Source organism: Hippoglossus hippoglossus, chromosome 5 (assembly GCF_009819705.1).
Source record: "Hippoglossus hippoglossus isolate fHipHip1 chromosome 5, fHipHip1.pri, whole genome shotgun sequence".
In the NCBI taxonomy this organism is placed as follows: Eukaryota; Metazoa; Chordata; class Actinopteri; order Pleuronectiformes; family Pleuronectidae; genus Hippoglossus; species Hippoglossus hippoglossus.
In genome coordinates, this window is record NC_047155.1 from 23,473,680 (window position 1) to 23,524,655 (window position 50,976).

General features: G+C 40.9%; 5 protein-coding genes across 11 annotated transcripts; 4 read left to right on the forward strand and 1 right to left on the reverse strand.

Annotated features, from left to right (window-relative positions):
- Positions 1–650: 650 nt before the first annotated feature.
- On the forward strand, positions 651–6,556 carry gnl3l (guanine nucleotide binding protein-like 3 (nucleolar)-like). Its single transcript, XM_034585981.1, has 15 exons — positions 651–764; positions 858–895; positions 2,263–2,373; positions 2,473–2,589; positions 2,693–2,776; positions 2,878–3,013; positions 3,567–3,670; positions 3,798–3,942; positions 4,038–4,125; positions 4,214–4,391; positions 4,481–4,623; positions 4,715–4,851; positions 5,338–5,504; positions 5,613–5,787; positions 6,463–6,556. Exons 1-15 carry the CDS (start codon positions 752–754, stop codon positions 6,522–6,524), a joined length of 1,698 nt encoding a protein of 565 aa, XP_034441872.1. The 5' UTR covers positions 651–751; the 3' UTR covers positions 6,525–6,556.
- Positions 6,557–7,091: 535 nt separating this feature from the next.
- tfe3b (transcription factor binding to IGHM enhancer 3b) lies at positions 7,092–15,334 on the forward strand. Of its 2 annotated transcripts, none has more exons than XM_034585639.1 (9): positions 7,092–7,347; positions 9,376–9,601; positions 9,697–9,921; positions 10,425–10,520; positions 11,278–11,389; positions 11,487–11,543; positions 11,836–11,911; positions 12,055–12,220; positions 13,098–15,334. In XM_034585639.1, the coding sequence occupies exons 2-9, from the start codon at positions 9,410–9,412 to the stop codon at positions 13,548–13,550; spliced, it is 1,377 nt and encodes a 458-aa protein (XP_034441530.1). In that variant the 5' UTR covers positions 7,092–7,347; positions 9,376–9,409; the 3' UTR covers positions 13,551–15,334. The 2 variants fall into 2 exon arrangements, with proteins under 2 accessions (XP_034441530.1, XP_034441531.1); XM_034585640.1 differs by having other exon boundaries at positions 12,073–12,220.
- si:dkey-245f22.3 (uncharacterized protein LOC492819 homolog) lies at positions 15,330–16,477 on the reverse strand. The gene is made up of 3 exons (XM_034585641.1): positions 16,447–16,477; positions 15,750–15,980; positions 15,330–15,656 (listed from the first exon to the last, which is right to left on the reverse strand). The coding sequence occupies exons 2-3, from the start codon at positions 15,850–15,852 to the stop codon at positions 15,370–15,372; spliced, it is 390 nt and encodes a 129-aa protein (XP_034441532.1). The 5' UTR covers positions 15,853–15,980; positions 16,447–16,477; the 3' UTR covers positions 15,330–15,369.
- A 1,368-nt stretch (positions 16,478–17,845) lies between these two features.
- On the forward strand, positions 17,846–25,457 carry cxxc1b (CXXC finger protein 1b). Its single transcript, XM_034586236.1, has 14 exons — positions 17,846–17,996; positions 18,757–18,872; positions 18,980–19,080; positions 19,179–19,315; positions 19,693–19,848; positions 21,287–21,433; positions 21,523–21,630; positions 21,733–21,911; positions 22,601–22,808; positions 23,589–23,699; positions 23,808–23,857; positions 23,937–24,033; positions 24,183–24,335; positions 25,061–25,457. Exons 1-14 carry the CDS (start codon positions 17,994–17,996, stop codon positions 25,205–25,207), a joined length of 1,713 nt encoding a protein of 570 aa, XP_034442127.1. The 5' UTR covers positions 17,846–17,993; the 3' UTR covers positions 25,208–25,457.
- A 1,958-nt stretch (positions 25,458–27,415) lies between these two features.
- mbd1b (methyl-CpG binding domain protein 1b) lies at positions 27,416–47,576 on the forward strand. Of its 6 annotated transcripts, none has more exons than XM_034585647.1 (17): positions 27,417–27,697; positions 28,125–28,639; positions 29,340–29,480; positions 30,937–31,078; positions 31,522–31,805; positions 31,927–32,009; positions 32,131–32,174; positions 33,038–33,178; positions 33,275–33,358; positions 33,774–33,794; positions 33,899–33,991; positions 35,134–35,295; positions 39,028–39,201; positions 39,303–39,353; positions 39,452–39,533; positions 46,540–46,625; positions 46,707–47,576. In XM_034585647.1, the coding sequence occupies exons 2-17, from the start codon at positions 28,242–28,244 to the stop codon at positions 47,178–47,180; spliced, it is 2,460 nt and encodes an 819-aa protein (XP_034441538.1). In that variant the 5' UTR covers positions 27,417–27,697; positions 28,125–28,241; the 3' UTR covers positions 47,181–47,576. The 6 variants fall into 6 exon arrangements, with proteins under 6 accessions (XP_034441541.1, XP_034441538.1, XP_034441537.1 ...); XM_034585646.1 differs by having other exon boundaries at positions 39,452–39,532; positions 46,506–46,625; XM_034585648.1 differs by lacking the exon at positions 33,038–33,178 and having other exon boundaries at positions 39,452–39,532; positions 46,506–46,625.
- The last annotated feature ends 3,400 nt before the right edge of the window (positions 47,577–50,976 follow it).

Consider the following 50,976-nt stretch of genomic DNA (forward strand, 5'->3'; position numbering starts at 1 on the left):
CTGGTCAAGTTCCACTACTGGGGCTTAAAATGAATTAGTCTGAATGTGAATGTTACTGATAAATGATGATGAAAGATATGTGTCTACCAGGCTTTGTGTTTTGTTACCTCCCCATGTTGTCACTTTCTTTATCTGTCAGTTAGCAGTAATACACAAAAAATACCAAAAAGATTATCATGAAACTTGGTGGAAAGATGCAATACGGTTTAAGAAAGAACATATACATTTTGGTTTGGATCCAGATCATGGGGCAGATCCAGGATTCTCTTTAAATTTCTTTAAAAAAAATGCCTTATTTTAAATTATGTTTTTTGAATTTCTAACCTGAAGGGTGTTGTTTCCTGGGGTTTGGTTTGGTCGGAGGAGCTTCCTCCAGAGAGGCCTTCAGCAACAGGTTACGCTGTTCTGACTAAAGCCATCTCCTCAGCCGCTGTTAGTGGTTGTGGTAGACCTCCACAGTTTTTTTTGCGCCTATTTGCTGTAAACTCATTTGCAGTTTGCCTGGCTGGGCCTTCAGCTTCCTTTCCCACAGTTTGTATTGATCAGAGAAGCCTTGCTTGTCCTTGTTAAATGAATTAGGTCCTGCAGATGTTGGTGTCTCCCTGTTCTTCATCCTCATCTTTGCTTCTGGAGACTAGCACTTTTATTTTGACATTCAGCCGGATGTTATGGCTGAAGTCGTTGCGCACGCACGTCCACGCTCTGCTGTGGCCACACACGTGAAGTTGGAGAAGAAGAAGCTGGTGGCGTCATGTCCAAAACGAGTATGTGTTGATTAAGTTGTGACTAAACGTGTCCGCTCTGTAATGAACTGTGTGTGAGTGTAAACTCACTTTGTCGTTTGTCGTGTTTCACAGAACAGAAACGAGCCAAACGTCTCGGCCTCCTGGGGAAGGTGAGCTGTGTGCTAATGTGCTAATGTGTCTGATGCTAACTGGGCTGCAGCTACCAGGCTACTTCTCGGTGTCAGGACAACACAAACACAAACCCCTGAGCTCCATGTTACTGAACACACACACACACACACACACACACACACACACACACACACACGCACACGCACACACACTCGCACACTGTCTATGTCATGACTCTTAAAGTATATCCGTGTGTCGTGGCCCTGAAGTGCGCATCACAACGACAAAAACACACAACAGCACACTTCAAATCAAATATTTTTTGGGAAGATGTAGCCTTGTGTTTTGCTGTTGTGTTTCTGTTTTGTTGTTGTGTGTCATGATTTGTTATGGGTTTGTGTTGTTGTTGTTGTGTGTCATGACTTGTTGTTATGTGTCATGATTTGTTATGGGTTTGTGTTGTTTGTCATGATTTGTTATGGGCTTGTGTTGTTGTTGTGTGTCATAATTTGTTGTTGTGGTTTTGTTTTGTCATTGTGTTTCTTGAGTTGCTGTTGTGTGTTTTGTTGCTAGTGTTGTGGGGTTGATTTCCCATTTGTTACGATTTGCCCTTCAAGGCCAGATTATCTGTGGCACTGATACAGGTACATCTCTCTGACAGTTCAGTACCTACACGGTAGTCACCATAATCTCCTTATACATTTGACTTTCAGTGACTATCAGTGCGTGGCACTAGAAAACTTAAAACAACTGCACAGTATCTCATGTAAAGAAGTTACAGCCTGCATCATTGGGACAGATGCCAATACTGATTTTTGGGCCTAACAAGATTCCAATATTCATACATAATGGCCGATATTATATATATTCAGTTGTCTGTGAGTGTGTTGGGTATATTGAAATGGGAAAAGCACAGGATTACTTGCCAGCAATGTATTTCACTACCAGAACGTGAAGTCACCTCCTGGCTCCACACCACTGTCTGCTGTAAGGTGCTGTAAACATCGTGTTGTACCCAGTGCAGTCAAGAGCTCACTCTGCTGGACAAGCTATGTGATGGCACCACCTCTAACCCAGAATGGCATTCAGTAGATTCAAGATTCAATACTTTGTCATTTGCACAACAACTACATTCAGCAGTCGCCGGCAATAAAATGCTTGGGTTCACAGGCTCCCTTCTAGCCATGCTCAAAGTATTACACAAGCAAAAAATAAATAATAGTATATATACTCAAACTAAACCAAACTAAAATCAGTTCTGAAGAGGTGGGTTTTGAGCAATTTTTTGTATTGTCAGTTAATCAGCTTCCCAACTTGCAACTTGCTCTGTGATGATTTTTTTTAATCAACAAAAATATAATGGATTATTTACAGTATACTGTATCTGGGCTCTTTTTGTATACAGGCCAATGATGGACAAAAGGGTGTAGCTCCAGATAAGACCAAGGCTAAAGAGCAGTCGTCTTCGCAGCGCGTCACCAACCACAGAAAACCAGAAGAAATCCGAAAGCAACGGGTAAAATCTTCAAGCGTCATGTGTGTACTTATATTTGAGGTGACATTGTTGGTGTTTTCTTGAAGTAAACCAATCTTTGAATCGATCCTCCCTAATTAGCTCCAAGAACTCCAAGAAAAGCAGAAAGTCTCCAGAGAACGAGAGCTGATGAAGAGGAGGAATTTGCAAAGCTTTCAGAATGACATCCTACTGCGACAGAGAGATTTTGAGCAGAGGGTTAGTGTCAGCCTGTTTGGTGCAAATGGACACCAATGAAAATCGCTGCATATAATGCAATTTGCTGCTGGAGTGATTTGTGTTTTCTATTTTGTGTTCACAGGAGACGGAGATGCAGAGTTTGGAGAAGCATGTTAATTTTGAGAATGAGAATTCAAGAAAGGCATATTACAGAGAATTTAAAAAGGTATGCAGCTATTCAATGCATGATGCCACTGGTCCATATCTGATGAATAATATTGTGGTTTTACAAACGTATACATGGAATTGTGTGTTTTCTTTTGTAAGGTTGTCGAGGCTGCAGATGTGATTTTGGAGGTTTTGGATGCACGTGACCCTCTTGGCTGCAGGTGTCCTCAGGTGGAACAGGCGGTCATTCAAAGTGGAACAAACAAGAAAATTGTTTTAGTCCTTAATAAAATTGGTAAGTTACAGAGTTCATCATCTAAATTTCTATACAATTAATTCGACAACATGCTAGCAGTGTTTCCCATTAATTATCTACACTGTTGCGGCCTGCCATATGGTAATTTGTTGTAACAGTTTCGTAATTAATAAAAAAAGAATGTTTTACACTTAGTAACATCTTAAAATCAGAGGTTGCTAACTTGGTCAGGCAGCGCTATTTGCAGCGCCATTAGCCGCATGCTCGCTTGCGCTGTCACACAACTGAAAGCTACTGTGCTCGCACTGGGGTCTATGATTTTACCGTCCACGCAGACAATCAGACCAGATACATTCAGCTGCAGTTGTGGCATACAATGCAGCTCTTTCTCACATATGTTTCACTCTTTAGTTTGTGTACCTGTCACTCTGAATGTGTTGTGCAAGTGTATTGTGACCTTTGTGCGTGTGCATATGCACCCCCATTACTGCCATAGATCAAATTAATTCTTTGGAAAACGCTCATCCTAGTCGTCATATTTATTTTGTCAATTATTTGATGCTTGACTTCAAAGTATTTTCTGTAACTGCAGATCTGGTGTCAAAGGAAATAGTGGAGAAGTGGATAAAGTACCTTCGCAACGAGTTTCCAACTGTGGCTTTCAAAGCATCTACTCAGCAACAAAACAAGAACTTGGTATGGAATACAATTTTTATGTTTGGACAGGCCAAAAATACTCAACCTCATCCCAAATTCTTAAAGTAATGGAATAAGATGATTTCACACACAGACTAAACAATTATTTTCCTCCTGACATGGACAGAAACGCAGTAATATTTCAGTGACACAAGCCACAACAGAGCTCCTCAGTACCAGTGCTTGTATTGGTGCAGACAGCTTAATGAAGCTACTGGGAAACTACTGCCGCAACCTGGACATAAAGACAGCCATCACTGTAGGAGTTGTTGGTAAGCAACACATCCAGCAATACACTTGCTTTTTTCTTGTTAAAGACGTAAAGGGCTCCAATGTGAAATCATTATCTGTTTAATCTTTTTTGTAGGTTTTCCTAATGTGGGAAAGAGTAGTTTGATCAACAGTCTGAAACGGTCACGAGCTTGTAGTGTCGGGGCCACTCCAGGTGTCACCAAGTAAGTCAACAACAAGATGTCCATCCTGCTCCCCTGCAAAACCCAGCAGGCCTCCTCCCTGTTTTACTGATGGTTCTGATGATTTTAGGTGCCTTCAGGAGGTTCATCTGGACAAACACATAAAGCTTCTGGATTGCCCTGGCATCGTCATGGCAATTTCAACGACTGATGCAGCAATGATTCTTCGTAACTGTGTGAAAATCGAACAGCTCGTGGATCCCCTTCCACCTGTTGAAGCCATCCTGCGACGCTGCAACAAAGCACAGGTGTGTCATTTAGTTACAACCATTATGAACGTTGCTTGACTGTGTGATTTTCACGCTGCAGTGTTACGGTATTTCTGTTGGATGCACAGATCATAGAGCACTACCGAGTTCCAGACTTTCACACAGCCCTGGAGTTCTTGGCATTGCTTGCCCGACGACAAGGCAAACTAAGGAAGGGAGGACTGCCCGATACTGATAAAGCAGCAAAGAGTGTTTTAATGGACTGGACAGGGTGGGTTCAAAATCAGGATTGTGCAAGCTTTCAGAAGACTTGATACATTTTTCATATCAAATTGCAAATGTCCACCTGTTGTGTTATCTAGGGGAAGGATCAGCTACTTCACACATCCTCCAGAGACGCACACCCTCCCCACACACGTCAGCGCTGAGATTGTTACGGAGATGGGTAAAGCTTTTGACTTGGATGAGCTGGAAAAAGGAAATCAGGAGGTTATTGCTGGTAAGAGAAAGTGTCTGTTTGATCAAGTCACCAGAAAAGCCCAAAATAAAATTCTTTATTATCCATAGTGGTGTACAAGTATCCTGCTTATTCTGGATAATCTGCAGACATCACCATTCTATTTTGATTGGAATTGATTTCTTTGTTAGAAAGTAGTTTTAGGAAAAACTGTTCAGAATCTTAGTTTGTTATCTCAAGCTCACAGAACATTAAGATGAAATAATATTCATGCTTGGATATAAGAACATTTTTGTGAACTGACCATTAAACATAGTTTTTCATTGTTAATTTCGAGATTGTTAAAGAATTGTTAGAATCTTTTTAGTTTAACACACAAATCTGTCACTAGTGTTTTGAACTTGAAATGAGAAGATAGGAAGTTGGGAGGGTTCCTGATATCACCTCAATCAGTCCAGACTATATGGTTTGTATTTTTAAAGAAGCAGCAGTGGCTCAAAAGTTGGATTTTATTTTGTTGTGTTTCAGAGTCCTCTTGTCCTGACATTCAGATGGGATTCTGCATGGAAACCACTGGGATGACACAGGGTGGCCAGGGGGAACCTCCTTCTGATCTGGAAATGGAAAGAGTTTCCATAGAGGAGCCAGAATTTAAGGAGGAAGCAGAAACTATGGAGGATGACCAGGACCCAGAGGTGAGAAATAAAGCTGCCTTGACATCTTCAGTGTTTACTGAATGTGCGTAATGTAATTTAATCTATGTTATGCCCTTAACTCTTGTTAATCTTGTTGTTCAAAAAAAGTTTGGACCTATGACGGTGGAGATAAAATCTCAGAAGTTGAGGACTGACGCATCTGCAAATGAGGCTGTAGCCAGAGCTCCGAACCTGAAGGACATCTTGTTTGTAGATCCTCTTCATCAGGGCCAGGCTCTCCTGGCTGCCGGCAAGAAGAGGAAAAAGCAGCAGAAAAGAGCTGGTTTGTACAAATATCAGAGTCAGTCACATTCTTTTATTATTGACTACGTTTACATAGACACAAATATTGAGTGTTCTGACCTTAGTGTCATATATTCGTCTTAATGGCATTATAAGGTCCCATTGGCGTTTTCGCGGCCTTTTGCAGCATCAATAAACAGCAGTTACCAACTACTTGATGACACAGGCTCTGGGTGTAAACAAGACGAAATATGAATTAATAAAAAGGAGGTAAAGCATTTGCAAATGGTCTATGTTAGCATTGTGAATCAAACTTTTTCAGGTGAGTGTTTTAAAACAGGCAGAATAACATTCGGCGTAACGGCCTGAGTCGTAATCAAACTATGCTCTGTAGCATGTAATCAGGAAAATTAATGGGATATTTTATTTGTTATTCTTGTAAATACCATAATTGAAATATGTCTTCTGAATAAGGTTATAGTTGGACTATTACTGTCCATGTAAACGTAGTCACGTGTGATTTATTTTCAGTCAGTTTATTATCATATTGTGTCATTTAGTTCACTCAGTTCTAATGCAAGTTTAAAAATACCTAAAAGATCTTTCAAGACTTGGTACACACACACACACACACACTGGCAGCTTCTGTTAGCTGTGATGCAGTTTTTTCTATGCAAATAATACTGATCCGTTTTTCTTTTCCTCTCCTTTATAGACAAAATTGCTACAAAACTCTCAGACACCTTGACATCTGCAATGGACTTCTCATTTGATTAAAACATTGATTGAAATAAAAGGTTAAAAGAGTGTACATTGTGTTTTGTCTTTATTTTCATTTCAAATCATATTCATATTCAGCCACTGGTCCTGAAAGTGCCAGTGTGTATGATTTAGGTGAAAGGGATCTATTGGCAGACATTTAATATAAAATAATCCTAGTGATGTTTCATCTAAATTGAACAAATTGTTTTCTTTACCGTAGAATGGGCCCTTTTATATTTAAATACTTTATATATTTACATCGGGACTGGGTCCTCTCTACAGAGGCCGCCATGTTTTTTACAGTAGCCAAGACTGGATAAACTAAACCTTTTGAGTTTTTATGACAACCGAAGGCTGCCACAGGTTCTGTTTCATGTGTGGAAGGGGTATTCAGCTGCAACATGCAACTTCACCACTAGATGTCACTGAATTCTACACACTGAACCTTTAAAGTAATCCTGAAAGTTTTGATTGGTTTAGCTTTTGTACATAATCTGCACCTTCACTGCCCAGGATCCATCTCCACATGTATGTACCTCTTTTAAAACCTCTTTTACATGGGATCCGATCTGGTGTATTATTGTCACCGTTATTATGAAGTCTCAGTGCTGGTGCAGCAATGATGGAGGCCGCTGTGAAAGTGAAGTGAAGTCACAGCTGTCAGGTTCCGGGTAACGTGGATGACCTCAGCCCGTCGGCCCGAGGTAAACAAGGCTGGAGGAGCTGCGGCTAGCGACTGTTCAAGAGCCCGTATTCACCGACTGACAGACATGGAAAAGAGAGCGAAGGACTTCGGGGTTTCGTGGCTGTGATCACGTTAAACAAGTCTACCATCACAGTACGTGTGTTTGTCTTCATTCTCGAGTTACCTCGCTCGGTAGCATTAGCTTCAGGGGAGAACTAACGGCTGCTAGCCAGTTAGCTAAACTGCAACTTCCTATTTCGACTTCGCTGTGTCTGTGTCGTGAGGAGCTGTGGTTACTCCTCACGACACCAGTGTTCGACCTCCCTGTTGGAAGGTGACCGTGAAGCCACTGAAGAGCGTCTCTCGTGTCAACGGCAGCTTTAGTAGTGTTGTGTGCGCCATTAGCAGCACGGAGCTGTCAAGTGAACTGCGCTAACTCATGGCGCTAGATTAGAGCTAGCCAAAAATAGAGATTACGAAAACCGCTAAACGCTGAGCGCTGCCTATACGTGTTTTAAATGGCTCCCAATCCCATTAAAACGGTAAAATGACTAAGACGTGTGCGGGTCTGATGGCAGCGTGTTTGTCAGAAGAGACGAGGACCACTTTTAACACAACAGATCCACGGGAAGAAGCCATACTGAGAAAGACGCGCCATGTAAACACACACATGCACGACTTGTAACGACAGGAATCCATGTACATTTGTAATGAAAAGTCCCAGTGTACAGACTCTGGAATCTGTGTCCATGCAGCCACTACCGGACTGTGTCAAAAGCACTCTGTTATCCATGTGGTCAGATGGAGTGATATGGGTCTTTGCTGATAAACAGGGCCACTAAACGCAGACAATATGGATGCTGATGTGAGGTGTGTGTGGTAAGAGCTCGTGGTTAATATCCAGCCGATCTGTCAGAGGAAGAGATTTGGAACTGAAATTGGTAAAACTATATCAGGTCTCACATTAGATGAGAGGTTGTACAAAGTCATTGATTTAAAAATAATTAAAAAGATCAAGGCCTGAAGAAGATATACAGTTATGTTACTGTATGGGATTTAGTTTTGTCAATATGTTGTCTAGTGACATTATGTAGTGTCACTGCTGTCTATGTAAAAGAATTCCACCAACTTGGCTGTGAGGTCAGTCATTATTCTACCCTAAGATAGAAATTGAAACCAGAAAAAGAAAGTCTGGAATTCCCCACAGCAGTTTTACACAAGTCGTCTTACACAGAGCCAAGACAAATTATTCATAATAGAAAGCCATTGCCCCCCATTACCAGTTTTACCAGTTTACCAGGATAATGTCAAGGAGGGTGGATGACCTCATGTGCAGCTCAGTAACCATACCATCAAGCAGGAAGGCAGATCAGCTAATGAATACCAGGAAGAAGGGAGGGGCTGCTGGGATCAGATTTAATAAAGTAAAACTACAAACGGTGAAGTTCACTGGATGTCCACCTGTGTTCAGTTATGCTGCTCACCACTAATCCATCTGCATACTTCTGACAGTGAACTACAGTTGAGGTTTGAAGGGGACGGTCTTGACCCTGACATACAAGACGAATCTTGACCATTTTGATTGCCAGCCTATCGGAGTTTCCCCACAGGAGATGGTGTGGAAAACCATTTTAAAATGCAGGATGTTGAGACCGTCATGCTTTCAAATGCCTCGAATTCAGATAACAGCTGTAAGAAAGAAGCATTTGAGACAGTAATTCTGGAAGTGAGAACTTCCCCATAGCATCCCAGTTTCTACAGAAAATAATACAATGTATTTAACTGAAGCCTGATTCATATGTGATTGTGTAATATAAACGACACATAACTGTGAATTCAGGAACTGTATGAGTGTAATGTGAGATTTCTCAAATTATTCTGCAAGTAAATTGTCTCTGTCTTTTTCACTAAATATCAGATTTGTAATCACAGTTGTATGAGATGTTTAAAAATGTTTCGCTATAGAAGTTTATTTGTTATATTCTAAAACAAATGCAGTTGTTGAAACCAATGGTGGAAGGGACCTCTCTATAGGTCCCAATAACCTCAGCACTAGAATACTACAGTTGATTACTTTAATGATAGAGTACTGTAAAAATCTAAGTACATAACATGCTGTGAATTAGTTGTATTATAAACTGTATCTACAATTATTCTTTGTTCTGTTTTTTTTATCTCCAGCTCCATCCTTAGATCTGGATCTGTCTCCTCAGCCATGTCGTCACGTGTGTTGCTGCGGCAGCAGCTGATGCGAGAACAAGCCCAGGAGCAGGAGAGACGCGAGGCCCAGCACCAGGCCTCTGCCTCTCAGCTCCGGGCCTCCGACTCCACTCCAGCCATCTCTGTCACACTTCCCCCAAATGCTGCCCGTCCCCCTCCGGCCCAGGTGCCAGTGGAGGTGCTAAAGGTACGCATGTTTGTATGTTCATCACTTGTGTTCTTTATTTTGTAAAGTCTGATTATATCAGAACATCTGTCCCTGACAACTGTTCAAATGATCAGGTGCAGACCCATTTGGAGAACCCCACCAAGTACCACATCCAGCAGGCACAGAGGCAGCAGGTGAAGCAGTACCTCTCCACCACCCTGGGCAACAATGCAGTTACTCAGACCCTGGGGTTGTCCCCTGTGCCGCAGTCCAGCTCTGCTCCTGAAGTTGCCGCCACTGTGAGCAGTGTCCCCAACAGTCCCATGGCTCTGCTCAACATCGGATCCAACAAGGAGGAAGTAAGGAAAAATTCCTGTTAACAGTGATTTTAGTTCTTGTGTGTGGCTTTGACTTTCTGCCACGACAGATTACACAACCTTGTCAAAAGTTGCGTTTCTGCAAAATGACTGGGGTTTTTTTTTGTCTGCTGCTCACTTCTTGCTTAATTACTTTTCGTTTGTTTTGCAGTGATATGCCCAAAGGTCCCACTGTAATGATGCATGCCTTCTTTCATCATACCCTTGTTGACCTGTTGTCACAATAAGATGTTAAATACTGCACCCACTGTTTAACCATGCAGGTCCTCCTCCTGCACGCTTTCCTGCTTTTGAAATCAGGCCCCCTCAGAGCTGTTACATTGGTTTAAATGTGAAGTGTTGGTATTCAAGCTTCAATTAAGACTGTTTAAGGTTACAAAGTTCACTATACACATACATGCAATGTTGATTACTTTTACACATTTAACGCTGAGGGCTTTACTTCCTTTTGACAATCTGTATTTTCTCTCCACTGCTTTATCTAGATTGACGATGTGATCGACGACATCATTAGTCTTGAATCCAGTTTTAATGACGACATCATTACGTTGATTGACTCGGGTCTTCAGTTACCTAGCACGGTAAGCAGAACAATGTATTTGCTGAATACTTCCTCTTTTAAGTTCCCTTCTTCTGTAACTCTGCAATGACAGAATAGCACTGTGGATTTCACTGTGGATTTCAGGCGGCTCTGTCGCATTAACCTTTTAGAGCCAGAGTGTTTTTCTTCTGTGTGGAATTCTGAAGTCGTGGGAGCAAATATACACTTTTGGCACTCAGATACTATTCGTCACAGAAGTGCTGCCTGGGCGGGGTGAAGCCAGAGAACTCAAGAGGGGAGAACCAAGACTGTGAAGAAAGTGGATTGTGCTCATAAAAAAAGTGCATGGTATAGCTGCCAGGTTAACAGCAGATTTTTCTGATAAGAAAGGGCTTGCCAATTTTTTTTTGCTGTGAAACATAAAATGAGGATTATGGTGATGCTGTTGGAGGAAAAGAAAAAGAAGCAAATTGAGGTAAAAAGGTTACGTGACTTTTGACATAGCACCGGCTGTGGTTTTTTGGCTGTAATATGTAGGAATTTATTGTATTTTTTTAAGTTATCATTTTTAGTTTTAAATTGTAAATGTCTTTTCTTTATGCCTCGGTTGTACTTGTAATCACATAGTAGCATTTGTTTGACGCCACAAAAATCAGTTTTGATTCTGTATTGAGGAACTGGCAGCTGTGAACGATTAAACAGAAATAGGGAAGACATCCTTTTTTAACATATGTTTCTAGCTTTATGACAATAAGTGACCATTTAGAGCACATGTTTAAACGTGTATTTTCTTGAAGCTCCCAGGAAATCTTTTGGATGTGTACCATAGCCCTGGAATGGCAGCAACCACTCTTACAGTCAGCAACTCCTGCCCTGCTGATCTTCCAAAAATTAAAAGGGAAATAACAGGTTCGGTAGCTTACTTTCACAATCATACGTCTGTATTTTTTTGTGTGAACCGTTTGATTACATTTCATGGTGTGAAACACTGAATTTTGTCTTTTAGATGTAGATTCCAAAGCAATAATGAAAGAAAGGCAGAAGAAAGACAACCATAACCTCAGTAAGTCAAGCTTTACTCAACACAGTTCAGATCACTTGCTGTATCTATGCAACAACAGCCGGAAGTAATACAGTTAGATCAGGTGTGACATGTACTGCTGGAAAGTTAAAAACATTCTGATTATCTTTATGCTTTTTAGTTAAACTCCAGGATTATTCATCTCATCTCTTTCTTCGCTCATGTCCATGTTTTACCAAATATCAAAGTCTTGCTTGGTAACAACTGATTGTCTGAGGTAAAATTGTGTGTCATTGCTTTTTCTCTCTGTCGGCTCATTCTCGCTTATCTACAGTTGAGCGGAGGCGCAGATTCAACATCAACGACCGTATAAAGGAGCTGGGGCAGTTAATACCCAAGTCATCTGACCCGTAAGTTGTATTTGGTTTTTCAGGACACCTGTTTTCTTGATTTAAAATAGATGAAGTTGTAGTGTTTGAATTTCAGTTTTGATTCTCTACAACTGTTGTGTATTTATAAAAAGTAATCAAGTTTTATGTCCTGGTCTTTACTGATATGGCAATGACGACAGAGAGATGCGTTGGAATAAAGGCACCATTCTGAAAGCCTCTGTAGACTACATCAGGAAGTTGCAGAAGGAGCAGCAGAGAGCCAAGGACACTGAGATGCGACAGAAAAAGCTGGAGCAAGCAAACCACACTCTGATGTTACGCATCCAGGTCAGTATTTATTGGTCAGCTGTGTTGGTGTGTCGCATGTCCAAGAAATACAAAAGCTATGAATTTGCTTGACTAGGTTTGATAGATAATTTGGCTGGATTCCTTAAAGTTTTGATGTGTGGGCTTTTGAACTGAGATGCAAGGATGCACATGCACCCCACAAGCACAGCTGAAACACATTTTTGCATATTCCAGAGATGATATAGCAACTGTGTGGCGGGAAACTGCACTCCGTTGCAAAGACATGTTCTACCGAGTCATTATAGCTACAGTTAGCCTGCTTCTAAACCTGCCTCAGTGCAGACTTCATGTGCTGTGATCCTAAAATATCTTATCCGTTCATGATTTTAGGACATTTTTAATTAAATCTCATCTGTTTGTAGCTTTACCTGCAGGTCTAATGGTGTCAGATGATAATTAGAAGGTAAACACGGCGAGCACATTCTTCTGCCAAGGCTAACGCCCTATCTCGGCATGTTAGAGGGAGTGAAAAAAAAAGTCCTACATTCAACAGACAACCAAACGATCGCCAATGAAAACATAATGAAAGGGGCTGTATGAGAGTCATGTCTTGGCACATATGGACAGTTGCTGTGCCACTAAAGGAGGCATTAAAGAAAAGATGGTAGATGATTGAAACTATTTGTTCATTCATTAAAATGTTAAATTAAAAGTGAAGTACATTTCTATGTTTTAGTGGTAGGGCCTGAATAAGGTAAAGATTCAACTCTCATTGCTTTGTGCAGCTTTAATCAATCTTATTTGCAAACAAAGCTAAAATGTATATTTTTAATATAATGCATTTTGTCAGAAAAATTACTTTTAACATGCAAAAGGAAATTGCGTCTGAATTTATATGTGCTGCTGTTCCTTTCAGGAACTGGAAATGCAGGCAAGGCTCCACGGCCTCTCCAATTCCACCAGCATCTCCTCTGGTCTGGGCTCCGACCCCTCCCTGCTCCAGCAGCAGTCGATCCTACAGAGTGGCCAGTGTCTGCCTCCCAGTGCAGGAGGAGTGTCCTCTCAGAACCTCCTCAGTCTGGGGGCCATTGGACAGCCTCTGCCTGCCTCCTTCCTGTCCCCGCCCTCCTCGGACTCTCCTGCAGGAGTCACCTTGAACAGCCCCTTGGACATTGGCAGCCTAAGCTTCGCCGAGCTGGACGATCACTCGGCCTCAGCGCTCTACCCTGACGTGAGCTTGGGAGACATTCTTATGGACGACGGCTGCACCCTGTCTCCAGATAGGTTAGGGGACCCACTCTTCTCCCCTTTGTCACCAGGTGCCTCTAGATCCAGCAGGAGCAGCCTTGAAATGGACGAGGACTTGTGATGAGCCCTGTGTGGTGGTCAGAGACTTAGGGACAAGAATGTCAGGAAGTGCAGTCTATCGTTAAATAAACATGAGTCGGTTTATAGTACTATAGAATTGAATTTAGAAAATCCAGACTAGCTAACATACAGATCAAAAGTAACATCAACTTTGCAGCAGGAGAAAGTAACTTCTTGTTGAATTTTTTTCTTTACTATACAGACCGAATTCTTCTTCTTCGTGTTTGGAGCAGGTCAGATAATTGTTTCTAGATTTGTAAATGCAATCTTATGAAAACTGAATATTGTATATATAATAAGGCATGGATTTAGCATTAAGAAAGGATAGATTATTTTTTAAGATTTTCCTCTGAGATTGAACAGGGATTTAAAGTTTGTTTGAATTTATTACAGCACGTGCTCATTTATAGGGAAAAAAGCTGTGAGGTTTCTTTTTCATGACAATAATGGCATAACAAACTTATTATTAAGAGATGCCGACACACAATATATGTTTTTATTTTTGGTTTTTAACTGACTGGAATCAGGGTTTGTTAATAGCAGTCGCACACTCATCTATGTTGGGTTGTTTCACCAGCAGCTTCAGAAGGGATCTTTGTAAAATGGATTGGCACATGTGAAATATTTACGGCATATTGTATATAAGAATATTTTATTTTGAGCAATTTTATTGCACCTTATTGTATGGCAGTCTATGCATTTTATGAGAGCTTTTTGTCTGTTTGTATTCCTTTTACATACAGTGGACAACTGATGCCCAGGTCGCATGTATCTGTACTAAACCTTAAGAGCAGTGGAGAATCACTTGCTGCTGCAGCTAGTTAGCCAAAGCAGGACTTCTTCCAGAGTAGCTACGGATTACATTTCAGCGTTTTATTTTTTACATATATCCACTCAGTCAGTGGAAATGCAAGACAGTGCAGAACAATTGTATCTTTTACAATAGTACTGTAGTTCATTACATGTTTTTTGGATACCTGAATAATAGTTTGATGAGTAGTTTCTCCTGACTAATATCTGTGTTGTCAGTAATAGTTTGTCTCACTAAACCTCGATGATCACCGAATGATTTTAACTTGTTCGCATGTTCAACCAAGATTGTGGCTTTTTTTTTTTTAAAGATCAAAATTGATATATCTGTTATTTGATCACTGTAGTATGAATTCAGAGGCCGTTAACCTTTTAAACCAACCACTAGTCTCAGTGATGTAACAATAAGGTATAACTGTGTGTTGTGTCAAAACCTACAATGCAATTATTATTCTATAAAATTGCCACAAACTTAAGAAAGGCATTTATTTTGTCAGATGCTTTAAGAAAACTTTATGTTCAGTTATTCAACGTGTTTGAGAAAGTACCTGCATATATGTAGTTGTTGGTTTTGTTTTTTAACACTGATGTACTGTATTTTATTTCCAGCACAACCTCCAAGTTAATGACACAGTAAAATTTGTATGTATTCTTTGAGCTGTGGTAAAAAACCAGATCACATTAGGAATCATAATACTTTAGATCGTGGTACTGAGTGACATCGATTGGCGTTTAGAGGGGTTTTAAGGAATTGCTCTGTTACGCTAATTATGTCGTTCCCAGTCCCATAAAGTCAAGTATCTATTGTCAGCTATTTCAACTCATACTTAATCACTCTCCACAATATTAACCTGTCTTACCCTGACGTATGTTTGAGTGCTAACACGGACTGTTAACCATAAACGTAACATTTGTGTCTTGTCCCTACATGTTGGCTTTCAGATGATTTTAACAAATAAATGATTCCCATTGGTCCACGTCTGGATGTGGTCATTTCTTCTCGGACGTTGTCAGTGGTAGAGCATTTGAGAGATTTCCATCGCGAGGTCCAGGCACTCAGTTGCCTGAAGGCAGATGTCAGAGATTGGGCAGTCGCAGAGGAAACAGCGAACCCCCAGGCAGCTGCAGAGGTTGCAGTGGTGGGTGATGTCCAGGAGAGGCTGCAGGGTGGTGGGCCCGCAGCCACACAGATATGAGCACAGCGACCAGACACACTCGCTGCACCCTCTCACGGTGGCCAACAGACAGTCCAGTGGGTGGCAGAAGAGACACGCCAGGAGGATTGCAGCACAGAGGTCTCACATAGGACAGAGAGTGAGAAAGAAAAGAAAAGTTAGAGGAAGAAAAATCGTTCAAGAAGTGGCGAGATGCAACAGTTCACGGTCCTTACCCTCTTCGTCTGGCTCCGTGTGGACACTTGCGGTCTTCCGACTTTCTTGACTCCTCATCGATGTGAACGCCTGCTGCACCTCATATACAGAGCAGGCCTCCATGGAGGGTGGCAGCAGGGCACATAGAGGCTTTGGCTGCTCCTTCTCTACTAAGCTGGGGCTACAGATGGACACCGCCCTGGACAGTCCACCTTTTGGGTTATCATGCAAGTTTGATTCAACAGGGTTTTCTGAAGCAGAGACATAAACAAAATCCATGAATCATTAGAACATTTGCTTTGTTATAACCATGTGGTGGAAATAAATTATCCTAAGTATGAGTTCAGTTCAAAAGAAGCAAAAGCTCAATTTCCCTTTGTCACAACCAGATACCTGGGAGTGACCATAGGGAGTCATAGATCAATCTGCCTTAATATGTAGTTACAGTGGCTATTGTTAATACTCCATTTACAGCAGCACAAAGTGTCACTCTGTGAAGCTCATACCTCCACCAAAGGTTTCCTTATAAAACTACATTTACCTCTCTCTCTCTCTCGATATATATCTATCTATGGACATATCGGATTATGTACTTGTTGTTTTATTTGTATTGAAATCTGCTCTGAAAAACCAGTGACTTCAGGCAAAGCTTCTGTACAATAAGAACAAGGTAGATCAACAGTGTAACTGCCGTCCATCACTCACAGTATCTCTCACCTGCAGAGACGCTGTCAGCTTTAATGTGTGCCTGTAAATCTCTGGGTTTGGACTCGTGGAGCTGTAGCTTGTCAACACTCCCATCATCCACTTTTTCATTTACATCTGCACAATTCAGTTTGTCATCCATCATGGCATCATCTACTTCAGGACAACAGGAAGCACAATCACTCATATGACATGAATCGTTGATTCTTATGTTTTGAAGTTACTTTCAAACAGAAATAATTCTCTCATTAGTATTGTGATGTAAAAGTGAAATAACTTCATTATGCTGTGTACCACAGACCCAGAGTCAGATTTATAGCGGAGGTTTTGTTGCTGTTTGTGATGAGTGGACATTTTAGAAATTGCAAGGAAGTTAATCTATTATTGATCTCCATTTTGGAAACATTAACAATGATGAAACTTGGCACACAGTTATCCTGACAGTTATATGAGAATGTGAGATTGCTCTCATTAATTATTCATGTCTTGAAGCAATACTTACCTTACAGTGACAGATTTTTTTATGAGCACATAAAAGAGGGGGAACACAGGTAGTTCATCTATCGGAATTATTTAATTATATTTTAGTATTTAGTATTTGTCATTGATTAACATGATTATATACTATGATTAGTATATGTCATAAAGGAATGTAATGAAAGTGAAATTAGTTAAACCAGATGTATTTACATTTAATAAACGTTGATTCAGTTAATCTGATTGATGTAATTAATGACTACCACCACTCAATCTTGAACACTGTGTTTCCAAAGACATATAAGTTACATTTTGTGTGACTCATCCCTGTAAACTACAGGAATCCACAAAGTCTGCACTGTCAATCTGTTGTTATGCACAGTAGGAGATGGTTAAGAAAAATATTGTACTTACTTTAGGTGAAGTAGGTGATGCAGCATGCAGCCTTAATCACAAACACATCGTTTCAGTGAACCGGCAACAGTGGTGCTGCAACAGCCTCTCTCTCTCTCTCTCTCTCTCTCTCTCTCTCTCTCTCTCTCTGTCTCTCTCTCCTTTAAGCACAGTGCTTAGCGAAACTGCAACACACCTAAACCTAAAATGTGTCCTACATCTAATAGTAAATAATAGTTGTATTTGATTGATTATTATTATAATTATAATAATTATAATTTAAATTAAAATTATAATAATCATAATTATTATGATTACTACGATGATGATGATGATGATGATGATGATTATTATTATTATTATTATTATTATTATTATTATTATTATTATTATTATTATTATATATGTTTCAGTTATATTCTACAGACTTCCTGCCGGGCCAAGTGGAAACGTCATTTGTAACAAATCCAGCAGGTGGCGAAAGGTGTAACGTTGGAAGCCAATTTTTACAGAGAAGAAGAACACCGACCAATCACCAGTGATATTTGAACGAACAGCAACGAGTTTACCCGATTGTGAGTGAAGCCACATCCGGTGTATGCCTCCTTAGCATTCTATTAGCTCCCGAGCTAACAGCTTCTGGGTTTTATTTTATTTGTAGTGCGATCGCAAGTGTAAGATTTCAAACCATGGTAAGTATTTGGAAAATACTTCTTTTCTCTCGATTAAGCTAAGTAAGCTAATTCATTTTGGCCACCAATAGGTTACACGGCCTTAACTTCGCATCCAACGGGGGCTTGTTTTGATCCAACCCTAGTTTAACCGTTTATATTTAAGTCATCTTGAAGTAGAATTTAAAAATATAGATTTGACAGCTTTGTGTTTTTTTTAAATTTTTTTTACAGCAACGCATGTTAGCCCACAAATGTAATCTGTGAATTATAATCTAGCGGATGCTAATTGACTACTATTGAAGCTAGCTTTAGCGCGTTAAGTGACGTTAGGTTTGTGTGTAAACAAAGCAACTGTTAAAAGCACATGTTGTTTGCTATTTACCAGCTGTTAATACTTCCAAAAGTGTCTGTGTTTAGACACATCAAGTTGTCTTTCCAGACTGCACTAGCTAATGATATAGCAAACAGTAACCAACACTAACTTCAGTATGATGGAATATGCAAACTTAACAACCGTATGAAACCAACACGTTTCAAACGTTAGACAACACGTCTTTACAGTGTAATAAAGAGTAAACCACTGGCGTTAGCTAAAGGCAGTAAAGAATATGCACTGTGTTACCAGTGTAGGAACAATCTTCAGTCAATAATAAGATGTTAAATTTGTGCCTAGTTTGTTATCACACCAGACACAAACTGTCCTGCTTTAGCCATTCTGTCTGTTAACTAAACCTCCATCTGTTTTAATGTGGTTTTTCATGTGTCTTCTGCTTTCCAGGACAGTGACATGTCAGACAACGACCCAATGCCAGGGCCTGAGACCAGTAGTATGGATGGAGAGAATGCACCACTCTACTGTATCTGCCGGAAACCGGACATAAACTGCTTCATGATGTGCGTTCACAACACCTCTGCTCTAGTTTCTATCAGTCAATTATTGTATATAGATACAGTGATGCATAAACCTGATTTTTTTTTTTTTTTACTTCTCCCACTGACAGTGGTTGTGATAACTGCAATGAATGGTTCCACGGCCACTGCATTAACATCACGGAGAAGATGGCAAAGGCAATCCGGGAATGGTACTGCATAAAATGCAGAGGTGAGGAAAATGTCTTCTTTTATCACACACTTGAGAAGTGCTATATATCACAAACCATGTAAATGAATAATATATTTCTTTACTCTCCCTGTTTGCAGATAAAAACTCTTTGTTGGAAATAAAGTACAGAACGAAGAAAAGCAAGGAGAGGGATTCTGAGCCTGACAGATCTGAAAGGGTTTACAGCAGCCCGGGTACCCCTGACTATAGGAGTGAGAGGAGGCGTGGATCAAAAGTAAGATGTATAGATAACACGATCCAAGAACTGAATTGCGGTCTTTTACAGTTTTGAAATGTACTTTTGAGAATTTGCAGACTTGACTCAGTCCACGCACTTATACCATTTAAAAGGCAATATGTCATTAAACACACTGGATGGAACCTCTTCAATAGTTTGTTTCTGTTGGTCTTGAAGTTAACTAAATAGCTCACACTAGAAAATATTTTCTATTTTGTAGTTGGTTTAGTATATTTATACTCGTACACAATCATTTGTAATGTAGTCTGACTATTCACAGCACTACTCATTTTGCAGCATTGTGTGAATATGTAAATACATTCCCCTTAAAAGCAGTGTCTCTAAATGTTGATTCTTAATAATTTTTTTGTCAGGTGAAGCGTTCAGTCCGAATGTGTGGGGAATGTGAGCCCTGCAAACGGACTGAGGACTGTACCAAGTGTGACTTCTGCAAGGACATGAAAAAGTTTGGAGGCCCGAACAAAATCCGACAGAAGTGCAGGTTCAGGCAATGTGTGGTCCGAGCCAGGGTGAGGGACTTTATCTCTGTGTTGTTTTGCTTCAGTGAATGCAATATCTCAGGACGGAATTTCTTATAATATGGCACCAATATTCTCTTAGGCTCAATGGGGTTGAGATCTGGTGACTGCGCTGGCCACTCCATTACAGACAGCATACCAGCTGCCTGCTTCTTCCCTAAATAGTTCTTGCATAATTTGGAGGTGTGCTTTGGGTCATTGTCCTGTTGTAGGAGGAAATTGGCTCCAATCAAGCGCTGTCCACAGGGTATGGCATGGCGTTGCAAAATGGAGTGATAGCCTTCCTTATTTAAAATCCCTTTTACCTTGTACAAATCTCCCACTTTACCAGCACCAAAGCAGCCCCAGACCATCACATTACCTCCACCATGCTTGACAGATGGCGTCAGGCACTCTTCCAGCATCTTTTCACCTGTTCTGCGTCTCACACATGTTCTTCTGTGTGATCCAAACACCTCAAACTTTGATTCGTCTGTCCATAACACTTTTTTCCAATCTTCCTCTGTCCAATGTCTGTGTTCTTTTGCCCATATCAATCTTTTCTTTTTATTGGCCAGTCTCAGATATGGCTTTTTCTTTGCCACTCTGTCTAGAAGGCCAGCATCCCAGAGTCGCCTCTTCACTGTAGATGTTGACACTGGCGTTTTGCGGGTACCATTTAAAGGAGCTGCCAGTTGAGGACCTGTGAGGCATCTATTTCTCAAACTAGAGACTCTAATATACTTGTCTTCTTGCTGAGTTGTGCACCGGGGCCTCCCAATTTTCAGTTTCTTCGCAATTTCTCGCATGGAATAGCCCTCATTTCTAAGAACAAGAATAGACTGGCGAGTTTCACATGAAAGTTCTCTTTTTCTGGCCATTTTGAGAGTATAATCGAACCCACAAATGTGATGCTCCAGATACTCAACTAGCTCAAAGGAAGGCCAGTTTTATAGCTTCTCTCACCAGCAAAACAGTTTTCAGCTGTGCTAACATAATTGCACAAGGGTTTTCAAGGGTTTTCTAATCATCCATTAGTCTTCTAAGGCGATTAGCAAACACAATGTACCATTAGAACACTGGAGTGATAGTTGCTGGAAATGGGCCTCTATACACCTATGTAAATACTTCATTAAAAACCAGACGTTTCCACCTAGAATAGTCATTTACCACATTAACAATGTATAGAGTGTATTTCTGATTAATTTAATGTTATCTTCATTGAAAAAAACAGTGCTTTTCTTTGAAAAATAAGGAAATTTCTAAGTGACCCCAAACTTTTGAACGGTAGTGTGTATATATATATATATATATTTGTGTGTCTATAATGTCTATAAATCTGAAAGCAATCCTAGAATCCATTAGCGCTCCCTGATCTCTGATGTATTTATGCACTCCCTTGTGGCCGTGTCAGAAAATGTACAACCTGTTGCTTTTTGTTTTTGTACAGAAAATGCTGCGTGTGAAGGATGAGGAATTCTCTTTGCGGGAAAGGAGGGAAAATTCCCACCACAGAAGGAGACGGTACTCTGACGACTACGACAGTGAGATAGAGCTGTACCAGAAGTACAAGTCAGCGGGACTTGAAGACAACATGGTAGCTGACATGATATTGTTGCATATGTAAATCTGCATAAACCCTGAATCCAGAACTGTATGTTGAGTGGCTGCTCTCCTCTCACCCAGGCATGGGCCAGTGATGACGATGATGAGCCACCATTCAGTCCCGTCATGCGAAAGAAAGCAGTGAAGGTGAAACACGTCAAGAGACGAGAAAAGAAGTTAGACAAAAAAGTAAGACTTGAATTCTCTTGTACATTTACTTCTGTAAGGTTGTAAACAACATAAATAGTAACACATCTGGTCTGCTACTTATGTTTTCTTGAAACTATCCAGAAGGAGTCCCGTCGCCACAAACAGAAGCAGAAGCACAAAGACAGAACCAGGCACAGTGAGAAGGGGGAGTTACGGGATAGCGGAGGGCAACGTCAGTGTCTGGGACCATCCTGTGTGGAGGCATCAAGACCCAGCTCCAAATACTGCTCTGAAGAGTGTGGCATGAAATTAGCTGCCAAGTAAGAACTCTCACTTTTCACTTGTTTTTTCATTTGTGTTTCCATTAGCCTATACCTGAAATACAGTGTATAGTATACACTGTATTTCAGGTACAGCTTAGAACCAATAAAGCCAATATCTTTTTTGAATTAAAATAAAGGTAGTTCACTGGAGTTTTTCCAAAATTGACCCAATAATTGGAACCTGTTTCATACCTCTGCTTAGAATGAAGCAAAGGTCTAAATCCTTTTGTTGAACTATTATCAGTTGTTTGTTTTCAAATAACAGTACTACTGCTCCACCTAGTGTTAGAAGTTTTAAATGTGATACTGAGTTTTGCAGTTTTTTTTGTCTTAGTCAAATCAATCCTCATTTGAATAATCTGATATCAATTAATGAAATCCAGAGGCAGGTGCTTGTTTGCAAAGTTACAACTATGAAGTCATTGAGGAGCTGGACAGTACAAAGCCACATATAAGATGTGGACAAATATTTCAGTGAATCAGATTTGACTTGATTCAGGAAATCAGCATTGATATCCAGCCCTACTTTAATGCTGGTAAATGCTGCAGTAGTTGATTAACTGTATTTTCTTATAGGTCAGTATTACATTAGGTCTTGTTGGGAACTTACAAACCGGAATCAGAACTGTTAATTTTGTATTTTATACTTTGCACTGATGTTGATTAATCTGCTTTTTGATCGACAGCCGGATTTATGAGATCCTCCCCCAGCGCATCCAGCAGTGGCAGCAGAGTCCCTGTATTGCCGAGGAGCATGGGAAGAAGCAGCTTGAGCGCATCCGCCGGGAGCAGCAGAACGCTCGGCTGCGCCTCACCGACATGGAGCGACGCTTCCACGAACTGGAGGGTATCATTACCAAGGCCAAGCAGCAGGCGGTTCAGCAGGACGAGGAGGTGAGCTGGCAGCAGCCTGCACTTGCACCTTTTACTTGAACAGATTACTTTTTAGTTGGGGGGGGCCTATACTGATATTTGGGAGTAAAATACTTTTGCCCATAAGAAAATTTTAAATAAATGGCGGTGATTTCTAAGATGTCTTTTTCAAACCCTAATGACAAATACATTTAATTGAGGTTTGATATTTTACAGTTTAACCATGAACTCTATTATAAATAACAAAACAAAAAAACACAATTACAGCCAAATATATACAACTTGAATAAAGACGTAAAATGTAAACATAAATGCACATCTTTTCTGCATTGTTTACTCTGGAAACATTTCATATTGGGGAATATCAACGAACATAAACGCAGATGTTGATATGTCTGTGAAAGGCTTATATCGGCATATATTGGCCAACCAAAATATCTGTCCGGCTTTAATTCTTTCACTTGAGCAAAGGATTGGGAACAATAACCACACAAGGTGCTAACTTTATATAACATGTTATAGTTATGTGCAGATTTTGTTCACTATGTTTACAATTCTATTGACTGATTCTAATAATGATTTGATTGATACAGTGATACTGTGATATCTGTGATATAATTTATGGTGCTGTGAAAACCTCATAGCTGAAACTCTAGTCTGTTAAAACCGCTTCTTCCCTCCGGCTCTGGTCAAAGTGAGGACGAGCTTTGAAACTGCAATCTCAGATATTTCTGTTTGTTTGATGCTGCAGCAGAAGAGCATAGGTGACACTGTAATGAATTGTTCTCTCTCCTGTTGCAGGTGAATGAAGGCGATAACGAGGACACAGATCTGCAGATTTTCTGTGTGTCCTGTAGTCATCCCATCAACCCAAAGGTGGCGCTGAAACATATGGAGAGATGTTATGCAAAGGTAATTAATTCTCTAATTTGTGTTTCTGCCTCTAAGCAACTCATATATGCACAAACAAAAGAATATTGACTACTTATAACATTTCTTTCCTCATGAATATGTTGACAGTACGAGAGTCAGACCTCCTTTGGCTCCATGTACCCTACAAGAATAGAAGGGTAAGAAAAAGAAATATACTCAAGGCTTTACCAATTTTCCCTGATTAACTTGATTTACTAACTATTTCTTTTTCCACAGAGCAACCAGACTCTTCTGTGATGTGTACAATCCCCAGAGCAAAACGTATTGCAAGAGGCTTCAGGTTCTGTGTCCAGAACATTCCAGGGATCCCAAGGTCAGTGAAGTCAGTATAATTTCTACCACTCCCTAAACCTACCAACTAAAACGTGAAAATATTGAGAGTAAAAGCTTGTTGAACTTTCAGTTTCTTTGAGTAGAGTTTCCTATTTTACATTCGATGTTTCTCTCTTCTGCTGTGCCCAGATCCAAGTAGATGAGGTGTGTGGATGTCCTCTGGTGAAGAACGTGTTTGCGCTGACAGGAGAATATTGTAGAGTCCCCAAAAGGAAATGCAACAGACATTACAACTGGGAAAAGCTGAGGAGAGCTGAGGTGGACTTGGAGCGAGTCAGGGTGGTAAGTCCAACTTCATGAATGATGCCTTGATCTAAAGGGTCAGAACTTTGTTATTTATTGGAAATTCTGTAGATTTTCAATCATAAAGGCTTCTAGGCCTCGGCCCACAATGAGTGAAGTGATAAATAACTGACTTGCTGGTACTAACCATAGACTGTATATAAAGATGGAAGACTCATCTAATTTTCCTCATACTGTACTGAATTGAAGCCAAAATATCCTGCATATTATTACTGTCATCTTGCGCCTAAGTCTTCACTTGGAGCCAAGGTCTGCGCAGTAGTGATCGTGGTGCAGAGCCGCAGTATCGAGGTCCTGTTGATACATGGGTTCAACAATTGTTAGCCAGTCTCAGCTGTCAAACGTGACGTTTCACCAGATTTTATATCATCAAATATGTAATTGAAATCAAACCCTTTAGAAAAATGAACATAACATCAGTATGACAAGAACTTCTGTAAATGACAGAAAACATTTTTGAGAAAATATTACATTAAAGTGTATTTTGACTTTTTATTTTGGCACATGTCCTATCCAATAACATGGAGGAGGCAGGATCTATGACCTATACTGCAGCCAGCCACCAGAGGACGATTGAGATACTTTGGCTTCCCCTTTGGGAGCTGTCATGTCATCCATCTTTGTGGACAGTGTATTGGTGCTAACTAACTTAAAACATCCGTTACAACATCCTCAGCATTAACCTGTGCTTTTGTTCCCCACAGTGGTACAAGTTGGACGAGCTCTTTGAACAGGAGCGTAACGTCAGGACGGCTATGACCAACAGAGCTGGTCTCCTCGCTCTGATGCTGCATCAGACTATTCAGCACGACCCCGTGACAACTGATCTCCGTAGCAGCAAGGATAGGTAGTGGACCTAGTCCGCGTCTGTTGATCACTTTACATAATATGAGATTCGTGTGTAAAGGATTAATCTTATCGAACAATGACCATCGTTTTGATGACAACTGGTTTTCTAACTAGATAATTATTTTAAAATCTTTGTATATTAATTAATTTTAAGTGGTAAATGGATATATATTTTCCTGAATGGTACTGCTGATTGAAAACTGATGTTTTTGGTATGAACACCCTGAATAAACACAGTGAACTTGCTCCAAGTGATGTTTGTGTTAATGATATAAACATTATTTGTACCAACAATATGCACAAAATGTCATAATTTTAACCATTACTAATTTGCCTGAAACTAAACCAAGAATATGTGCTCTCTGTGAACTCACATTGACCCTGATAGATGACTCTTGTATGTGTCATTCAAACAGCCCTGAAGGCAGCACAGTTAAAGGACCAGGCTGTGGGATGTAGTTACATCTAGCGGTGAATTTGCTGATTGAAACCAACCGCATACTTGTTTCCCCCAAGCCTCCTAAGAGTGTAGTAGATCCTGGGGTGTCCTTCAGGTGAGGTAAAAATGTGAAAGGCCATCTTGTAAAAGGCCTGTGTTTGGTTTGTCCATTCCTGGCTACTGTAGAAACATGGTGGTACAACTCTGTGGAAAGGGACTTGATCCCCAAAATGGGTAGGAAGGGTTTATTCTTAGCTTATAAAATCATAATGATTCTTAGGTTCAGTTGATTGTAGGCTACACCAACTAAAATATAATTATGAATTTCATATTGCAGTTCTTCCGAAAGATGCCACAAAATCCTACACACTGGTCCTTTAAATGACAAAAAGGCTAATTATATTTCACTTATTATAACACCATTCAACTTTTGTTGACTGACAGCGCCCTCTTCAGCCACAAATGAGTAATTCTGTTGGGCACCGAGCTTGGAAGTATTGTACTGCAAGTGTAAGTGGTGGAACGGTTTTCATGATCTCTCTCTACCAGCGGACGGAAAGATAAAGTTATCAGCCACATCCAGCCCTCGCTCCACGCTCTAGTTCAAACATGGTCACTTATGGCTCCAAAAAACACACAAACAAGATCGTGATCGCAGATATCCTCAAATCCAGAACCGTTTGAAGAGACTGGTCATGTGTCTGAAATCACTGAGTGATTCTCTTTTTACAACTGTATAAAGAGTACCATGTTGGAGACTAGATAGTGAGTTCCTCTGCAAATTTATATATATATATATATAGTATATATACAGTATATATTCTATGCATATGTTCGCACATGAATAAATATAAAATGTTTAGTGTCTGCTACAACTTTCACTTTTTGAAATTAAGACTTATGTCTGACACTGCCTATTATTATTATTATTATTATTATTATTATTATTATTATTATAGTCACATCTGAGGCTTTTAATTCATTCATTTTACATCAAACTATCGGCTTTTTTCCCTTCATTCACCGCGAACGCAATGCATGATGGTATATATTGCTCGGGCTAGTGACCATTAATTGCGTCCTACATTTTTTATTCTGCACTGTATAAAATATCTATAATATAGTCGTTGTCCAGTATTTAAATACTATATGTAAATCTATCAGTATATAGTGGAGTGTATAGTGAGAGATGTGACAGTCGGGCTCTTTGATTTTTGTATAAAAACATCAACGTTCCAGAGCAGTTTTCCCTGTTCTGACTTCACCGTCAGTCGGCCGAAACCAGCCGAACTTAGCCGAAGTCAAAACCGAACGGAGACGACTATCAAAGAGGATGGAAGTGGAATGAGATAGATCACTTCACTTTACGTGTTGATTGGTCACGGCTAAATTTGACGTTTGTCTCCACGTATTGATATAGATATACGTATTGAATTAGTGAACAATGCATTTAATTAAAAAACATAGTAGTTGTTTAATGGAAATACTTTATTGCAGGCTGATATAGGCTAGCTCAGCTAAAAGAGCCGCGATAATGTGCAGTAAGTGTGTATAGTTAAATAAGTGCATCATTGTAATACGTCACTTCAGACAGTAATGTTGGATGTTTAGAATAAATGACGGTGGCCACTTGAGTTTACTGTTGCATTATACCTTATTAGTTAAAGCAAAGTAAATGTTTAACGTCGCTGTGCAATGCTTGGCGCTGGTAGTTCTACCATTATTCACGGTCCTGCCGGATTTCTATCTCTATGTCTCGCCTTCCTTTGACAGTCCATAGTTTCCGTCGGTGCTGGATTCTAAGTAGCTAGCTAGCTTAGCTGTAGCACGTAAACTGAGCAGGTGCAGGTTGCGGTTCGAGTCCCAAACAAACGAACTGCCCTGTAGGTGTAGCGGCTCACCGAACCGCCCACATCCGTGAGGGGGTTACGACACACAGATCTGGAGCACAGCGACACAGGAGCCATGGAGGGTAGAAGGGCGCTGTAGCTAGCGGGGGCTAACACTGCTACTCTCGTCTTGATTTTCAGTGTTTGCTGCCCAGTCAATCTACGTAAGTGTGTGTGACTGTGGCTGATTGTACTATGCAGTGTGATACGTGTAGAGAAACATCTGGTGTCTGTACCCGAGCTTCAGAGCACCCTCAGCAGTGAAAGTACTTGCATTAGTTGAAGTTAGCAAGTGCTGCTAACAGGGTGTTTGCTAGCCAACATCTGCTACACACCAATGTTAGCTGATATACTCATGGGATCTAGCAAACGACAGAACACCACACTTTCATTTTGTTTAGTTTATTTTTTATAAAAACAAATATATTTATGTGCTTGGTAAGTCGTTAACATCGTTGAAAACCAGCAGTTCGTTATTTTAAGCTAATACTTATGCACTACAACGTTGAGCTAGGCTAACTGATCAAATTGTACTGGAACGTATCGTGTGTCAAATCTCTGTTTGTAAACATCCTCCTCGCTCGTTTCCAGGTCCTGGCAGTCCTACTCCACACCTCTTTAAATGGGATGCCAGATCGACTGTAGAGGAGGTCTCTTTGGTCTTCAGGAACACACTGTGGGGAGATTGTAACCCGAGCTGGTGCATCAATGAATGAGGAACCACAAGAGAGCCCTGTCCCAGGCAGAGAGCCTGTGCTGGACAATGTGGAACCGACCACAGAGGAGAAACCAAGCAGCAAAGCAGAGAGCCCCTCCAAGGCAACACCCTCGCATGAGCCCCTTGGGCCCTCGGACTCTCTTCCTACTAAGGAAACCCCAAGCTCCGTTCCTATAGAGAAATCCCCTGAGGAGGTAAACGAAGAGGAGGCAAGGGCTGCAGGTGGAGAGCCTCCTGCTGATTGGTTCGAGCCCCTCGAGGATGATGAAGAGGAAGATGCCAATTCCTATTTTGGTAGGAATGATGCAGAGGAAGAAAGCCTGGCAGGGGAAAGTGAGAGGAGTGAGAGCGTGGCGGGCAGCGAGAAGGCCTTCAAAAAGATACATCTGTAGGTTGAATAATGTTGTTGTCCTCACCTCTGTGGTCGTGTAACAATACTGCAATTTCCTGTCCCTTACATGATTCTCTCAAACATGTCAAATGTCTGCAGAGGCTTTCGATTGTACTGTTAGATATGCACATTATATAATGTTATACTGCACTACACCATATATAATGTCAACTGCATTTTCACTCCTGTTTATTTCATTATCTAATTTCGGAGCTTAATTGTTGTTAAATGGTTCTATGTGATCTTTTTCTAGTTTTGATTATAGTCTTTTTGCCTGTGTTTATTCTCTACTTAGTCTCCTGCACCACTCGAATTTCCCCCATGGGGATCAATAAAGGGATATCTTATTTAATTATTACCTAAACCAACATAGATCCTTCAGTACTGCTCTAGTGCAGTTCGAATACTCAATGCAACAGGGAGTCTATTTAAATAAAGTAGATGGTGACAGGTTAAATTACACCACACTAGGAGGGGGGTTACAGTTGGTTGGAGTGTGGTAATAGTGTCTTGAAAGTGTCAGCATAGATTAAACGTCTAGAATACTTTTTGTCCATCTATAAGAATAAAATAAAAACACAACACAACACAGCTTCATACCAACATTTTCCTCTATGGCTTCCAGTGCAGCCTTTACCCCCCATGGAGTATAGATATTTCTCACCTGTTTGATTCTTGTCTTCTCTTTTAAATCCAGGATTCAAGTCCCTCGCCGTAAGCGGTCTCATCCTGACGAGGGATGGGAGGAGTGGGCTGCACTTGGAGAGGGGTGGAAACGCAAAGAAGTTGTTCGGCGTTCAGGGAGCAGCATTGGTCAGAAGGATGTGTATTACATGAGGTAAATACTGACTAGTAGTAAAATAAATTAAAAAAAACACACTGTATAGCTATTTTCAATCCAGAGAGCAGAAAATGATTCAACATAAAATCAATGTCCATCTGATCAGCTACACTATAAATCTATAGCAATCCAATGCAACTTTTCAGCCATAGTCTTATTTTTAATGATACTCATATGTTTTATTAGTGAGTTCATAGTGCGTACTTCATTATAATTCATCATTATTGTTGATGATGAGATGATGATGTCTCATTTATGTTAATAGGGAAGACAAAAAAAGAAATATCCCTCAATATATTGTATCTAAGGGTGCAACACCACCCTCATCCATTATCTCAGGAATGAACATTTAATAGAATGTACATATTTCATATAAATGTACAAGTAAATTTTATGGCCACGCTGGTTATTGGATTGCAATACATTGTACCAAATATTGTGGCCATTGAATGTATTTCAACCCGGTGCTTAATTATGTTGGTTTTAGTATTAAAATATAACTTTAATTTCTGACTCTTCTTTTACTCTTTGCTTTTTAAGTAAGCTTGTGGCAGTCATGCAACTTTGTGTGTTAGGACCAGGTAATATATCATGCATAATATAATAACTTCTCATATTTATCTAATATAATAAATTGATAATAATTAGAGGTGTGGAAATTTCTTGATCGTTAGAATCATCGCGATGCAGATGCGATGCAGGGGTCAGGCGGGGCCACCTTGATGCAGTAAAGGCTGTAATCAGAGTTTGTCCTTTTAAGCCTTAGGTGCAGGACACAAGTCTAAACTGAATGAATGGGAAATCAGTGTGGAGAGCAATGACCACTGTCACTCACTTACAGTTGTAGTCTGATTTATGAATTGAAAACCTTATTTTTTAAATGATGTCACAATTGTAATAATAGTAACAGTCTATAATACTTTTAAAAGCACTTTCTAAATAAAAATGGAGTTCATATTTGTCTGACTGATTGTATTAATTGATGAAAAAGCAGCCACGTGCAGTAATATAGAAAATTGTGGATGTGATACATTGCAATGCATCGAGATGCATCGTTGTGAAATGAATCGTTGACTGCTGAATTGTAATCGAGTTGGGAGGCTAGGGAAGATGCACACCTCTAATAATAGAAGACATACTTTTAAATATTTACTCTTTAGAGCGTCTTAAATGAAATACTTTACTGCTCATTTTCTCCTATGTATGATGAATTGATGTGGGAACCTGTTCTGGGTATTTTTGGTACTTAGCTGGTGTTTTAGGGCATGTGAATCAATTGGTTCAAAGATAAATCAATAATATCAGTGATTGTTATCTGCTGCCTCAATAAATCAAAAAAAAGGTTAAATAAATTGTGTTATTTTGTAAGTATCATTAGGACTTTCAGAAAGAGAAGCGTGTGTGTGGTTGTCATCCAGCTCTTTGCAGTTGTACTTGCTTTTCTCCTTCACAGTCCAAAAGGTGATCGAGTGAGAAGCAGAGTAGAACTGGTGTCAGTGCTGGAGGGTGTTCTGGACCTGTCAACCTATGATTACAAGTCAGGAAAGTTCTTCGATGGCAAGGCACGACCCATAAGAATTCGACACAGAGTAAAGGTATCGGCCTCTTTTACCACTTAAAACTTTTAAGGTGTGTAGGACTGTCCATGGATAAAGGTTTTCTATGTTGAATATGATACTTTCTCCATCTTTTTATACAGATTTATTTTATATATAGTTTCAAATGATGAGCAAAATGTCTTTCCTTCAGAGTTTGTTTATCACCCTCCTAAGCCCTGGAAATGATTTCCTGGCTGACATATGTAATTACTATCTATAACTGCATTGATCAGATGTGTAATGATGACGGTCAGTGGCGGTCTGACTGACTTGCCACTTCCTGTGGAGTTTAATTTATAAAATGTTTTTCTTGTGACAAAATAAGCAACCAAAATTTGTCTGACACTTTTCTCATCAACTAAAGTTTGTTCAGCTATGAGTGGCAGCTCTAAACATGTGCATGTCTTACAGTTGGTTTCTCTCACTTTGTCATCCATTAGAGAAAGATAAGGGAGCGTTCTTCCTCGGAGTCTAGCTTCATGGAGAGAGGAGAGGGGGCTGACACTCCTGACTCTTACCACAGGCTCACCCCCAGCCTGGGGCCCAAAAACGCATTTTCCAACCAGACGGGCTTCTCCACGCAGAGCACAACCAGCACTACAAAGCTCTATCGCAATGAGGATCTACCAGTGGACGACAGAATTAAACTTCCTCTGCCCTCATCATCCAAACCTCTCCCTCTTCCCTCCATCAATGGAGAAATTGGGACAGAGGAGAGCACTTTGTGAGTCTATTACTTCTGCTGATATTATTTAACCTTATTTTTAAAACAACTGATGAACAGTTGTTTTAAAGGGGTGTTTTAATCTAATCAGAAGGGTCTGTGTTATCATGTTTCTCTGCAGGGTCTGTGCCAGATGTGGTATTTCGTTCACAGGCACATGGTATGACAAACAAAGGAAGAGGCCTTGCTGTCCTTCCTGTTGGGGTATGTAATAATTCTAATGACGAACCAATGTCAAATATAGAAATAGAGGGACGTAGAGTAAAAGATGCCACCTTCTTACGTTGTGCTCATTCTACACTGGTTATTCCTTTTTTGATTTCAGCTGCCTCAAAGACAAAGGAGCATCCGATGATCCGTTTCAGAAAGGTAAAGCATTGTGTGTGTGTGAACCAGAAATATGCATGAGCAGCTACATTTTAAACTGGGCGTACACGGTGCGACTTTAGAAAAGTTAAATTCCACCGCACACAGTAAATTCTCTGAGATGTGAGGCCAAAGTTCATGATATATGTGCTCACACTGTACGATCTGATGTCTGACATGACCTGACTGCCCACACATTGGTAGTGTTTTTTTTAAGTTGAAATTTCGAAAACCCCCCCCCCCCAAAAAAGCAGAACTGGCATATGGACACGTTGGCTAAAAAGATGTGGACATTTTGGTTTGGCTATTTTGCAGAAATACATCAAACTATGTTTAAGGCTACTGTATTGTAAATTGATCACTATCTACACTCTGAATACTGGATTGTTAGAATCCCATCTCCTTTTTCTTTTTTGTTGTGCAATTGCATCCAGCCATAAACTACAGTTCCTACTATTGTGTATCGCAATTTCCTGCAGACACAGTGCTGAGTTTTGTGGAATTAACTCTTGACCATGCTTCAACTTTGCAAGAGCCTTACGACGGCCGACCAAAACTACCAACATCTCAAATCGCACAGTGTATGCCCGGCTTCAATCACTTGCATTTGCTCAAATGTCAGACAGACTATGGTCCACGGGAAACTAATATTCAACTAAGAAAACAACCATAGTTCTCCCAGTTTGTGAAAATGACAATGACAGAACATATGATAATTTTTTGCTTTATGAGTGTTGTTTTTATTGGCATTAAGAAAAGGTCCATAACAAAGAGAAAAGTCATATACTTCAGCACTAAGAAGACAAGTATGTTCTTCCATAATTAGGCTAGTGATTGAAATATAAACAAAATCTGCCTTTCTGTAGTGGATTCCTTGTGGCCAGTGTGTGGGATGTCACAACACCGTGAATTGTGGGCAATGTGCCAATTGCAAACATGGCCTGCAGAGCCCTGAGTCCCGGAAACGCATATGCCGAAAACGCAAATGTATTTGTCCTATTCGCAAGGTAGGCTGCAAGGTACACAATAGTTATTGTTCATGTTGCTGCTTGATGTTTATTTCACCTTCGCATTCATGTGTGTTTTTTTTTTTGTTAAATCAGGGACCTGGAAGTGGAGGCTTCCTGCAGCAGAGGTCGTACAATGACGTTACTGAAGGCTTTGATGACACGTGTATGAGTTTTCAGGTGGGACAAAGTGTATGATCCATGTGTTTACTGTTCTCGCTGGAGGGTCAAAGGGTTCATGTGCTGCTTTCACAACATGAAGACTGTACCAGTTTTACATCTACCACCTTTTTTCTCTTTAATGTTTAAAGCAAATTCTCCAATGTTAATTTGCTTAAGTCAGTATTATTATTGTACATTATTAAAATATAATTATATTTATGGAAGCACAACTCTTTCAAATACACCTTGTTCTGGTCAACCACAGCTTTAAAGTCCAGGTCAGATTTGTTCCAGGTTTTCCATGTCCACATTTAAATAGAGAGTGTGCACACGTATGTTGTAATTACTGTTCAGTAGTAGTATAATGGTGCTTTGGTGATAAAAGTTTAATTTGATTCCGGTGAGTTCTAACATCAACTTTTTTATTTTACAGAGTGAATTTGCAGACTCACAGGTAACTTTTTATAATCAATGTAGATCAAATTATATCTGTATTCACAGTTCTTAGCATTATAGCTTTTCTTCCTCACTCTCACTGATCCTGTTTTATTGCTGCAGCACCAGAGTCACAAAAGCAGCGACACAGAGAACTTCTCGGTCAATGTGGACGTTGAAGATGAGGACGATATGTCAACTGACGACGATGATGATGTGAGTGTTTTTTATTTTAAACGGATATGACGACACGATTATGTAAAGCAATACAGAATAAACCACATCTCTTTTGTAAAAGTGACCCCCTCAACCTCAGGCTAGTGAAAGTTGACAGTTTTCTCATTCAGAGAAGCATAACTGGGGACAATTTGAACTTGTTTCTGTGCACTCAATGATGTGTTCAGACCAATTGCAAATAAGTTTTCCTCATGCATTACTGGCTTGATGGCCGCTGGACTGTCTATGGAGCAGCTTCCCCTATCTGGGGATTGAAACCCAGTGCTAACTTGTGTGGTGGAAATTGGTCAATAAACGAGGTTGTGAGACAAGTTGTCTTTGTAGGTCTATTTGCAAAAGCTTTCTGCAGAAAGGATCACACAGGCAAGGTGGATGTTGTGAGTGAGATGAAATTTATATTGTTCTGTGTCTGGAACATATAGTCTTTATAGGCGTTACTTATAGGCTGCATCCTTTCTGTGTTGGAGAGGAAATAGTGTTAAGTGTGGTAAGGGCGCTTGTCAGTCAGCTGAGTTCTTTGAACAAAGGACAAACACAGTTCAACCAGAGTGCAGCAAAGGTCACTATAGAATTCAAGTGACCTCAGGATCAACTTCTACAACACATGTTTAGACAATGGGGTCACATGCTATATGCATCAAGTTTATGTTGAGATGTACCCTAGGTTGAAATGTCTGCTATAAGCATAAACTAAGTAGTTATTAAGTAAAGTAAGTAGTTATTAAGTAATGTAAGTAGTTATTAAGTATATTTCCATTACACTTGGTTTGCTTGGGTGGGGGGTTACAACTGTAAACTAGCCACAGTTTTGATACATGTTTGGTTTGGTTTATGACATTTGTAACTATTTTCAAATTTTTCTACAAACCAAACAATCAAATCAATTACTGGAGAAAATAATCTGCAGATTAATCCATGATTAAAATACTCGTTATTTGCAGTTGGAAAAGAGTTTAAAAAACCACTGCGACTCTTGCAACGTTACTGAGGTGTTAAATACTTATTTTAAGTTAAATTAATAATTGGTAACTATAATGCCATTTAGGTGACAAAATAATGAAATTATCTCTCCATTGATAATGAAATTGTTTTGTGCTAAGTTATCTTATTCTTGTCTACAGTGGCATAGGAAGCGAAAGCGACGCTCATGTGGAGAATGCAAAGCCTGTCTCTGCAGGAAAGACTGCGGCACGTGTGATTTCTGTGTAGACAAACCCAAGTTCGGAGGCAGCAACAAAAAGAGGCAGAAGTGTCGTCTACGGCAGTGTCAGAGGCAGGCGATGGTAAGACCATAACAATTTTTTAGGAAATTTTGGTTTGTTGAAGTAATGATTTACAAGGGTTGAATCTTTAGGTTACTTTTGTAACCCTGGTTCTCTGAGTAACATGAGTGAGATGTTTAACTATAGGATTACCAATACGCCAGCCCTGAGTGGCTGGCAGTCGTGATGTCTGCGTCAGGGTCCTGCACCTTAAATACTCCTGACGCAGCATCACCCAACATTCTAAACATGCACCCCTCTTCTCGCCTAACTCCAGCAGTAAAAAGGGGAGTCTGGTGAGTCATCTCACTCATGCTACTCAGATAACCGGGGTTACGAAAGAAAACTAAAGTTCTCTTTCTTAGCATTCGTTTCGATGTCTTACTATGGGAGGAACTCCCGTATTGCCAGACAAGCTGACTTGTGTCAGCTTGTCCAGCCCCCCAGAACCGAAAAGCCCACACTCCGGACAGCTTGGGCCAGGCCTGAAGATGTGACATTCAATCTATAGACCCTTGCAAATGTGAGGGGCAAAGACCAACTAGCCGAAGCGCAGATATCTTGCCTAGATACCCCGTTGAACAAGGCCCAAGAGGTCGCAAGACCCCTGGTAGAATGTGTCCACAACCCTGCTGTAACCTGGAGGCCCAATCTAGAGTAGGCCAATGCAATGGCATCCACTATCCAGTGAGAAAGTCTTTGTTTGGTGATAGGCTTGCCCCAATGGGGCTTAGCCCAGGACACAAACAACTGATTACCTTTCCTAAAACTCCACATAAGTGTGTAAAGCACGGACCGATCACTGCATGTGTAGCCGCTGCTGTTCCGCAGAGCTATAAGGTGGTGGCTCAAAAAGGATGACTAGTAAGGGCTCCAAGCACTACTACCAGATCCCAAGGGTTTGGCTTGGAGATGGGAAGCAATCTTTCATAAAGCGAAAATCGTTTGGGGGTGTTGGCCTGCCGGCAAATCCTCATGGCAAGCACAAATAGCTGACAGTAGAAAATGCAGAAGATAGGAAAGGATTGCACCAACTGAAAAAGAGCTTCCTGTGCCATAGCAAACCATTCCTCAAACACTTCTCACTTACAGTCATAGAGGACGGGTGTATGATGCTCTGGTATTCTGAATTAAGTTAATAACCCTCTGTGATAATCCAGTATGACTCAGACTAAACCACTCACAGGGTGAGCTGCTCCAGAGAAGGTCCCAGCACAACGGGAGGGGCCATAGGTGACCGTGGAGGACCTGCTCCACTTCCGCCAGCCAATGCATGGATGGCCAGTGAGGAGCAATTAAAATCAGTGACAGACGGCTCTCCTGCACCCTGAACAATGTCGGGGGAAATGCCTAAAGTGGAATGAGTGGCCACTTGTTCACGAAAGCATCTACTCCCAGTAGTGCGCTCTGGCTGTGAAGGGAGAAGAACGCTGGGCACTGTGCGTTCTCCCTCAGTGCGAACAAGTCCACTGCCACGTGGCCGAAACGTGACCATTTCTGACCCACGCGCATTGCTCCACAATATCAGTCTGTGTGTAACTGACGGGAACGTAGAACCCTCCTGGCAATGGATATATGCCAGCGTTTATCCATATCCTTGTCGTCCTCACTAACGCATGATAAATGATGAAACGTTAGAAAATGTTTTAGCGTTAGAAACACTGCTAACGGCTCCAAATTATTTATATGGGTACGTTGGAGATCCATGCTCCACATCTCATTTTGGGTTCTGCCCCCGAACACACTGCCCCAGCTTGACAGGCTGGTGTCCATTGTCACTACTTTCCTGGCTGATATTGTGCCCATGCGCACACCCACTGTCAGGAAAGACATCTGTCCTGTCTCTGCGTTAACACACTGTTTTCCCTGTTCACCACAACACCCAGATCGGCCAGGTGTGTCAACACAATGTCTGTGTGCGTCGCAGCCTTTTGCTGTGAGCGTGCCAACAGTAGCCAGCCATCCAGCTAAGTGGGGTGTTATTGCGACGTCAACACATTTCACAAATACCCTCGGGCTCAGTGATGGGCCAAATGGGAGTACAAGTTGTCCTGAAATGTGCCGCAGGAAGTGTTTTCTGCGAGAGACAGAGCTGCAAAGCCTTGTCCTCCTTTTTCTCGACCTCGTATTGTGTTTGTATTGAAGCGAGAGTGGAGCCGGATACGCCCTCTGGGACAATCGGCATGTCCAGGATGTTCTCCTGACCTTATCTGTCAGATTCAACCATCTCGTCCTCTCTTGTAGCACCAATACCAACATGCACTTCCCAACCGCCTGTACAGCACAGCGCTGGACACGCAGGCAGATGTCCGCAGTTGTGGTGATCTCGTCCCACGCAGAACTTTCAGGCACATCGGCTATGTCGTCAAAAAGCTCTGCTTGGTATGCTGACAACATGGAGGTGACATTGAGAGTCCTCACCGTCAAGGCTGATGCTTTGTAAGCCGGTTTGGTCAAGGTGGATTGGAAGCGGTCAGCTTTCGTGGTGTGGTGGGAGCTCTGGATGAGGCAGCTGACAACCGTTGGGGAAGGTGGGCTGCCACCAGCGGCTCCATGGGTGGCATGCAGGCCATGGCATGTTTATCCATCCCTTCACAATCCAGGGAAGACGCACCTTGAATGGTGGTTTTGCTTGCATAAGAGTTTTACTTCCAGGAGTCGGTGACTTCCCCCAGGAGCTCCAGGAGCAACGAGAGAAGCTGTCTTGCAGCCTCTTAAGCTTGAGTTAATTTCTTCCCCTCTTAGCGGCACCTTGGGGCTTCCACTACGACCGCGGGCCATGAAATCCACTCCACGGCGCAAAACCGCCTCACCAGGACCCTATGCAGTGGTCAGGCTTGGAGAGCTGAGAGCCTGTGCAGGTGGTACAAAAGAAGAATCCTAATCCTTGTTGTCACCATCCAACTCCAGACAATCCTCACCGTCGGAGTCATCCTCCTCGTAATCCAACAAGATGGGTGGCTCTGTTAGCATCTGTTATCTAGCGCCGAGCCCCAGCGCAGAAACTCCAGTTAGGGGGTGTCCTCCTTGTCCACGCTGTGTTGGGGTTCCTCAGGAGTGGCACAGGAAAGGATCGGGTCCCTCTTAGAGAGGCTGGCTTGGCGGGCTAGTCTTTGGGGGAGACTCTTCTCTCTGAAGCAAATGCCGGTGCATGAGTCAAGGTTGCTGATGGCGGCGTGTGCGTGGTCCAGCCCGAGACACGCGGAGAAGACCTAGTGCGTGTCCTTGCTTGAAATTTTATTTCCACAGGTGCACAGGCGAGGGGCATCACCTTGCTCAAAGGTGGAAGGGAGCTTGGCAGCTGGATCCAGCTGGGTGTGCGAATTATCTGGAATGATAACTCTGTTATCTAGTTTCGGTGGGCAGGCAGTGTGTTAACCGCAGGCTCCCAGTGCAGTTAGATTGCTTGAAGTGCAGAGTTAACGTGCTAGCTAGTTTAGAATAAAACTGTAGCTATGTTGACTCTTGCAACTAGCGTCTGTCGATGGAGGTGTCCACTCCGGTCTAAGGACAGTAGCTAGATAGCATTGACCCATGTCAGAGTAGCTTGCTTCTGAAGTGAGAAAAGGTGTTTGAATGATGGGTGACGTTGCGTCAGGGGTTTTTAATGTGCGGGACGCAGACGTCACAACTCATGGCTGGCGTATTGGTACAAGTGCTTCTGTGAAGACGCGAGGTGCCGTATCCCATAGTCAGACATTGAAACGAATGTTAAGAAAGAGAACTGAATATTTCTGTGCTTCTGTTGGACAGAGGCACCTACTGCCCTTCCAGATGGGACAAGGAGACTTTGGGCCAGATGGTCCGATGACTCCGGGTAGGCCTCGACCTCACTACACGTACAGTCGTAAGTCGAATTTAAAGAAAGACAAAGGGCAAAATTTCGGCTTGGACTTCACTGACAATGAAGACGATGACTTCCAACCAGTGAGTGCACAGTGATTTTGCTGTTAAAATCTTTTAATTGTTCAGTAAGAGAGTTTCAGTCTCCTGCAGATAAAAGGTTAATTTCCTTTTTGTTGTTTTAGATAAGTTGGAGCACTGAGCCTGCCAGGGGTAGCAAACACAGTGAACTGAATGTGAGAAACTAAACTTCTATGCAGGTTTGAAAATAGATTATATCTGTCCAAAGCAAATCTCCAAACCAAACAGCTTGTCACTTAATTTTGTCTTTCAGCCACTGAATTACTCAAATCCGGAGCAGCAGAATGGACTGTCTGACAGAGTGCCTCGCGTCAACCACCATAACAGTCAGCTAGTAAGTTTACATTCATCCTTCTCTTTAGCTGTTTTCAGACATGGCCTGTGGGTAACAATTGGCTACAGGTTTTACCCAGAGCCTTTCACACATGCACAACACAGTGGGAGGTTCTCTGCACAGGCGCATTAACAACAGCATAAAATCCTCTTCATTATTCAGGTGAGAGGTGGAGCAGCAGGCAGAGACAGGAAGTGACATTAATTCCGCTGCGTAGATCACGTGATTTTTCTTGACAACACACAGACACCATCGTCAGCTCTTATCACCACAAACTCTCTTGACATCTTCATCTGTGTCTTCAATGCGTGTGCCACTGCTTTTTCACCAAGAGATATTTATTTTCTTTTTGTTCTTTTCATTATTGCATCTGTCTCGCATTCGATATTTCAGAGTGCAAAACATTTTATTTGGTCGCACCGGTGCGCCTCACATTTAGCTGGTCTGGCTCATTTAGCTGGTCTGGTTACATATATATTATTATATATCCTGTGCCAAATGTTTATTTATTTTTTCAAGAGCAATTTAACAGGGCCAGAGAATCGATTTTATATTTATTGTTTTGGTTGTGTGTGGTTAATTTTTTATTTATTTAGGCTATTTTAAAGGGATAGTTCACCGAAAAATGAAAATTCACTCATCTGCGTTGCAGCCGAATCCAATATGATTGAATTCCAAGTGTCCGTAATCACCGACATTCATATTCGACTCGAAATGGTGCCATTGGAGCCGCATTCACGTACACACGGGAACACCGCACACACTCTCGCCCAAGGACACACGCGGCTACATCAGCTAGCATCGCCACTTCCGATAGTGGACATTTAGGCTTAAAAAAACTGACCTCGTTTAAAGTCCTATTTGAATGTCGGGGCTAACAGACACTTAGATGACACCAAATGAGTAGTATGGAGGGTTGTTTTTTTCTGTTTTATTACATCTGAAGAAGTGGTCCCCACTTACTTCAATTGTATTGGATTTGGCTGCAACGCTGTTTACCCCTGACACTCCAAAAGTGTTTTGTGGACTCAAACACTTTTCATTTTGCGGTGAACTATCCCTTTAGTTTTTTTAATTCTCATTCAAACGTCAGACTTAATATTCTTTAGAATTAAGTTCATCGCTTCTTATTTTGGTGTAATTGCATGATTATGCTATAATATTTTGTTTGACAAAATATCGTCCAACAAAATTTGCTACTGTGTAGGGGCCTACCGTAATATTTTTAATAATAGACCAAGTTGGAGGTTTTCTTGCAGAGTTTACAGCTTTAGTTCTCTGAGAATTTATTTCATATCATATAAAGTTTGTCTGGAGCCCTGCCTAATTGATACTAGTAGAGTGGCTGTGTTGTAAGTTCAGGAGCCTTTTCCTTCAGATGTCCCAAAGCTCTCTTATTTCCGGACAAATTCTTGATGCCCAATAGTTATATTCACTAGACCTGACTTATCATGTGCCATCATGGCTGTCTGTTTACACTTGCCCTCACAATTGCTCCTGGCACCTTGTTCATTAGGGCCCGAGCACCTCCGGTGGGAGGCCCTATTGTATTTCGAAGGATTTGTATTTCCCTTTTGGGGCTTTTTCAGGGCCTAGACATGCTCAAATTGTTACCAAAGTTTGCAGGGAATTCAAAACCCCAAAAAGTAATGGTATTCTGGAGTAATTTGAAATGGGTGTGGAAAAATGGCTCAACAGCGCCATCTAAGGAAAAGCCCCTCAGTTAGCTTTCACCGATCTTCACAAAAATCGTAGCCCAGGTGTATCATGACCAGACAAACAAAAAAGGTCAGAGGTGCAATTGGAAAAAAGCAACAGGAAGCCCGCCATTTTGCATTTAGTGGCCATTTTGGCCATATTCCACATTTTTACTTTGACGTACTTGTCCCAGGGCTTTCATCAGATCAACTTCAAGATGGAGATATAAACTAACTAAAAGATCAATTTTTCGTCACACGGTGTGACCGTGGCGTGGCGTCAAAGTTTGATTACACGCCATCAAAACACGAGGTTCTGTATCTCGGACATATTTGGTCCAATCGAGTCCAAACTAGACATGTAAGACAAAAGTCCCGGCCTGATGACATCTACACAGAAATCATGACTTAAAATCACAGCGCCCCCTGGTGGCAACAGGAAATGTCTTGTTTTTTGCATGTCTTACACTTGGAAGTATTCCTCCTCATCCACTGACTGCAACCATGTCAACCTGTGTCAAAAGGGTCTCAAGACATTGATAATGTAGGCATAAGATTACTGTGACTTTTCGTCAAACGCCATAATAGTGGCGTGGCGTTAAAGTTCAACAACTCGCCGCGACACATGGAATTGCTGTAACTTCAGTGTTCATGCTTCAGTCTCCCTCAAACTACATTTATGTATCAACACCCCCCCCCCCCAGCAAAATAACTGACTAGCGCCCCCTAAAGGACAGCCCCGGCACCACGAGTGGCGGACATGTACAAAGAATCGTTAGGGACATGTCTTTTCATAACAAACACAGTCTCTTGGATCGAAAAGGTAGAACAAACAGGAAGCCCGCCATTTGGACTTTAGTGGCCATATTGGCCATTTTCCACATTTTTACTTTGACGAACTTGTCGTAGGGCTTTCATCAGATCAACTTCATATTGAGATGAGTGTCATTTCAACAAGATGGAGATGTAAACTACCTCGGTATATTTGATTTTATCACACGGTGTGACCGTGGCGTTAAAGTTTGATGAGTCAAATCAAGATGATTGAGCTGCACCTGCAATATTGGTCACTAGAGGGCAGTGTAAGACCATGGTTTGCCCAAGGCACAAATCTTCTTCCCCAGGGCTGAAGAGCTCGTTCACACATTGTTAATATGTTGCAAACTAAATTAAACTTACGGATGTTTGTCAATTAATGTTGAGAGATAACTTTAGTTCATGATTAAAAGTAAAATGACAATTTTTTAAGTGTACGTTACACGCTCTGACTGTGGCGTGGCGTAGAATTTTGATGATTCGCCAAAAAAGAGTGATTTCTTATAACTCCTCTGTGCATTGTTCCATCAGCCTCAAACCTCATTCACACATTCACAGTCCCGCCCTGATCAGATCCATGTGTCAATATTGACTCGTCGTCAAAGCCCCCCCTGCTGGCTACAGGAAGTGACATGTTTTATACTTTGATGCACTGCTCCTGGCTGCTTTACAATATACAGCTCAAAAGAGCTCAGTCAAGTCATAGGACCATGGTCAGAATTGTGACATTTTCTCAAACCTTGTAAACATTGAGGTGCGGCGAAGGTTCATCCTTCGCCAAAGGAGACGATGTTGTCATAACTCCACTGTGCATTGTCCTATCACCACCAAACTTCTGTCTCATGATTAGAGTCCAAGCCTGAACAGCTCTATGTGTCAATATTTCCTCAGTGTCATAGCGCCACCTACTGATTCGCCATGAAACAGGAAGTACTTTGTAAATCCACTCTGCATTATCCAACCGGCTCCGAACTACTGACCTATGATCACAATCCTGACGTGAACAGCTCCATATATTACTATTAGTTCAGGGTCATAGCGCCACCTACTGATCAGTGTGAAAATTAAGTTGTGGTAACATTGTCCAATTGACACAAAATTGCTCACGCTACATCAGAGCCCCTACTTGAACAGATCTATGTGTCTGTATGTAATAATAGTGATGGCGCCACCTACTGGCAACAGGAAGTAAGCTTTGTTTTACAACTATCATTCGATTTACATAAAATTTTCACAGTGTGATGTGCAATTGATAGCGTGTACCGTAATGAGCAATTAGCAGGCAAGGATCGACATCGCGTGACGGACGCAGGAAGTGAAGCGTTTGTCCTTGCCGCAGTGCGCAAAACGCATGCAACGCGGACACATGCGCTTGGTCATTGATCGCTCTCTCCACTAACCGCAACAGGCTTCAAAATGCCTGTGCTCGGGCCCGTTAGTGCTACAACGTAGCCCTAGTTTCCTTATATATCTGTTGTCATGCTGTTCTTTGGTATGTGGCTCCGGCTCTGTTCAGTGATTCCAGTCCTGGATCCAAACTCGGTGCGTTTGTGTTTTTTAACCAGTGTATTGTGATGCCCTCCGCATCTTACCACTGTTCCATTTAGGGTCGGTGAATCTTTTTGCATCAGGTGTGCTTGTTCAGTTGGAGATGCATGCAACATTTTTGTGATTTTTTTTTTTTGTCTTAATTGGACAATTTGACAGCACTGATACAAACATGAAACACGTGGAGAGTAAAAGAGAGGAGTGGGATGTGCACCAATGGCCCTTGCCCTATTTTTTATGCTGTTGCGGCGGAGACGTTGCAGTTGTATGGCGTTCGTCTTGTACACTTGGCTCCAGGCCTTCCACAAAAGTTAATTGGATCTCCTTGTAAAAGATGCATATCGCTGCCAAGCTGTTTGCTCTCTCCACTTGTCACTCTCTTCTTGGCTGTCCTTCAGTTTCTTCTTGTGCTCATTTTCTTTGCCATTTACTTGATCAGATTGGAAATATCGGATGCTCTGAGATACATTACCCATACTTATGAGTTATTTGAGTCCAACCTGTACAAACTAGGAGTAGGAAATTTGACAGATTTTCTTATTTGCTCATCATTTGATTAGTATTTTCCTTTTATTTCCCATTAGGTAACTCTAAGCTTAAAATCATCTTATTCCACACTGTCTAACAGTATAATGTTTATTTTTTGACATATATTTTCATTTCATTTAATTTTATCTACAGCAGGAAAAGGCAAACAAGCAATAAAAATAACATTGCCAGCTGTGGGCCTGACTAAGCACAAAATAGTTATACAGCAGTTTTCCTGCTGTGCCCCAGTGGGGACAAGAGTGATAAAAACATATGCAGTTTCATATTTCAACAGCGGTACATATATACATTACATCCCATTACAATTAGAGTAAAAAAGTAGCAACAGTCAACAAGACAAAACAACAAAATAAAATACACAGGCACCAGAGAGAAGTAAACAGAGGCTAAAAGAGCAAGTTGCTACAACAAATCAGTGACTGCAGGTTTGCTCTAATGTATATGGGGATCTCATTCCAGATTATTGTTTATGTGTGACAAAATTATGTCTGACCATATGATTGTTTACATTTTTGTAAGATGGGACTGGAATATGTGCAAGTGCGGTTGATCTAGTGATACGTTCTTATGTGAAATATTTGATGCAGCCACAACATTTTTTGTTTTTCTTTTGAAACATCTCAAAACACTTTCAGTGGCAATAAACTACATTTTGCATATTCACCATCAAATATCCATCTTTTTCTGGGTCCTGTATGACAGCTAATGAGCCACGGTATCATTACCGTTCTTAACCGAGCAGATGAAAATGAGCTGATGAGCAAGACAGTACAAATTTTATGAAATAAAATTCAAGGAAAAGAATGTAAACCCATCCCATAGCATCTTTATTTTTGGCGAGCATAAATTAAAGGAATGTTGGGTTATCTTCTCTAGGGAACCTTCCATCTGGGCTTAACATCATTCTTAATTATCCCTTCCACTGAGTGGACAAACACTACATAGCTGCTTAGATATGCACTGAACTGGAGGTGCATGTGTGAACACAAATGTCTGAGTGAGAGGCTCAGCAGGGAATCCCCCACTGGGGGAGTGAGTGAGTGGGGGGGTTGATAGAGCTTCTAATGCGCGTCAAACGCAAAGAAAACAAGTCTCCCTGTGAAAAAGTGGTGTTACACTTAGAAGACAAAGACGAAGCTGTCAAGAGAGTTTGTGGTGATAAGAGCCGACACCGGTGTCTGTGTGCTGTAAAGAAAATCACATGATCTCCGCAGCTGAGTTAATACGTTACTTCCTGCCTCTGTCTGCTGCAGCCGGCCGCTCCACCTCTCGCCTGAAAAATGCGGAGGATTTGTTGCTCTTGTAAACGCGTCTGTGCAGAGAACCTCCCGCTGTGTTGTTGTGTGAAAAGGAATTGGCTGAGGAGAAACTCCGTAGCCAATTCTACTGATATCACCAGCAGGTCATGTTTAAAACGTGCTTATGAATTAGAAAATGTTATTGGTTATCAGAAAAAAGTTTCTTTACTTTAAAACGGCCATATTTTAATGATGGTACTTAAATGCAATATTTGACAATCTAACTTTAGTCTAATTTCAAAGTAAAAATCTAGACATGCTATCGTTACTTATTTTTTGTTATCCATTTATGTAATCCATTTATGTAATCCCAATGTAATCTGTCACTACCAAACCCTGATCACAAACAACGTCAGACAGACAGACGTCGTATATGGACACATATTTCTGTGATTTTAAATTGAGCAAAACATTTTTCAATAATCTAATCTTATCCTAGATCCTAAGAAATCCAACGCCAAACCAGCTTCAGGCTGATGAGACACCAACTTTCTTACTGCACAGCAGCGAGCAATTCCCTGTAAATCCGCTTGGTCTTCTTTGCTCTTCATTTTCATGTCCTGACCACATTGACAACAAAAGTCCTCACCTTCATCTTCACAGTTCATGAATGAGGGTTTGCAAGTGTGTCTGGTCGATGTCAGTTACTCTTGTTTTACATCAGTGGCTGCTTAGTTCTTTATATTGGCCAGGCCAGCAGGCTGTAATGTCATTTTTTCTTGCATTATTTATATTTCCAGGACAAGTAGTGAGCCAGCGCTACACCAACGTTGGTCTCTACTTAGTATATGTGTTTGCATCCCAGTGTTAAATGCTGAGCTGGTATCAGAGGTTTTTATTAATGCCGTGATTTGCTACATGGTTCATTATCAAACATATATTCCATCTCATACTTTGTTCAAAGCTGATTTCATGCACTTTGATGTAGCTTTGATAACATTTTACTTCATCTTAGCTTCAATTATGATTTTATTCTTTTAAGTATGCATGAATTATACATTGAGTTTTGACTGACAGTAGTTTTATTTAAAGTTTTAGCTCATGATTTTACCCTCACCCTTCCAGGACCAGCAAAGTAAATGTGATGCAGAGAGATCACACTCAGGCAGAGATGGTCAAAAGCCCATTGAAGATGATGATGATGATGAGGAAGACGATGAAGAAGAGGAAGAGGACTTGCCCATGGTGAGTGTCCTGCTGAGACTGTTTATGTTGGTTCTTTGGAGAACAGAGAACACAAACTTTTTCTGTATTTGTTTTCTGCAGATCACACAGATCTTCAGTTTGGCTGATAATGCAGCAGGAAGTGGTACTGACATAGAAAACCAGCTGATGAAACTGCTACACTCTTTGCGAATCTCCGTGCTACCGATCCTTTGGTATGCCATCATGGTGGAGGGCCCACAGCTGCAGCTCATCCAGTGTTCCAAACAGTCTAACATGACCGACACTATGGTGCTTATCGACCCAGGCTTCTTCTATCAGGTCACTGTCCAGAAGCAGCCGCTGCTCCCCACCCACCCGCTGTACGACAACTACCCCGCATGCCTAACCTCTGTGACTGAGGTGGTCAATCTGCTGCTGGGCCTGGAGAAATATGCCGTGTGCCAGGGTCTGTCCCCCAAAGAGTCATCACCTAAAAAGGACCCCATCGTATTGGAACGTGCATCAACATGTGATTTCTTGGTGAAAAGGAATGTGAGCATCTGTAATCACTGCCGAGCGCTGCAAGGACTTTAACTTCAGCACAGACAGCAGAAACTCTCTGACCACAGTGGAAACCACCGATTCTCTGGTGCAACTATGTGCCATTTATTTGTCTTTGTTCCGTTTTATATATTTTTTTAGCCCTGGGTAGTAATATTTATATATATATATGACATACTGGAGATTTACGTCGGGACTGTTATACTATGATGTTATTATTTGAAAAAAATCCCTGCGGGTTGATGTTAAATCAGGCGTGTTTCTTCTCCCATGCTCTGTGTATGGCTTCTTATCTTGTCTGGTATGTCAGTATGGGCAGTGTGATGGGAGGGGCTGAAATCAATGTGTGAGCCACACTTACACTAGAGGAATATTTGCTCCTTTCCCCCTCATCGTCATTAAAATAATAATAGGACATTTAATGCCACATCTTTTTGTGTTGTTTTTTGTGTCAACATCGGCCATCACAATGTTATAGTGTACCACATATTTGATAGAATCAAAACGCAGCAGACTTAAGTATTTGGACAAAATAAATGATGTTTGCATTTTGCCCAGATTTCCATTTTATACTCAATTGTTTGGTCTAAATAACAGTTGTTCCCTTGATCGTTCTGTTTCTTCAGTAACAGAGGTTTTGATAATTTTCTGTTGCAATACTGACACCAACATAATGTTCAAACCCTTAAATTATTGTGTATACCAGTATATTCAGATAAAAGAATTAAAAAGGAGGAAAGTGAATACACCCTGTATACTATACACTGATTTCATGGATATTCCATTGCATATAAACCCCCCTCACCGCCCTAGCTCCTTTTTCTATTCGCATTGCTCAAGAGAATTGTATCTTGTTCGTTTAAAAGTTTGTTACAATATGACACACTGAAAGTACCAAATGAAGAAGGAAATAAAATCATTTTCAGTACATTCAATATCACATACGGTGTTCACACAACAACAGATGCATCTTTATGTCATCGGCAAAGAAAAAGAAAAAGCTACTGAGTAGTGATTGCCCAAAGACATGAGGGAGACTAAAGGCAAGTTAATGGAGGTACTGTGGTCAGATGGGCTCCTGAAGTCCAGACATCAGGTCTCTTGAACATGTATGACTCCCTATAATCTAACAGAATTATTTTTGGAAAGAATAACCACCCCCAACATAGTACTGACTCAACAGGAGTCTGTTTTAAGCAATAATTTTGTATTTTTTTCAGATTATCCCTGTTAAAAGCCCAATTATGTCCAGTCTCACTATATGTTTTCAATCTGATATGACAAAGAATGGCACTTTTTGAATGCACTGTATTTACAATGCACAGTACAGCTGTTCTGTTACAGCAAAGACATGTTAAAAAGAATACATCTGCCCTGATCCTATCAAGAGTTTTTGGCTGTGATGCTTTTGCACTTAATATGACATAGGGTGCTGAAATAGGCTAAAATGTGTTTTGTATAATTACATCTGGTTAAAACTGCTGCTGTGGACATAAGGAATTGCATTTTCTTTCCATTTCTGGTCTTGAGTGGTCTGATGATTGATGGTTAATGTTTTTCTTTTTTGAACAATTATTTAGTGTTTGAATTCAAACATTAAAATTAAATGAAACAGATGGTTTACTCCCTGTTGTTGCCTTTTTGAAGGCAGTGTTAAATAAACTTTTCATCCTGAGCCCTTTTTGTTATATTTATGAAATATATCCGATGGACTTGGTTTATCAGTAACACAATGGCCTGTGTGTTTGAGTTGAAGCAGCTCTGATGTCCTCAGAAACTAGTTCATTTTCAGGCACGTTTTATGAAAGATTTATGAAGCAGAAAAAATTGTAATGCATTGCTTTTAAAATGCTTTTAATTATATTATAGAATGAATCACTAAACAACGTTTTTACTTTTAAGTTACACAAACAGAAATACATTTTGTATTCTTTGTTATTCTTAATCTCTAAATTACTTAAAGGTCCAGTGTGTAATATTTATGTGAAAGCGATCTATTGGCAGAAATTGAATATAAAATAATCTTAGTGATGTTTTCACTAGTGTGTTTCATCCAAATTGTACAAATTGATTTCTTTACCCTAGAATGGGCCCTTTATATTGAAATACTTAAGATTTACGTCAGGAGTGGGTCCTCTCTACATAGGCCGCCATTTTTTTTTTTACAGTAGCCCAGACTGGACAAACACCTTTTGCACTTTTTATGACAACTGAAGGCTGCCACTGGTTCTGTTTCATGTTTGGAAGAGGAGGGTGAGGGGTATTCAATAGCTGCAACTTGCAACTTCACCACTAGATATCATTAAAGGGGACATAGCATGCAAATTCCACTTTGTTAGTGCTTCTACAGGTTAATGTGGGTATCTGGCATGTCTACCAACCCAAAAACTCTGGGGAAAAAACACTTGCGCGTTTTGTTATAGTTCCTCTAAGTCAGAAACGTCATGCTTGAGCGACTCGATTGCGCTTCCTGGGTATTGTGTCGTAACAAGGAACTGGAAGTCTCCCTACATGGTCTGTAACCCGGCGTGTTACGCCGGGTTACAGTAGTTACGCCGGGGTACACCGGACGCGGAAGCGCCGCTGCGAGGCAGCGCAGCGCCGTTCTCCAGCACGCAGCCGCCTGGCTGTTCACACGGGACGAGCATTTCTCCGCTGGTCAGCCCCATAGACTGTATATATAAGGTCAGCCCGCGATTCTGCTTTCTCCGCTTGTTGTTGTACCCGTTGAATGTCGGGGTTCGGGGGTAAATGATGGTCTTCATAGCCCCCCCCCCCCCCCCCCACCTCTCTTTCTCTCTCTGTCTGTCTGCTTGTGTGCTTGTAGTGGATGGGCAGAGGGGGACATTTAATTATGTGATTGGGAAAATTAAAACTCCAGGACAACAGAAGGGGAATACAAAGTATGGGATGCATATTTGATAATTTATATCATATAAAATATGTAATTTATATCGTTTAAAATCATGGGGGGGGGAGGGGGGAGCTGGCTCATTAGCATTTAAAGGAACAGGCACTCAAAACAGGTCACTCTGTGGAGGGCTGTTTTATACAGGGTAAAAAGGGTGCTGTTTTATATGATCCTTGTGGTATTTTGACCAAAGTATGTTACAGACATTTCATTAAGACCCCAAGGAACCATATCAACTTGTGGTAAAATGGGCATGCTATGTCCCCTTTAAATTCTACACACTGAACCTTTAACTAATTTGATTTAACAAAGATATACATTTCATTTTCTGGATGTACAATGTCAAAATACTTTAATATTGCTATTAGCCAGAAAGCACATTTTTATTTTCATTATTTGACTTTTTTAATAGTCTTAAGAGAATATTTTGGTAGCCAAGTTTATAACTTAAATTCATACCAAGGTTTTTAGCATCATTGAGTACGTGCCTATATGCAACAAATCGTGAACAATATCTGTGCTGTGTGGATTAAGTGTTACAGGTTACACACATGGAGCATGCACCTTTACACCTTTTTCAATCCGGTTTATTGTGTATGCTAGCATGTGCAAATTACAGATATAGAAATCAATGTTTAATATAATTTAAATAATATAATAAATAATATATATATATATTATTATTATTATTTATAATAATCATGTGTAGTAACTCATTTATAAACTTCACTAAACTTTATTATTTTGAGTTAAAAATATGCAGAATATATTTAATTTTCGACAGGACTGTCTTATACATTTAGATTTGTTCGCTTTTTTAAGTAGATAAATATTTCCTTTAGCTGCACTCAATATTTCTTGACTGTTTTAAGAAGATATTTTGGTAGCTAACCCTCAGGGGAACCACAGGTTTAAACA

Bases quoted from the DNA above. Each gene is read 5' to 3' on its own strand.
- gnl3l (XM_034585981.1), top strand. The intron at 3,014-3,566 runs GTAAGTTACAGA...CTGTAACTGCAG, and splicing joins TTTAGTCCTTAATAAAATTG to ATCTGGTGTCAAAGGAAATA. The intron at 4,392-4,480 runs GTGTGTCATTTA...TTGGATGCACAG, and splicing joins GACGCTGCAACAAAGCACAG to ATCATAGAGCACTACCGAGT.
- tfe3b (XM_034585639.1), top strand. From the start codon at position 9,410: ATGTCGTCACGTGTGTTGCTGCGGCAGCAGCTGATGCGAGAACAAGCC. The intron at 10,521-11,277 runs GTAAGCAGAACA...ATTTTCTTGAAG, and splicing joins GTCTTCAGTTACCTAGCACG to CTCCCAGGAAATCTTTTGGA. The intron at 11,390-11,486 runs GTTCGGTAGCTT...TTTGTCTTTTAG, and splicing joins AATTAAAAGGGAAATAACAG to ATGTAGATTCCAAAGCAATA.
- si:dkey-245f22.3 (XM_034585641.1), bottom strand. From the start codon at position 15,852: ATGGAGGCCTGCTCTGTATATGAGGTGCAGCAGGCGTTCACATCGATG. The intron at 15,657-15,749 runs GTAAGGACCGTG...GTCCTATGTGAG, and splicing joins CACGGAGCCAGACGAAGAGG to ACCTCTGTGCTGCAATCCTC.
- cxxc1b (XM_034586236.1), top strand. The intron at 21,434-21,522 runs GTAGCTGACATG...CCTCTCACCCAG, and splicing joins CGGGACTTGAAGACAACATG to GCATGGGCCAGTGATGACGA. The intron at 21,912-22,600 runs GTAAGAACTCTC...TTTGATCGACAG, and splicing joins GGCATGAAATTAGCTGCCAA to CCGGATTTATGAGATCCTCC.
- mbd1b (XM_034585646.1), top strand. From the start codon at position 28,242: ATGAATGAGGAACCACAAGAGAGCCCTGTCCCAGGCAGAGAGCCTGTG. The intron at 33,179-33,274 runs GTAGGCTGCAAG...TTGTTAAATCAG, and splicing joins GTATTTGTCCTATTCGCAAG to GGACCTGGAAGTGGAGGCTT. The intron at 39,354-39,451 runs GTGAGAAACTAA...TTTGTCTTTCAG, and splicing joins GCAAACACAGTGAACTGAAT to CCACTGAATTACTCAAATCC.